The 72,089-nt window shown below is 42.7% G+C and overlaps 1 protein-coding gene across 1 annotated transcript; it reads left to right on the plus strand.

The window, feature by feature from the left end:
• Positions 1 to 34,912: 34,912 nt before the first annotated feature.
• AVPR1A (arginine vasopressin receptor 1A) lies at positions 34,913 to 38,109 on the plus strand. The gene is made up of 2 exons (XM_056341222.1): positions 34,913 to 35,916; positions 37,713 to 38,109. Exons 1-2 carry the CDS (start codon positions 34,914 to 34,916, stop codon positions 37,994 to 37,996), a joined length of 1,287 nt encoding a protein of 428 aa, XP_056197197.1. The 5' UTR covers position 34,913; the 3' UTR covers positions 37,997 to 38,109.
• The last annotated feature ends 33,980 nt before the right edge of the window (positions 38,110 to 72,089 follow it).

Raw genomic sequence — 72,089 nt, forward strand, 5'->3', positions numbered from 1 at the left:
ATGACTCACTTCTAAATAAGATGCCTACAGTATGATACTGTGCCAGTTGTGTGGACTAGGCACCTGGTGGTGTCATCTATGCACACTCCTGCCTGATGCTAAGGATCCCGTCTGAGAGAGACTGGCTGGATTTAGATGGGACTGTTTGGTGAGCATTGTCATGGGAAACTCATGGTTCTGTGTTACAGGCATGAAAGACAGAGAGAAGAGGGTGAAGTTCAAAAAGTGCAGGAGTGGCTGGCCAGAGGTTGACTTTTATGGTGGCGATGCTGAATTTTGTGATGAGAAGGGTGACAGTGTGTCATGTGCATCTATGTGTTTTGTCCAGACACGTATGGTATCCCAAAGAGTGCTGTCTCCTCTCTGAGCTCTTCCCTTGGCCATCCTCTTTCATCACCCAGATCTCCTGTTTCTCCTTCCCCAAGTCTGGAAATACTGGAGTTTCTCTCATAAGCATGTGCAAGCAAGAACAAAAGGAGACAAGTTCACAGCCCTGCCAAAGACAAAGCATAACAAGTGCTTTAAGAAAAAAGATATACCCTCAATGCACATTCTTTCACTCAGGACTCTGGGGGAAGGTTCAAGCTAAGACGCTTTCAAGCATAGAAGGCTATATGAAAGAAGAAGGATTTACATAGCTGATTCCTAAATCTTCAAATAAGATGGATCACACCTTACAAAACACTTATTTTGTTCTACTGACTATAAAGGGATCCAGAGTCTTTCCCAGAAATCTTGAAATCAACTATGCTATATTAGATTTCCTATTCTTCATTCAAAAGAGTGTGACATGGGTGTAGATTGTCCTTTGGCACTTGCATCTGTTGTCTGAAATATAGAAGAATGGGTCAGCTCTGGTTTAGCAAATAAAGTTATTTCTTACACCATATGTCTTGCCAAAGGGATTGCTGAGATACTTAATGATAGGTGTTAACAATAATAAAAATAGATTCAATACTCTAGACATCCGCACAACCTTCTCCTAGGAATGGAAAAAGAGTGTATATCATTGAATACACAAAAAATATTTTTAATAAGGCTGGAACATTTGAAATCCAAAACAAGTTGGATATCAACGCCAGTAGGAAACTACACACTTTAATGCCTTAATTGTAACTCACTGCTCACTAGTTATTAACCAGTGCTTTACAAGCCTTAAGACATCAAGAAGTGTCTAGCAAGTGCCTGAGATTTGAAAGTTGCAAGCAAGGGTATGGAAAGGCATTGTTCACATGCTCGCCATGGCATGTTTACTGCCATGGTAGATAAAAAAAATCTTACCTGTCCTTTCATTTAGGACAGATTTTTTTATGCTGAGTGATTTTCTGTAAAATTCACTATAACTTGTAAAAGTTGTTCCTTTCCATTTCCCCACAACAGCTTATGATCAGAGATATTACGGCTGCTGTCTTATCTTAGTCTTTAATTATAAAGATAACAGCAATCTAAATCTGCTGTAATGAGGAACAGGAACAAAATATTTTCAGCATGAAGATTTAGGGAAAGAAGGGAAGGGAGAGCTCCTTTTTTTTTAAATTTTTAAATGTGCTTTTTTAAATGGAGCATACTGTGTCATCCTGAAGCATGTCAGTGTTCTGCAGGGCAGGTGATGCCTGTGCATATTCAGTATGGAGCTGTAACAAGTTCATTTGCCCTGTATAAGAGATTTTTTAAAACCCTTCTAAAATCTCTAACATACAGTCCCATACAGATGGAAGGTAGGTTTTACCTGTGAAATGAAATTAAGACTTTTGGCTTTTTACATGGTTTGTGGTTTAATAAAGAAGCCTGATTCAGTATTAATATATTCGGTGATACTACTAACAAATACATTTGTATCTCTATAGTCTGACATCTAACAATGTCTAGACAAACTTTTATGTCCTGATTAACTTTCTCTCATATAATGACTGGAATTTTATATTTATACTGTATTAATTTTAAACTAGTTGTAGCCTGTCATAACTCAGCTGTATTTGCTGATAGCTTCTTGTACGATACATACCATCATTTTTTATTGCTTCTAATAAAACTTCTAATTTCCACTTTTAATAGTTCTGAGTGACTAGCTGGTTTTGCCTGGGCCAAGGAGGGAGAGATGCCTGGGGGATACTGAGGACGGCTTGGAGTCTGAATAGTTCTGGGGTCCTGCAGCAAGCGAGGGGGGGCCTGAGGCTGACTCAGATATCTACCAGGGGTGCAGCACAACCAGGAGGAGACAGGACCATGGGACCAGCTTTTCCCTGTGCACTGGTTAATGGGATGCTTACTGGCACGGTGCAGCTCATGCTATTGTCATTGACTGTTGTCAAAGGGATGGGAGAAAGGATGAGGAGGGGCAGGTGAATAGTCTCTGATGCTTCCTTTAAGCTCCCATCAGCATTTCAGATTTCAGTGTTCTGCTTGTCTCTCATCTGTCAAAAGCCAGGTGGGAGTTTGCTGAACAAGGGAGATGACAGGAGCAAACCCAGTTTGCTTCTTCCACTTGAATACAACGTGTACTGCAGGAGCTGATATTTTGTCATGTTTCTGCAAGCTGTGGCAGCTCTGGAGGAGTGTACATGCTGGTGTACTTCTTGCCTCCATGGCCGAAACCTGAATTCAGTGCAGGCAAGGCAGACTGGGCTAACGCTGGCAGCCCAGACCATCATGGCATCTTGCAGTGGGTGCTTTCTCCCTGGCATTTCCCAGGAAACAGATGTCAGAAGGATTATCAATTCAGCCACACAACTACAGTCCAAGTTCTGAGTCTTGACAAACTTAATGACTAATCCATAGGGCTTCCCAATGGCTTCTGGCTGGGAGTCATCTGCCCTAACTTAGGTACTCAGAGATGGCTCCTTTAAACTGGTCCTCTGCATTTCTCTGCTGTGTGCCCTGGGATCAACAGCAATTCCTCCACGTGTTCACAGAGACCCGTCCCAGATCCTCATGCCTCTGACACAACTCCCTTCAGCATTATCTGGGCCAAGCTAACCTATTATGCCTGCAAGTGATACTACTCACAGTTCATGATAGTATAGGTCAGCAAAAGCTGCTCTTCACCCAGACCAAAGATACTTGCTTCACAGAAAAATCAGGGAGGGGTTGAATTCTTGGAGAGGACCAGCAGCCTAGGCTGTATCAGTGTAGTGCAGTCTTGGGAAGTGCTCAGGAGATACTTCTGCAGCATCACAGACTGCAATTCATCATTAAAACCCTTGTTGTGTGATTGAGGTTGGACACAAGAGTAGTTGAGGCAAAGGATATGAGCCTTGTCTAGCTTCAACTAATTGCATGAAACTCTTTCCAGAATAAAACATAACCGGTTCATTGTTTGTGTCTGCACTTGCCTTCTCACAGCTACTGCTCTAAAACTGCCAGCAGCAAAGTGAGCCTCTTTCCTTGGATGATGGCAGCCTGCTTGGTTTTGCGACCCTGGATATCTTCTTAGGGGTTTTTCCATTCAGAAGGTTTGACTCTCGGGACCCCACCTCTCTCTCAGTGGTCTCCATTCTCATTTTCCTTTTGTCCCTTGGTATTGTCCATGGACAGAGGGATTTCCCAGATGCCCCACAGAGTGTTTGTTGTTTGTTGTACGCCTATGTCTTGGCTGAGGATGTGACTGAGCTCTTTGTGGCAGCTACATCACACCCTGTGGTATTGGTCATGCCCTCAGGGCACTAGCCACAAACCTGCCTGTTCATAGATCTCTGTAAGAGGTCTCCATTTGCACTGAAGTACTACAGTAAGTAGAATCTTAATTACGCAAGTAAAACTTGCATGAAAGTTGCTTACCTTAGAGTCTGAGTATTCCCATTACTCCTAGATGTCGGTGGGGATACAGAAGGCACTGTCTGGGAAAGATGATCTCTGAGAAAGGATTTGCTAATTGACAGTGCCATGCTGTTGTTTGGTTTGATTAAATTACACTGTTTGGTGCTAAGATGGTTGAGCCAGGTAATTGGAAAGCAAGTAAAGACATGCTCAACTGTGGTGAACACTGAAATTAAAGAGTTTGTATGTAGCCCGTAATCGTGTATGAGAAATTATAGTAGCATTCAGGGAAGGAAGCTGGCATGGAGACTCACAGATCAGCTAAGGGAGGTTGAGTCAAAAAGCAGGGAGGATGTTCAGTACCTATTTTGGTATGAACCACATTGGACTAATTATCTCCCTTCAAAATGAGAGCTTCTACTCTGTATTACGACACTGAACTCATAAAAATCTTGGTACAACCTCATGCCCTGGTTCCACTACTGGCAGCTTTATGAGAACACTCCTTTCTTCCTTGCATCAACTTCAATATTTCTTGGATGATTTAGGGAGGTGGTCAGTGCTCCAGTGATTGTTTGAACTTCTACATGCTGTATGACGACTGTGCAATGGCATCTATTTTTAAACTGCATTTCTCATACATTTCGCAGGAAAGCAGTATTCTGTGGCTATCTGCCCCATTCAGAAACACTTTGGTGGCGTTAGCTGCAGTAATTCCTGTGTTACCTAGGTGATTTGTACACAGACTGCTCTGCTACCATAAGTGGGAGATCCTTGGCTAGAAGGACCAGAGAGGGTGAAGCTGCCCCTTTTGATGGCAGACTGTTTCAAGACAGGGTACAGTTTCATCATTTCCCTAAGCTTAATTGCACACATGAGAAGAGCAGACTTACCGTCTTTGGCATAATTTATTCCATCATTCATAGTTGAAGCATGAGAGGATTTCTTTGACATTCTGCTCTATAGACATAAAAATAATGTGCACAATTTTTTTGTTCTTTTTGTCTACCAGGACTTCAAGTAGAAATCAATTTTATTATAATCATCATGATCGATGTAATAGCTTGATATTCTTCTGCCTTGGTCTATGTCCCAAAGGTTCTTGTCTGAACAAAATTCTGCATAATATAAGCATACTTTTATCTGTTTACTACTTATCACACCTGATGGAGTTCCTGTTTAATTAAATACAGTAGTTATGTCACTTAATAGACTTTAACCATTTTCCCTCTGGGGGTAGCTTTTACATTTATCTTGTGCGTAAAAAATCCTATGCTAGGTATTACGGCTATGTGATGAGAACAGACTATGTGATCATACAGACTTGTTTATATCTTATGTGTCATATAGATTTCAGTCCTTTTTTTTAAAAATATGTCAATATCTTACACTTCAGAATTTAAAATACTGGAACTGCAGCTGAATGATAAAATAGGGCAGACAAAACTGTTTGCAAATGTCTATTTTTGCATTAACATAGGCAAAAGTTTGACTCATTCATCAATGACCCGGATGAAGGGACGGAGTGTACCCCCAGCAGGTTTGCTAATGATGCAAAACTGGGAGCAGTGGCTGATACACCCGAAGGCTGCGCTGCCATTCAGCGAGACCTGGGCAGGCTGGAGAGTTGGGTGGAGAGGAACCTAAAGTTCAACAAAGTCAATTGTAAGTAAGGTCCTGCACCTGGGGAGGAACAGCCCCAGGCACCAGTACAGGCTGGGGGCTGACCTGCTGGGAGGCAGCTCTGCAGAGAAGGACCTGGGAGTTCTGGTGGACAGCAAGTTGCCCAGGAGCCAGCAGTGTGCCCGTGTGGCCACGAAGGCCAATGGGATCCTAGGGTGCATTAGGGGGAGCATGGCCAGTAGGTCGAGAGAAGTGATCCTGCCCCTCTGCTGTGCCCTGGTGAGGCCGCATCTGGAGTGCTGTGTCCAGTTCTGGGCTCCCCAGTTCAAGGAGACAGGGAACTACTGGAGAGGGTCCAGCAGAGGGCTACAAAGGTGATGAGGGGATTGGAGCATCCTTATGAGGGAAGGCTGAGAGAGCTGGGGCTGTTTAGCCTGGAGAAGACTGAGAGGGATCTTATCAACGTCTACAAATATCTTAACGGTGAGTGTCAAGAGGACGGGGCCAGGCTCTTTTCAGTGGTGCCCAGTGACAGGAAAGGGGCAACAGGCACAAGCTGCAATATAAGAAGTTCCTTCTGAATATGAGGAAAAACTTCTTTACTTTGAGTGTGACACAGCAGTGGAAGAGGCTGCCTGGAGAAGTAGCAGAGTCTCCTTCTCTGGAGATATTCAAAACCCACCTGGTCACAATTCTGTGCAACCTGCTCTAGGAGAACCTGCTTTAGCAGCGGATAGGACTAGATGATCTCCAGAGTCCCTTCCAACCCTGACCATTCTGTGAAAAGTACTTAATACTTGTCTATGTTGCTTAAAGGTGAAGGTTTGCATGATTGCCTTTTTTTACTTTCTTATAAAAGATATTCTTGTGAAAGTATTTTGTATATTGAGTTTGTATACTGTTTATTTTTCCCCAGTGTTGATTTCCTATTGTTTTTCTGAGAGAACTGACTAGAGCCACTGCTAAAGCAGAAAAAGAGAGCAAAGTTGTATGTTAGCTATTACAAAAACTTGATTTGAAGAAGAGAGTTTTTATATTTTTTAAGGCATGATTAAATTTTTTGTGACTTTTTCAGCCTGAAGCTTTTTAACCAGACCAATGTGGAGTCTCACTGAATGCTTTCAGTCTTTCTCCTTGTAGGATAAAATAGCATCTCTAACAAATGTGATATAGGTCATCTGGAGCCGTCTTGCCCATCTCCTGCAGAACACCTGTGTTAAACAGGAGCTGGTTTCACTGCATTGACCCAAACCCAAGATAAAGCCTTGCTATAAGGTCAAAGCCCAATTATAAATAAATTCCCTATTTTAGTAGGAAGTTATGTTTGGGAGGGAGAGTTAACTTTTTTTAATTATTTTTTTTTCATGGAGGTCCTGCTAATCTAATTCCAAGCATTTTGATATAACAAGTGTTAAGAGAAGCTGTTGGCTCCAAGCTGGTTAGCCAGGATTAGTAAGCAAGGCATACACAAAGGGACAATACATATAAGCCTGAAAGACCTCTGTAGGTGAAGAACATTTTTCTAATAATTTAGCATTTTCTTGCTAATGAAGAACCGAGGGTTTTCCGCACATCTCATTTTTCAGCCTACATGTCTGATTACCCACGGTAATCCCAAGGATCTAAGAAATTATGAAAACAAGGAATGCCTGTGTTCTGTTTCCAGTCATGCCTTAATTGAGAGATTGTATGGTTGTTTTTAAAGCTTGATTTAAGTGTATTCCCAGAGGTGCACACAGTTAAATAACCAAGGTTGTTTCCAATGACCCAAAGTTTTCTTCCTCCGTAGACTGCCGCAGTTGTCTGAAAGACTTAAATGCTGAGCCATAATGATCTCCTTAAACTGTGGGAACCCTTGGCTGTTGGCTCTGCGCACTGGTGACTGGAGGAGCGGTTCTTACATACATTGCCAATGGCTACCAATTATTTGCCAGACACTGGAGTGGACAGGGAAATCAGCATGAAGGTTATGAACCAGAGGGAATATCTTGTGTATTCAGCCTGAAAGGCAACCTAGATGTGTGCAAGTTGAGTGTGTCCTCCTCTGGGTGCCATTCTTAACTTCCAAAAAAATAAGCTTGTGTATCTTCTGATAGCCACCGTAGCTTATAAACTGTTATACAGATGGAGTTCTAAGATTATGGCTGTCCAAATATACGACAAGATGTATTCTCCTGGCACTATGCACTTTGCCTGAATTACAGGTTATTGGGATGACAAGCCATCCTATGTCTGTTTTCTTTTGCACAACAAATATGTACACATTGTGCATGGTATACTTACTTCTCTGACATGCAAGATGAAATAACACTTTTTTGTTATGAGTAGTTTAAGTTTTACAGCACATCCACATAATGAGCTGTAGTTTTACATCTGTGTGAGTTTTGGCTTTACAAAGTAGAGGCCTCTCAAGCTGAGCCCATAATTGACCTAGTACTGCACTGTAGGATGTTCAGTCTTGACAATATATTGCAGAATTTCAGTGCTGCAAAGACATTAATACCTGGTGCAACAAGGATTATTTAGGCTTGAGTTCACTTAAATTCCTTTCCTTAGGGCATATCAAGGGAATGAATTTAATAACTCACTGGTAGGCAACTATCAATAAATACTAATGGAAAAATACAACAGTGATTGGAAGAACAAACAAAAGACCCTTTTTAGGAATGTGAGTTGCTAAATGACAGAATATTTTTCAATAGACAGCCAGCTTTAAAGTGATGCTGATTCCCAAGTGAAAGAGAGTGTACACGAGAGCTGCTGGATTAAATGACAGGTCTCAGCTTTAGGTCACGGTAATGCATTTGTAGCAATATAGCAGGCGTATGCATTCACACAATCTAGAATTACAGTGTTATGAAACTTTCTTGGTTTGGTTTAATTAGGAAACGTATTAGATTAAAAAAGTAAAAGACTATAGGATGCAGGATGCAGACTGCCTGCAACTATAGGTCTCCTCTCCAAAGGGACATGTCTCCAAATTCAAGGTCTCCCAGTCCTTGAAGGGGTTCCTTACTGGATCCCATCTCTAGCTACAGAGGTCTTTGGCCATGCTGTCTACAACAGACTTCTACCAGGTCTACCCTGTCCCTCATGGCCGTGCTTTGCCAAACTCGTTATCTCTAGGCTTCCAGTCACTATATTAAATCATCGCTGATGAGGCACAGAACCCCTAACCTGGGGGCTCAAAGGGATGTAGCTATTCACTTGTTTGTTATATAGACTTTCTGACCCAGTTGTTGCAAGAATGGATCTTACGGCTTTTAAACATACCTTGCAAGATTCTCACCAAGAGGGAAAAAGTCTCTTATAATCTTTGCCTGCCCATGATTATGGCTATCTTTGTACTCACCACTCAATTTTCTTTCTGTAACCCAGGACCTGACCCCTTGATACAGCTGAATAAGCCAGGAACACCCTTTTTCCTTTGAGAAATCTGTCCATCACAGCTTCTTTAAATGGCTCCTAGAAGGAAGCTAACATACCAGCAGCTCCCCTCCTGTGCTTCTTGCAACGCTGATGTATTTTTCAGCTCCTCCTGCTATTCCAGTTTTGAGAGGTTGTTGCAACAGCCACAGTTGAGGTGCCTCCAGAGTCTGGGGCATTTTCATTTGGATACTCTTAGTTGCCTCTCCCTGAGCATGTCCTGACTTCACCCAAAACCATTCTTGACCAGTTACTTCCAGCCAGGTGGGCAAGAGAAAATACCTTGTACTCACTGCACTCCTCTCTAATAGCACTGCCTCATCCTTGTAGGACTCTTCCTCCTGGTGTAGCAACCCTTGCACACTGTCCCAGCCTTCTCTTGTCTCCATGAACCAGCCAAAAAAATTTCAGGAGTGTCTTCCTTCAGTGACCAGACTGTGTCTGCAGTTGTTACCACAGTAACTTGATCTGTCCTGGCATCGCATTTTCCCCAGAGTAGGCAGCAAAATGCATGGACAGGCAAAGAGGTCCACATTCCTTCATTGACAGATGAGGCCAAAGAAGGCCTTGTACATGTCACTTGAACAGCAAGGAAAATGGTTGTACACTTTTTCTTAAGAACTTTTCTCTTTCAGGTTGGTTGGGTCCCTCCTGAATAGTTGCCCTTTTATCATTAATACTTTTAGTCTTGATGATCCTTTATGATGACATACTGCAGTCTGACAAATACAGGCTCTGGAGCAACCCAGCTGGATTAGGATTTATTTGGTTCTTAGATCTGGAGGCAAACGGCTGAGGCTGGAGCTGAAGTTAAGCAAATGCCACCTGGGTGAAGATATAGTGGTTGATTCAACTAGGACTGGATTACCTGAACACTGGGGGATCACTACAGATGTTTCACCTACTTTAATCTCGGTTGGTGAGAGAAAGTCCATGCTTACCCCAGCAGGCAGAATTTTTTCTGGAATACACAAGCAGGGCAATGGCAAAGTCATTACAGTGAATACTGGTGAAAGCAAAACTGCAGAAAAAGAAAAACTCACCTGCCAGTGACAGATGGTACCAGTACACAGCACTGGGGGACTAAAAGGACTTCTGCAGTGCCTCGTGGCTTGGCTGGATCTCAACAAGATAAACATTTGTGCTGTTGCTGCATGCCTGATATAACAAAATGCTGCTGAAATGCAAAAGGGAAGAATTACTGACCAGGCAAAGAGTAAAGTGGAATATGTCTGGCTGTTCAAGGTCAGCAGACAGACACAGCAATTTCAAGTATGGCTGAGGAAAGCACTGAAAGCATCTTTAACAATGGGCCACAGAACTGACTGTTTTTCCCGGTGCCTTGTCTGGGGAGCGGGGTTTGATTTAAATACCTTTTTATGATAACCATTTACCGCCTCTTCAGAAGCTGTAGCATTCACCAATAAATCTGTTGTGAAGTTGAACATTGTTGCTGTGTACAGATAAAAGGGAAAGGAAATGGAGAGGGTAATAAGTGTTCTGGGGCATTAGGCATCATCAAAAGTGAAAGGTGCTTGTTGACTCTGTGCTTAGAACTCCTACATGTACTGTGCTTTCCATCTTTACACAGAGGATTCTTAAGGATATCTGACATGGTCCTGCCTTGTGTCAAGGAGAATGTACAGCTCTCTGAAAACTGACTTGCTCATGGGGTACAAAATGTGCTGGGAAGGGGAGGTGTTTACTCCAGTGTGGTCGGTTTTCTGTTCACACCGGTGGGCACTTGTGCAAGGGGAACTCAAAGCTCAGTCCTTTACAGAGCTATGATATGCTATGTCCTGACCATCCCTGACATCTCCAGAACATGTGAAAGAGAGCTCATGTGATACACCATGGTTCAAGCTTTCTCTTTGACGTTCCCCCCTTCTTCTGGACCTTGGTTTAAGTTTGTATCAGAGCAGACTCGTAGGGGCAGGTATAGGTTTGGGAGTGGGTTAAGTGCCATTGTTGACCCCGCTACCACCACTTCCAACAGCGGAGTTCAAGCTAGCATCACAGTGGTCATCACTTCATGAAGCAGGACATAATGGCCTGGCTGCTGAAAGGCTGTTACAACCAACACGACTAATCCTGCCCTTTCCATCCTCCACACGTGTGGCTGAGGCCTTGTGCCTTTCTAGGAGGGAGTCTTGCAGGATGTTAAAGATATTTCTACAAGCCTAAATCAGATTTATGTGTCTGCCTGTGGTCACCATAGTTTCATCTATTTCCTATGCCCTTTGATGAAGATAAGGCCTGTGAAAATGCAAAAGATTCTTATATTTTTGTATGTTGCAACCCTAAAACCTAGCAATTGTTTTATAATAAAGTTACTAAAGCTTCTGTAGCTCTTACAAAATTTGTAGCTGATGGGTGATTAGAATAATAATAAAAATTGGTTAATTTTAGCCAAAGCTTTTTCCTCATAAATTAAATAGGTTTTTTTCAATGCTATGTTTCTGTCAATCTATTTTGAGGCTTTTGTATGGTATTTTTTTAATTCAGTACCCTTTCAGCAGAAACCACTGAAAGCATTCCCCCTGCCTCCTCCAATTTCCTCATGTTTTAGGCTGATCTTCCTTTCTGAACCTTCTTTTTACTGATTGAAATAATTGAAACACTTCAGTGGGAAGCTTACTGTGTCTGTAGCTCTCACCTCCATTTCTTCCCATCACAAATATCCTTTGCATATCATATAAAAATAGACCTTTTGTCAAGAATGGCTTTAGGTAGAATATGTTACTTATAAATGCCATCAGTACATCAAAAATCCTTGTCTAGTGAGTGGAGATGGGAGGAAAAACTGTAATGAACAAAAAACTAAATGCAAAAATGTCATTTACTTTACTGAAATGGTGAATGGCATAATAATTGGACGGAAGATAAAGCAGTTGATGTAAGAATATTCCAAAGAAATGCTTCTCTTCTTTCCAGTGCCCCACACACCCACTCCAGCACTGACTTATGCAGCACCAGGTCAGGAATGACAGAGCATCCAGCTGCTGATAAACAGCATGACTCATGTCTGAGCTCATACTTCTCTTCATTTTGGTCATTTGGGTACTGCCATGCATAAGCAGTTGCAGGACAAGGACTGTGTACTCCAGATTTGGTGACAATTTTTCCTCTGTGATTTCTGTATCTTCATTGCAAACTTCAAGATTTTCCTCCCATTCTGATCAGCTTCCCACAGGCTTTTGGGGAGGTCCCCAGCTAGTGAAGACAGAAGGGGGAAAAGAGGAAGAGTACATTAATTCATGGAATTACACCAGAACAGATGTTAAGGACAGGACTAGTTAAGGAGAAATGAGGGCTGTAGATGGGAGGTATGGGGAAAGGAAAGAACAGGAACAGGAAAGAGCTTGCGGGGAGCATCTTACCCCTGGGAGCTCCAGTAAAAAGACCAAAAGGTGCTACTCACTGGAGGTATCTCCAGAGGCCAAACCTACTACAAAGCATTGCAGCAGTGAAGGTAGGACACCGTATGAGATAGTCTGCTGGGTCCAAGTGATCACAGAAGTTTGAAGAGTTTTTGCATGCTGGGCACTTACTCAGACTACTGCTGTATGGTCCAAAGCTCCCTGGAGGAAAAATAGTGGGAACAAAGCTTAGAAAAGATGACTGTTCTGCATTCTCTGCCTTTTATTTCAATTCACCTGCCATGTGCCAGGAAGGATCTGGTCCAACCACCACAAAGGACTTGACAAATGCAGTGTCCACTTTTGATGGCCAGCTCCTCCATCCACCTAGGCTGCTGTGCCTCCCTCTTGCACAGCGGTGACCGTGGCCTGCAATGCCTTTCTTACCCCAGGCTGCGGGCCCCATCCCTCCTATGGAGGTCTTGATGACCTGAGGTCCTTCCACACCCCAGTGCTCAACTTCTGATATGATACATGCTGAGCTTTTGGGCCCCTGGCATGACCTAGAAGGGGTAAATTCCCAAATAAATGGGAAAGATTCTGAACACCTCCCTGCCCTTGTCACTTGCTTTGCAGCAAGCTGCCCTCCAGGTGCTGCTGGCAGTGGCTAGACATAGAAGTCATGGCTGGAGGTGGAGATACCTGGTGATATCTTAGCACTGTGTATCTAGTCCCAGTTTTTATATCCTATGCTGGTTGTGTTTGAATGTCATGAATTTGCTACCTATTATTCTGAACACATTATTCCCTTGCTAGTCACAGAGTTTTACGTAGTTTTGTCCACTTCCTTGATTTCCAGTTTAAATGTCTAGGGGTTTTGTTAATTTCACAGCAACACAGGGAAGGTCCTGTTCCTGACCCAGCTGCACGTGCCCAGTACACATTGTCATTGGCATTCATAAAAACACACACAATCAACACGCAATTGATTGGGATAAAATCAAATCCAGAGGAAAAAATATCCTTTGCTGTTTCTCTTGAATGGCGCTATTGTCTTCTGCAGGCTGGCAGGAACTTAGTGACAAGTTGTGCTTCCAAAAGGATATAAAATTAAGACACTGAGAAATAAAAGGGGAGGTTATCACATGGGTAAGTGTTTGGTTAAAAATAAGAATCAGGGGATTGGAATAAGTAGTCAGTTTTCACAGTAAGTTACTATTGCAGGCCCATTGGTATTTTTATTGTCTCAGGTATTCACAGTGATCTAGAAAAAAATCAAAGTAGTGAAGTGGCAAAGGCCTCTGAAGACATTATACAGGACAGCCACTGCACAGAGATGGGCTAAATGTGAGGAATTACAGAAGAACATTGTGATATTGAATGACTGAGTGATAAAAAGGCAGATGAAATTCAATGTAGATGCACATAATAAAAAACAGTCATGAATTTTCATACATGGTGGTGGTCTATGAACTGGAAAAAGGTTTTGGTCTTACAGTGTTTCTAGAAAACTATTAGCTTAGCAGTCAGGAACAGTCAAAAACACTTGAATGTGTTCATTCAATCAACTAGGGGTGATTAGAAAACGAACAGAACAAAGCAGTTACATCACTATGTAAATTGATAGTGTGCTCTTCTCTGAGATGCTATGTTATGTTTCTGTTCTCCCATTTGAAAATGGGTGATACAAGTGGAAAAGCTATAGATGTAGGCCACAAGAATGATCTAAGTACAGAATACATTCTGTACAAAGAATGACCAAAGTGACTGGAAAAGAGTATCCAGGGGGATGAGATATCACAGAAATTTCTGAAATCAAGAGTAGCACTGGGGAAACAGTCCTTTAGTGTCTTAGTACAAAATCGAAAGGCACTGAAAGAAACTAGTTGGTAGTATGTTCAATATAAAAGAGAGTCCTGGGGTTTGGTTCTTCCCACATAAGCAAGTGGCAGACACCCGGCCACCTTAGAAGTTTCTGGAGTTCAAATGGCAACTGAACAAAACTCACAGAAGTCAGAACCACTGACAGCCGTTAAACATGTTCGTCCCCTCTGGGTCAGCAAGTCCTTAATCCTCAAACTGCTGGAGAGTGGAAACATGTCTGAAAAGCACGATTACATGCTTTTGCTCTTCTTTGGGTGTTGGCAACTCATGGTGATAGGGTACGGACCCAGGTAGCCCCTTGTTTTGACCAGTAGAGCCACGCTGACATTAGCTTTTTGCAAAGGGGGGCTGTGAGAGGAGCAGAAAGAGAGGACCTGGTCCATCAGGGTGCAGGATAAGCCACTGAAAAGGAAACTAGCCAGCTAGCTTGGAGTAATTTTATTTTGAGAAATCAGCAGAGGTCCTTTGGACATCCAGTGTAGGAGAAATTAATCTGGAATGAAAATGGGAAGGTATGTCCCATCTTTCCACAGAATAACCACAAATTAAAAAATAAAAAAGGTAAAAAGAGCAAGTTGCCACAAAATATGTCCTTTAACTAGAATGACTCTTCCCTTTCTCAGCTTATGTGAAAGATACAGCACTTCAGTCATGGCAGCAATCTGTTCTTTTTAGCACGATAGAAGTCTCCACTTCATAAGCTGCTTGTGCAGAGGACAAGGTGTTTTGTGAACATTAGACCATTTATCATTGCAAATGCCATGAAGAGGAATTAAAAAAAAAATCACTTAAAATTTTAATATTGTGAAAAGGAAGAGCAGAATTGTTGGGAATGATGAATGTTCAGAAGAACATTGTGTATTTGCAGAGCAACAACAAGTTATTTTATAGTTTCTGTTTAAGGTGCTTGCAAACTTTGCTTAAAATTCTTTCAGGTCTGAGTCATGTACAATGGAAATGAAAAGTAGTTACTGGGGAAAAGATTGTTACAAAATGTGCTTTTAGCCAAATGCTACCCAGCCTTGTAAGTAGTGAAGGGAACCTGAAAACAGTAAGCAAAGGCCAGCAAACCTGAAGGATAAGAGAAGACTCAATCTCTCTGTCACTAAACTGCTATCAGAAAATGTCTTTTCAGTATTAGAGTTTGGGGCTTCCAAATTTCTGGAAAAAAAGGCTGACGTTAGGTATGGTAATTAATGCTTCTTTGACCCATCATCTATATACTGCTTCTGTGTCTAGCCTGGGAACAGCAGGTGAGAAAATTTGTGACATGTTCATTGTAAGCAAAGAGAATTTGCAGCTGGCCTGACCAACACAGCAGCAGCAAATGGAAGAATTTAGCTTCTTTTTGACGCAGACCATACTTCAGCATGCTCCCTCCTATCCTGCACAGTACTGCGGCTGCACACACTCCCCACATGAAGTATTTGCAGTGAGGAAAATCTGTTGCGTTGCCTTTAATTCACAGGATTTTTACAGTCAGTGCAAAAACTGGGGGAAGAATTAGTAAGGTAAATGGGCAGACAAAGGCAGAAGGCTAAGGTATTTTAGCCTATTTTTATAATATGCCTTATAATCTGTGCAAGTGGTTACCTGGAACTCATAGACTATTGATCTGCATGAACTCCTGTTGAGCTTTCACACAGGAGAGCAGAAGCCATTGAGGGTAGACTTGGCATGACATGGGAACCTACTACCCTTCTAAATGAACTGCATGTATAATACAAATGAATCAGAAGCCTTTAGGTTGAAAGAGATCTTTTGAGATTATCTGGTCCAACCCACCCAGCCAAGCACGGTCACCTAGAGCAGGTTGCCCAGGACCATGTCCAATCAGGTTTTGAACCTCTTCAAGGATGGTGACTCCACAACCTCTCTGGGTAACCTGTTTGACCACACTCACAGTAAAAAGTGTTTTCTTATGTTCAGAACACTCTCAGATTGCAGCTCGTGGTGCCATGTCACGGGGTTCTCTGTGTTTTGTGTGTGTTTTGCTGCAATGCATTTGTTTTGTATCCAGCTGTGCCAGTGTTTCAAACATAAACACTTATGACTGCGATATATTTAGTTTTTGCATGCTTCCTCCCACAAGAAGTCAGCAGGTAACTGCTCTGCTGGCAGACAGCACAGGGAGCAGGTGTTCTTGAGAAAAGGCTTTCCGAATTTTCATGCCAGGTATATATATATACATACATACAGACATACATACATACAGACAGACAGATAGATAGATAGATAGATAGATGGATAGATAGAGCTTACCACTGTATTTCCAAACTTCCCTTGAATCATCCCTTCAGTACAGGCAGGTATCTGAGCAGGTTCATTCCTCTGAAATGTGGATTTATTGCTCCTTTCACTCTTCTCCTTTGCCCTTCCACCCCATGAGGAGTTTCTCTGAGAGTCTCCTGGTGCTGTACACTGTCTGGGGAGAAGCATTGCCCAGCTCTTCCCCCTCAGCATGGCACAAAGACTGCCTGCTTTTGGAGGCACTCCTGGGGGTGCAGAAATCTCCATCTCCAGTCCATAGAAGTTGTAATGTTTAGTGAGATGTTTTTTACTGAGACCTCCAGCAGATTTTCTGTGCTCTGTGATTTAAACATGTCTTGTGCCTAAAATTAGATGCTGGGAGATTTCTTCTTCTGGCAGTGGTGCCAGTCACAGCTTAAGCTCCATTTTTCTTAGGGACAAGCATGAGAGCCAGCCCTTGTGCATGCTATCTCCAAATACACAAGTGATGGATTTAAACTTCTGTTTATCACTTGTTTCCTGGGCCCTAGCAAACAGTTCAGGAAAATTGTTATTACTACCTGACAGCAGAAGAACCGGCAGAAGAGGGCAATAGGTGATTTAGCCAGGATCTATAGGCCAAGGAAATACAAGGCGTGAGATATTAATTTCTCCAATAAGTATTACTAGCAGAAAACTGAAAGTTACCTCTGGTGGTGGAGGAGAAATGAGAAAGACTATTTATTGGAAGCAAATGTAAAAATTTTTGTGTGAAACAATCTGCATTTCAGTAATAAACCATTGTGTATCTGGTATTAGTACTATGAAATTTCACTCAAAATCTTGTAAGTGAAGTCATGTATGAAGTGTTAATAGTCTAGAAACTGCAGGTGCCTCTCAAACCCCAGGAATCTGGGTTGGGGGTGCTCATGCAGAACTAGAAGATGACCAGGAAGACTGATAAGGGGATTAAATTATTACTTAGTGCTTGTCTGCAAAGTTATTTGGATAATGGATGGATATGCCTCCCTTTACTGTGGCAGTTATCAATCTTTTATAACAAAGCATTTGGGTGTCATTGAATCTGTTGAAAATCTGTTTAAGAATTTGGGACATGGCAAGCATTGGCTTTGATATATTTATTGATGTCGAGAGCAGTTTCTACACACAAAGGGCAAATTTGATCTCAGCTCTTCTCTACCTAGAGCACTGACAAATATTGTTTTATTCCACGGTGCATGAGCATAACATTGATTTTAATTTAGAGAGCACTTGCTTGAAGTATTTCAGCTTATTTTGATGCTGAGAAACTATCATAATCCTACTTGAATAGCAAAGGAAGAAGACTAAATGTCCTTGACATAAGCATGTCTCCTCTGACGTGGCAGAGTTGCTCCCTGTGAGCTGAGTGCTGCACAGATTTCCATGATCAATTGGTCAAGCAGAAGAGACAAGAACTTGAAAGAAAGTGTGTGGGTGTGTGTTATGTGCGTGTGCCCTTGCCCTTCACCTGTCATTTGCAAAGTATCTTCTTCTTTTTTTTTTTTCTCTCTCCTCTTCTTCCTTGCTTTTCAAAGGATCTGAAAGGGTAATGCGGAGTAATGCTTTCTGCTGAGGTTGCTGCTACAGTAGTGCAACTCCATATGTACATGCATTGCTGTCACTTTCTCTCCAAGCTCTATGCTGACACAAAGGGGATATAGAGTAGAGCTCACAGTCACTACACTGTAGCTAAACTTAACCCCATTGCAACTCCTGAACAAGGGACAAAGGTGATGAGAAGTTCAAGGCAACACTTTGTCATAGGCGATGACAGAAGTTGTGAGCCAGCAGAGTGAGCTTATATACAGGTAGATCAATGCAGGGATCTGCTGAGAGGAGCTAAAATCAGCCAGGTGGTGGAGCAGAGGGTGATTCTTCCCTAGATAAACTCAGCTGCATGTAAGGGGACCTTGTCTATAACAACATTAGTAATCAGACAGAGCCTGACAGTGATTTCTGACCATATGGCCAAGAGGCAAAGCTTGGAAGCCCCTCATAGCAGAAGCATCACTAACACCTTCCATGCCCTGTGCACCTACCCTGGCCTGGCTTTCCTCCCTTTTCTCAGCAACAGACACCACCAAGAGGTACATGAAGCCACCTGTTGCCATCACAGCCCTAGCAAACACTGTGACAGAAGCCACAATACCCTTTATGCCTTACCCTAAGAACAGTCAGGAAACAAATCTGTTTTCTCTCCCTTTATCCATAATTCCTGATGTGTGTGACCTCAACCTCTCCTCACCCTGCTGTGTCCTACTTCTGCTGCACTTTTGACAGGCAGTTTCTTGCTGCCCACCATGGTCCCTGCTACTTTTAACTGCTTCCAGCAGTTTCTCCCCCCTACTATTTGCTCTCCTCCTACACTTTCTGTGATGCCTCTCTGAACTACACAGCAAGAGCAAACTCACAAAATATTTCCTGTCCCTTCCACACAAGACATGATTTGTTTCGGCTAGTGTCATCACCGGCCTGCTGAGTTACTTTGTGCCTTCACGCCCCCCCAGGATCCTTTGAGGTCTGCACCTCTGCCATCCCTGCATTGCACCTCCTGATGGCTATTGCAGCCACCTCTTCAGCTTGTCCTACCTCAAAGGCTCTGCCACAGCAACCAACAATTTTGCATGCCCTCTGCACAGGAGTTTCAGCCGAGGGAAGGGGACAAGGGAGAAGGGCAGCAGAACAAGAACAAAGTACTCCAGACTCACTTTGTGTCCTCCATGGGTCCCTCTCCCTTGTTGGGATAGGGCACGTGAGGGCAGTAGTGCTGTCTTGCCTGCTGGTAGGAGAGTTTAACTGCCTGGTGCTGTGCAGACATGCTTCCTCTGACAGGTGGAAGTGGTCAAGCAGGAAAGGACATCAAAAGAGCTCCCTGAGAAGTTCCTGCCCCTCTTGCCTTTCCCAGCAATGCTCCCTGTCTTGCTGGAGGGCTGCTGTGTGGGCAGCCCGGCATGCCTCAGACACAGCCCAGTAAGCTCTGCTCGGGACAGGTACGCCTGGAGGAGGTACCAGTGTGGGGCTGCCATTTTTTGCCCTCTGCCATGTCTCACCAGGAAAGCTTCTGTCTAATTAGGCTGTGGCTTTCCACAAGGACCCTTTTTAGAGGCCTCTTGTAGGCAGATGTTTCCGAGGAGACATGTCACTCCAAGACAGTGTCTGTAGGCATAGAGGACAGCATGCTGAACCTTTATTTATTCTTTATTTCCCAAAGCAAAAGGGGGCCAAAGTGTCCCAGTGGATAGAGAGTGGTTCAGGGAAACCCAGTTCTAAGCCCTGTCCTCCCTGGGCTGTGAGCCTGCCACATCATCCACAGGGAACCCCATCTTGGTCCAGGATAACAGATCATGTGTAGATGTTCCCTCCTTGGTATGCCGGTCTAGATAAAGCTGATTTTGACCCTGAGTAGCATTGGAGGATAGCTGGGGCTTAGAAGAACCCCAGCCCCAACTGCAGAAGAGATGAGAAGTAATCTCCTGCCTTTGGGGTAACCCTGAGCAAAGTAGGGGTGCCTGATGGGTTCAGTCTTGTTGCACCATCTGTGTTTGTTCCCTGTATGTAGTGGGGACAGGATCTTGGTGGCATATCTGGTCGCTGTTTGAAATACTCCTCAGCAGCTGTTACTTCATCTGCTGTATTTGCTGTAAGAGACTTTGTAAAGCTGCAGTGCAGCTCCCGCCAGCGGGACCCCTATCACATCGCTCTCAGGGTATGTTTAGTGTGATTCCCCTTCCTCTACACCTTTTTCTCTTTGTCTTCTGAGGCCATGGTAGGAAATAGTTACAAATTAGTTCAGCAGTTAGGCAATAAGAAGAGAAGCTGTTGTGAGCCAGGGCAGTTCTTTTAGGTAGAAAATATCTCCGTTGTTTCAGTGAAGTTAGTTGCTGATACTTTAATCGTTCAGCTTCATAATATTGTCATGTTCAATAACACTCAGTGGAAAATTGCATGTATTAAAACTATTCAGGAAAAGGGGACATTAACTTTCAGTGATGTTTTTTGCTGCTAGCAGTGTTAAGTTTTCCACAGGAAAATGAAAAGTTGGAGGGGTTTTTGTTAAAGGATTTTCCACAAAATTCTGAAAAAGTAGAGGTGAACATTTCCTTCATATACTTGCAATAAACAAAAGCAAATGGAGAAAAAACCAAGCCAGCCAAACTTTCTTATGGAAAACTTTCAGCTACCTCTGGTGGTTGTCAGTACAAGAAGCCACATTGGTAGGCAAAGGTAATATAATTTATTCGACCAACTGATATAAATCATTATTAATGATATCACCTACAAATCTTGCCTCTCCTCTATCCTTTGACTGTTACTGCTACAAAAACATAGCTATTTTATCATTATGGGCAATGTCCTCTATTTGTGTTTGATCTGCCCTAATTTCCCTTAATCTTTTTGCCTCCTTCTTGCCTGTTTCTTCTCTCCTGTCACCCCTGCATTTCTTTTGCTGCAGTACTTTTCGTTCCCTCTGTGAAATGGATTTCAGCAGAAACAGCTTGTTATCCCTTGTTAAAATGATCAACAGTGAAATACTTGCATATTGCCTTTTAATGTCATAAATGGGCTTCAGATTTGGGGTTTTTAAAGAGAAAGTCTCCTCTCAACTCCACTGTTATACACTGTCTCCAGACTCAGTTTATTAGGTAACTCCCATGCCTGAATGGAATACATTCTCATACCTACAAAACCTATGATTTTTTAATTTGAAAATCAAATCCTGATTTCTGCAAACTGCACATTACAAACAGGACAGATTTTACTTGCTTATATAAGTGACACAAGTTAATGCATTAGGTACAAGAAAGGAATTAGGACATTATATTTGTAAATTTGGTTCAGTCCCCAAAATGCTAGGCATATGTCATTCTGGCAAACAGTTCACACCTCTGAAAGTGCATTTCATCTCTACAGTGTTGCTTTTCTACTGCATGGTGTTGGTTCATAAAATAAACAGCATTTATGTAGGGGTTGGCTATCAGAGTTCCTAACTTGGCAAAGCATCTCTGTTCTACAGGAGCATTTAGACACCTGCCCCACTGCCTTCATGAATCAGTGCACAAATGATAACAGATAACTATTCAAAATTCTTGGTCTGTGCTACATACTTTTCTGCAAAATGCATGCGCACAGGGAGGCTGCCTCTGTGGCACCTGCAACGCACATATAAATTGCTCCAAGCCCTTGTACTTTTTTTACAAACCCAGAAAGATAGGAAATCTATGCAAGAGAAGCAAAGGGAAAATGCTGCAGGCATTTTTTTGGAATGTTTGTACACATTTATTGATTTCATTTGTGGAGTTTAATTTCCTCGAGAGAGCTCATACAAAACATTTGGATGTGGTCACTGTATCACAAGAAAATCTGCAATGTTCCTTAGCAAATGTTAGATAGCACATACATGGGATGGCTCAGTCTGCCTAGCTTTGTATCTTGTGCAATCACCTGTTACGTGAATGTTCTCTTTGTATCCATGGATCCCAATTCTCTTAGAAAAAATTCAATTCATATTCAAGGAAGTGAAACAAAACCACCAAGACTTCATCTTATATTAAAACGTGTTCTGATTCTTCCTATTGCCCTGCATATCTGCTTGTTTCACAGCAATGTGTGATACGCACAACAGTTCCTTGGAGATTATCTTATCTTTGGTTCCAGAAAGTCTAAAAAGATCTGTATGATCCAACATAATTTTTATCTATGTTTATTCTTACTGCAGAAGAAATAGCCTCCTTCTACAGATAAACCAAATCCCTTCAGAAAAATGCTTTTGTTACTAAGTGAACCTGGTAACAGACACCTAAGAGAGAATTTTCCTCTTCATGTGGAGCAATCAGGCAATGTTTTTGCATGATGCACTTCAAAATCAAATTTCTTGCATATTGATGAACTGAACTGGATAAAAGAAAAATGCATAATAATGCTGTGGAGGACTGTATTGCTTAATTAATCTTCAAGCCAATACTAATTTGGCTATCTATCATCTTGAAAGAACATCTACAGTATAATCAAAGAAGGTAAAATTTATGAAGACTAAGTACTTCAAATTCTGAATTTATCTGGAGTTCTTCTGTGCTAATTTCAATAGGAATTGTATTAATCTGCCAGAAAGATGGGGTTGTGTTAATGCAGTGCAGAGTCATTTTATTCAAAGCACATGCAGCAGCAGCATCCAGAGAACCAAGAAAGAGCAGGCCAAATCTTAATCACCTCTCTGAATTCAGGCACATGTCTGTCACTTTGCTAGTTATAACTAATGATCTCCAAAGCATCTATGGAATTGTGTAAGGCAGTCACTCCAAAGGAGACATTCAAAGAGCTTATTCAGCAGATTAATAGTTGCTAAGAATTTCTGCTGAGTTTAGTCCATATCAGCTTTCAAAATATAATTTTGTTAATGGGCATTTCTATTCATGCTTAAATTAAAGTGGCATCTTCTACATCATACCACAGTTATTAAAGGGAGTTCTTTAACATAATTGCTGTACTGTGTTTTGGCAAACTCATCTGGGATGTTGCAGTCTGATACCTCTGAGCCAAAGAAGTAGTGCCAGCTTAGGTATTTGGCTCATCTTGATGCTCTGTAGTTGCCCTTCCTTCTTTTCCTGCCTTCCTTACAGAAACAGGTTGAGTAAAAGGGAGAAAGTGTAATGAAGAATCACTTCTTTAGCTCTGGAGTTCCTATACCTTTTCTTGTCACAGTACTTTGGGAATGGAAAGCTTGTATTGAACTTCTCACTTGGCTTAATTTTAAAAAACACCTTTTTGTCCTTCTTTCCATAGTTTGGTACGTCCATGGGAAGCCCATGAATATACTGAATTACTATCTATTCACCAGACTTGTCATTTTAGCTCAAGTTAATGGTTATACTGCCTTTATCCTTGCAATAGGAAATTCCTATGATGCTTTAAGCTTCACATTTTCTTTATTTCAGTCTTTTGCAGTTCCGCTGAAAACTATTAAAACTTAATATTCTGGCTTAAATTAGTTCAAACACTTCTAGATTCTTCAGAAAATATAGTAACTGCAGAATAATCTTCCATTAGTAATCAAGTTCTCAGAGTTTTAAACTGGAGTAGTTGGTCTGAATTTGTAAAGCCTTTCAGAATGCGGCTCTGGCTCTTATGTCTTTGAGTCTGGCAAAAAACTTTGTTCCTATCATCTTTTAAAATGTAAAGACTTTCCTAAAAGTCTTTCCATTCCCTATCACATTTTCTTGACATAAGCAGATAATATTATCTTAAAAAAACAGAAAAAGAGCCAGATATGCCTCTTGTCTAAGACCAAGAGTAACTACAACCTACTATTTGCAGATTGCTTTCCATTTTTCATGAAGGAAATGTTCTCTACTAATATATCTTTCTAAACAAATCATAAAGAAGTATGATATGGAAAGTAGCAACAAAATGTGTCACAAAAGCAAAGTTTTCAAGTCTGTATATATCAATGAATTTTATGGGAAAATGAAATGTTACCTCCCCACTACTTAGCCTGTCCCAGTACAATACAAAGCTAAAACTTTTTTGAATTAGTTGGAATAAAATAAGCAATCAAAAAACATGTAAATGCAAGTTATTATAATGCCCAAGCATCAGAATATTTTAGTACAGGATCATGGAAATGTAGAGCTGGGAAAATGTAAAGAGTTTATATTTCCTAGTAAATGGACCAGTCAAACCACAGAATAATGTTGAAAAAAGGTCACAGTTCCTTGCTACAGAGAGATTTTCCCAAACTGTACATGGGGATTTGCTCTATCTAAATCTCTATCTTGCAATGTAGTCATGACAAACATGAATTTGCTGCAGGAAACACGCAAGTTGCAAACATTTTGGATGGTAATGTGGACAGGGTGCTATAAACCTTGAATGCTTTTTCTGATGACACTATGGAATGGCATATGAGGGTGAGGAGTAGATGGCATGATGGACCATGAAAAGCTGTGTGGTGTTTAAAGACTGATTGTTGCCAGTTCTAGAGGATGGGAAGAAACTGAGATGAAGATTTCTCAGTATTTCAGGTAGCCTTTTCCACAATTTCTTGTATCCAAACTATGTGACCAGTTTTTTGTCCAGCATCATTCACTAGTGATGAATTTCTTTGCAGCATACATACATGTGAGTTACCAATCACATCTCTAGCTAGTATTTTAGGGTCTCATTGATGAGTGAGACAGCACTGAAGCCTTGGGAGACTTCCTGAATTTAGGATTACACTCCCCTTGCCTTTTTTATTCCTGAACTTGTTGCATATACCACATAACTTGTGAGTTGGCTGATCAAACGTTTTTATGAAATTACCAGGTAAATTCATGTGCACCTTTTGCATTTCCAGCTCTCAGTTCTTTAGTTTGCTAGATTTAGCTCTAATTTCAGAGAGCTGTTCAAGGCTTCCGCCTGAGAGCTTGAAAGCTGCTACAATTCAGTTTTTTTAAAAAATCTTCTAAAGCCCCTTCACTAACTATCAAGCCAACAGAATATAAATTTAAAAGGTTTAAGTACTTGTTGTGTGAATATTTTTTGGTTTACTAACTCAAAATTAGTTTGGGCCATGACTACTTTATTGCTTCAGTCCATAATGTGACAGCTTGACAGTTCTACATTCCTTGAAAACCATTTTGAAGCAACTTATCCTTTCTAGTTGTTGATTTTATCTTCTGTACCTACCCAAAAACCTTGGAGTTTTTCTAGTGAGTGGACCAGAACAGACTTCTCTACAAAGCTTCTGATTCCTGCTGGTAGGGCACCTGCTAGTTCCATAACTCAGAAATGTTCGTTATGCAGAAGCAGCAGAAAGGGAGGGCCCATTAAAAGGATGCTGCACTAAGTCACACTCCAGCAGGAGCTGCATTCTTACAATGGCTGAAGAAATCGTATCATGTCCAGGAACTGAAAATGGAGCTCTACTCATCTTAATCAATTCAAGAAATTAATAAGTAAGTGACATTAGTACAAATCAACATGAATATTAACCAGAAATACACTATAACTATTAATTGAAAGTACTAATTTAATAGACATTTTAATTACTTTACTAGCAATAGGCAAGAGAATAGGTGTGTTCTGTGGCAGCTGTAGGGATACACCTGCCCCTCGAAATAACAGTCTCAGCCTGCCAGGGAAGTGCAGATCACCTCTCTTTAACTGAGTATCTTCTCAGACCAGGGCTGCTGGTGGTGACAGTGGCAGAAACAGATGAAAGATGCTGACTTGTTCAAAACAGGGACAAGCATTTCCTTGAACTCACTTGAGATAATAAGATAGTGATAACCCATATTATTCAGGGTGAAAGTAGAGAAAATCAAGATTCCCACAAGTAGGGGTATAAATATCAAAAATATAAGTCTCTAGCACAACATTGTAGACAGAAAACAAGGACTGAAATAAAGCAACAGCAGCTAGTTTAAACATGAAGTCCATAAAGTTAAAGAATTTTCTTTCATATGGCGTATTCAACTTATTCAAGCTCTGACCTTCCTAAGAACTTGAGCACAAATGTGTGTTATATCACACATTCTACTACCATTCCTGTGGTTGTAATGTCTTGAAATTAACTAGTGCAATGTTTCAAGGCTTGTTCTGGATGCTGCTGCTATGGTGTTTGTACACAAACTACCCTCTTCCTTATACATACTCTTTTGGCAATTCCCAGGGCTTCCCTGGATGAAATATGTAATGCAGTGATTCCCATCCCAGTTAGAGAAGATTCAGAGAAAATCACAACCAGTGTGAACTAGTGCCATTTACTCTTCAGAAAATGATACAGGCATTCATGAGATGCCACTGGGAGCAAACACTGATGGAAGCCTTCTGTAAGGATCAGTTCTAGGAAGATCTAATTTTTAGTTTTGGACAAATGCAATTAAAAGGTTTTTTTCTCCTTTCCTTTTGAAAAGGTTCATATATAAATCCTCCAAGAAGCCTAAGAAAATTTCAGGAAATCTCTGTGTGCTGGCTTCTAACTCCAGAATTCTGTTTCAAATTCTTTTTCCTCCTCTGCTCTATCTGTATGCAGTCTCAGTCTAGCTACTCTACTATAATCACTTCTGTTCCGCCCAGTACAGCTGTCAGAAAAATAAAATTACAAACCCTATTTTCTGTAGTCCAAACAAGCCATTTCACACGGTTTACTAATCCTGCTCTTGGCAAATTAAGCATAAGCAACGTAATGGCAAAACTTACCAAGAAACCATTATAAAATGTTTATTCACTGGACATAAAACTAGAGACTTTGGCTTATAGCTTGGCTGTATCTCCTGGGAGTGCTTTTCCTCTCTTGCCATGCTAGTCAGTTCATTAGTATCTCCTATCCCCTAAAATTTATTGCTTTATTATCTTTCTTTATCCTAGAAGCACACAAGTTTTCCTCTGGTGATAAAAGGAACAAGTAAAATGTTATGTGATATACAGCTGCTGAATATGATGATGAGGGAAATGCAAAGAAAGACTGCTTAAAACTGTCAGGCAGACAACTTGTTTGGAATGAAAATGATAATCTGTACTAGTTTGAAGTATAAAGCCATAATACTTCAAAGGGCCCTGAACCTGCAGTAATTAACACCAGAAAGTTCTTCCCGTCTAAGTACATGCAACAATACAATTTAAAGTACATGCAACAATACAATTTAACTTACAGCCATTTCCACACCTACACAAAAGTCTTTGTCATGTTTGACCTAGGGCTGCTAGGTACCATTCTCTACCCATATGGATTTTAAAAAGCCAAGAAAATCAGCAGCCAGGATACTCAATATATCATCTAAATTCTGATTAATCAGTCCCTCTTTTCCTCTTTGCTTCTTTCGGTCTTCTTCAACCCCCAAATCTACCTCATCAGTGTGAGAAACGAAGGTAAAGGCACGAGGGCTCTGCCGTGCCCAAAACACAGGGCTGTCTCTCACCACCCTGCTCGGATTCTCCTTTCACATTCTCACATGTCACTCTACAGACTCTGCGCCAAGATCCATCTACCTCCCTGATATGTATTTCAGCTTTCTTCTCTCTGACTTTCAATGTCTGATCCTTCTCTGCCCTCCTCACTACCACTATTTATTTTGTTTTATCTCTGGAGAGGCCTGAGCTAAGGAGACTCTGCTGTCTGCATTGCCAGCTCGTTGCTGGCTCAGATAGGGACAGCAGCTGTGATAAGAGAAGACACACTGGACCCAGGTAGGGAATGTGCCCTCTGGTTCTTCTGCATGTTGAACGTGCTGCATGCCACAGCTTGGATTAAAGAGCATACATCTGCAGCTTTCAGGATTCTAAAGCTGTGCGTTAGGGCAATGATGAAATATACTCTGTATTGCCAGGTCTCATCCATTCTGGGCATTTAGCACACAGCTGCAAGGACTAGAACAGCTTATACATTACACATTATATCTGGATTTTAAGAAGCCTGTGCCAGTCTGTGCAGTTATCAAGGTTTTGTGTAAAGCTGTGGAAATCATGGATTGGAGTCCTTTTCTTTTGGAGACCCACTAGGAGGCACAATGATCACCATGAGCAAAATCTGGGTAACATCAAGTGTGAGCACTACTGAGCCAGTTGGACTGCATGCCCTGTTCCTCCCTAGAGGTTTCCTCAGGCAGCAATGCAAAGCACCGTGCCACTAAAGTAGCATCAGAAAATTCCTCCTACAATGTGGACGTGATAAAAATTTACCCTTGGGCATATCAGTACCTCTTTCCATGTCCCTCAGCCTTTTACATTTTGACCAGCAATATGTGTTGAGATGAAGAAAATGTTTTTCCCAAAGCCTTATACAGACACCTATGAAAAATTGCGGTTTTGCAAACTGGCATTCTAATGAAAAAGCATTTTTAGGAAAAAATTTTTAGCCAGCTTTGTTCCAGAGAGGACTGGGCTTTATGCGGAGAGGACAGTCCCATAGAAACTGGAACAATGAAAGTCCCATAAGCATCCATAAAGCTACCTGACATCTGGACCTCCTCCAGTCTGTTAGAAAGACTGGATCCTATTTCTTGATAATGCAATGATAGAATGATTGTGATGAGCTACCATGCTTGTGAGAATGCATCAGCCATAGTATTTTCAGTACAGAGTGGTGTTTTCTTTACATTAATGTTTGCATCAATGTTCTGCATCAATCACCAATATTCCTTATCGGCGGACTCTTCTAAATGATCACCACAAGAATACTGACATACACGGTTTTAAAACCTGCTAATTTTAAAATGCTTTAGAATGTGTTTCTTAAGGATAGCTACTAAAATAAATTTTGTCGTAATCAGAAGCATTATTCCCTTTATTCTGTAAATGTTAAGTGTCTCTGTCTTTCAATTAGAATTACAAGGCAGTAACACTCTGCCAGTGTATTCTCAAATACAGTATGCTTTCAGTTCTTGGCATAGTTCGGGGATAAATAAGGCAATTTTGTACAATGACTAGCTTTTACACAAATGGACTTTTTCCTAGAATCATTGGTAGTGTCATCGTCATTTGCAGTTAAATCCCTGAGAAAAATTATGTTGTACATAGATTGTCTGTGTTCCTTCCTACTACTTTAAACGCCTGAAGAGAACTTTTACTAGTATTAAATATTTTTGTAAAAGAGTCACATCTTACTATGTCAAATGTTTTCTAAGAAATCACATGAATAACCATAAATGTTCATTTAACTTTGTTTTTACTGATTACTCTTACCACCGAACTTTATAAAATATTTTCCTTTGGTTTGGCTTAGTGTATGTTAACTAGGAAAGAAGACAAAAATCATTATTAAATTGCCTCTAGATGAATCAAAACTTGTAAAAGGCATAAGGAAGCGTAAGGTAGGTGTTGACACGGTAATAGAAACAGTAGGTTACAGATGGAATGGAACTCTGGATAGGAGTAATTTTAAAACTGGCTTAAGGCATACTAAAGATCATCAATGAGAGCCTTTAGCATCTCTGAAATAAGAGAACTGAGAGACAAAACCACTGAAGCAGTATGTGTAGAAGTGCAAAATGTATATTAACTCTTTCATGGGTCTGGAATGTCTGAGATTATACTATTTCACAAGGTGGATATAACATGAGGAAGCTCAGTTCTAAATTTTTTCCTTTTCTGCCAGTGACAGCAGTGAATGAGTCTGTGGATTTATGCTCCCATGATTTTAATCCTTCAGATTAAATGAGAGATTGCTAGCTGAGGCTGTCATTAAACTGTCTCAGACAGGTTTTATTGTGCCTTGGATGTGCTGAAAGTCTGACAACATGATGCAATGGGGAAAGGCAGGAGCTTTCACCATGGGTGTTTGGTGTGTTCCTTCTGCAAGGTTATAAACATACAAAGGCCTATCGTCCCTCCAAATGCTCAATGTTTCCTTCACTGCCTTAGAATCCGGACAGGCTGGAAGCTGCCTGGTTAACATTTCTGCAAGGGAAGGGCTGAACTCCTGAAGGCCCTGATTGCTATCAACCAGGTCAGCAAGGCTGCAACAAAGGAGGCAAAGGGAGAAGGGCAGCATGCTGCTGCTTCTGGTGACATGTAGCTGTGCAGGCTGCGCTGCGGTGCTGCATTGAGTATCACACTCAACTTCCATGTGCTGGTTTTGGCTCGGGTAGAGTTAATTTTCTTCCTGGTAGCTAGTATGCGGCTATGTTTTGGATTTGTGCTGAAAACAGTGTGATAACACAGGGATGTTTTCATTATCACAGAGCAGTGCTTGCACAGAGCCCAGGCCTTCTCCACCTCTCACCCCACCCCAGCAGCAAGCAGGCTGAGGGGGCACAAGCAGTTGGAAGGGGACACAGCCGGGACAGCTGCCCCCAGCTGCCCCCAGGGATATTCCAAACCATACAACATCATGCTCAGCACTACGTCTGGGGGAAGAAGAAGGAAGGGGGAGGGGAGCATTCACAGTTACAGCGTTTGTCTTCCCAAGTAATTGTTACTTGTGATGGAGCCCTGCTGGGGACGGCTGAACACCTGCCGGCCAATGGCAAGCAGTGAATGGATTCCTCGATTTGCTTTGATTGTGAGCACAGCTTTTGCTTTACCTATTAAACTGCCTTTATCTCAGCCCACAAGTTTTCTCCCTTGTACCCTTCCGGTTCTCTCCCCCATCCCACCGTGGGGGAGTGAGCAAGTGGCTGGGGGATCCGAGCTGCCAGCTGGGATTAGACCATGACAGTCCGTCATGGAAAGAAACACAGCATGACAGGGATGGTCAGACATGATTTCCTATGTGTACAAATAAGAGAATCTGGATCTGGATGTGGCTTCAGTTAATACGCAAAGGAAAACTTGGGCCATAACCTCAAGGCGCTGTGTTTCCTGGCCACTTCTAGACATTTCCAGACCATGAACCAGGCCTTTGCAAACAGAATCCTGAGGGCTAATCCTGAAGGCCTATCTCATACAGCAGGTTTCTTAATTCCATGTTTTCCAGAGTGGAAGCTTGTCCTCAGACTTAGTTGTTTCTTGGTCTCGTACTTCAGCCTTTTCAGAACCCTGAATTCAGACTTGTAATCTGTTTTGAAGGCAGTTCGGGGGCAATTCTCTGCTCACTTTTGCTCTGGTAGCTAAAAAGCTAGACCAATAGAGGTTGTAAACAAGGCATTTTTTCAAGAGGCTACCTTGAGTCCCAGATGTCCTCCAGCCTGCCTTCAGATGACATTTCCTTGCCGGCAATGGTAAATGGATGGAGCATCTGCTTGCCTCCCTGGTGACCCCAGCTTTTAGCGGTCCCTCACTCAGCACATGGGGTTTCCCCCATGCTTGGTTCCCATAGCTGTGATTTTAAAGGTTGGGAACTGCCGTATCAAAGTCTTGTGGGTCTCTGGGAAGGGCTATCAAACTCAGCCTTGCTTACTAAATAGCGTCTGTGGAAGGGAGCAGTACAGATACTTTGAACATGGAGACAGATCACAGGAGCCAGCTGTTAGTATCTATGTAGGTGTTTTATGTGCTATTTAACAAGACAGCTGAGTTCTCTACAAATAAACAGGCCTCCTTTTTTTAGCAGTGCTTTAACCCTCATCCTGCATGAGGGTTTTTATTTGATAAATATATTTGATAATATTTATTTGATAAAGTAACTTCACCTTTTTTTGTTTATATTGCTTTTTTGCAACTCTAATAACTAGAGCAACTCTTTACAAAACCTGGCTATAAAAACAGATAATTGTGTTTTGACTATGAGTAGCTGAAGAAGTTTATGCTGAAAGCTCCCTACTTTTTAGTGAAAAGTTATCTTGCAGAATAAAAATTATCACCAGTTTCCCAGGATTAAAATCCTAAGCCTTTGACTTTCTCATAACATTTGTTTAGCCATGGAAGAAGAGGCTAAGGCTGTCTAAAGGCAGCAAAAGTCACCACCACAACAGCAAGGGATAAACAGAAAACAGCTGCATTTAGCAAGAAACCAGGTCATGTCCGAAGTAGGTTTTTGAGTATTTTGTGGAAGCCATTCAGTCATCAGTGAATCCAACATACAGAAGGATGGGTACCTGGCAACCTTTAAGCACTTTTACAGAAACCTGTGCACCAGCAGAATACACTAGAAACCCTTGTCATCCTTAGACATTTTTATAGAAAGCTGTGTGCCTAGCGAGAACAAAAAAAGGCTTCTTGTAACAGCAATCTCAATTTCCTTTACTGAGACTTCAGTTCTAAGCTGAGCTCCAGGTGAATCACAGGGCAAAGATGATAATTTTCTTTAACAGCCTTCCCAGTGACAACTTTTCTCTTTAGAAGTGTATTCCACAAGTTTTCTGTTAACTGCTTTTTCCCTCAGGTTGCACTCTGTGTTACAGCTTTCTGTGGGCAGAGGAACCCTCTCCATGTCTGGTCAGATGATAGGAAAGCATTACTCGTTCAGCTTGATGAAGGACAACTACTTCGAAAACTGAAAACTATACCGATTAATTTGAGCAATAGCATCTTAGCTGAGGACTTCCTCATCTACACACAAATACTGTTAGAATTAAGCAAACAAGATCAGACTAAATGCTGATTAAACTAGTATAGAAGCCTCAAGAGTCCTGGATTTACTTAATATCTAGAGCAAGAGGACATTTTTAAAGTACTAGATAAAAATAAAACTCTCCACTGAATTACCTCGGTCTGTTGAAAGAAACAAATTTGCAACAGCCTGTTTAGATATATTACCTATAAAAACATCAATATTGACTAATTTTGGGAATGTAAAAAAAAAGGCATAAAGACTAGCCCTAGGTTACTTCTGTCTGATGGAGTGCAGTGCAACAAGAATTAGTATCAATCTCATGTTTAACACTGTATATAATCACTAGGTGCAGCTTTGTGCAATGTCGTTGAGGCAAGTTTCCAGCCCTTTGCTCTGGAAACATTCCTACAAACACTATTCAGAGGATCTCAGTACAGGTTGGAAAGGAGTATTTCTGAGATGATGTGGGCTTGACGAACTCTCAGTACTCTGGACTAGCACAACCACCCTTATCTTATTGTCTAGCTGTTATAAATATGTCTTTCTCACACCTGAAGTTTCACCTCTTCTATTAATGGATGACATAGCCAGTACTGAATAGAGCTTTATGATCCTTGCATGGTTTGCTCAGCAGAAAACCTGTTAGCAGAGGTCCCTGAGTAATACTGTTGATTCACATAGTCCTGTAAAGCATATCAGAGAGACAGGCAAGGAATTCTCACGGCACAGTATGATGCTGTGGATGTGAAAGAGACCATGGTAGCTCTGTGGTATTGTGAGATTTGTGACATACGGCTTTAACTTACCTGTGTATTTGACCTGAAACCTAGTCACACACACTGATGTGTTGCATGGTGCAAACGATGAACAGCTAAGACAGTATTATGGGCCTGTTGTTGAAAAGCTGGGAAAGTCTGTGTGTGTGTGTGTGTGTGTCTGTCTGTGTCTGTGTGTCTGTGTGTCTGTGTGAACAATGCATTTGAACTGTTCATAAAAATTAGGCTTTGGAGCAAAGGCACCTTCAAAGAAATAAGTTTACCGGAAATTTAGGACAGCCACATTTTTTGTCTGTATCCCAGGTTTTGGGGTTTTTTTTGCAGCTTTGTACAGAAAAGCTAATGCCAATTTGCACTGTTGGAGCGGGTGTCCTAGACTACTGCCACCAACCCCCCAATCCAAGGAAGGGTAGTGGCAGGCTGGCGTGGGTGCCCATACCCTCTCACAGGCTAACAGGACCAGGAAAAGGCAAAAAGCCTGGGATAAAGCCTTGCACAATTCTAGCATGCTGGGAAGCACATCATCTTCTTGTATTTTAAGCTGGAAGACTCTTCTAGAGTAAAAACTTTTGGAAATATCTTTTTAATTGAAGAAGTCAGATTTACTCTTTGATTCTTCACCCTTTTTCCTTCTCCCTGTAAAACCAGTAGGGCAAAGTTCACATATTTTTGGCAACTAAATTTAGCTGCAGTCACATATGAGTGAAACCAGAGAGTTTTATTAAAAGCAAAGTAGGATTGGCATGTAATGCCTTATTTCTTTGTCATAATCTTACGCATTTTCGTGTGGCTTCAGGAAGGAGTTTCTAAACAAAGGGTCAAGTTCAGGTTCTGGTGAAAGCAGGGTGTAAATCCACAGACATGACAACGGGGACAGAATTTGCACAAGTCCCTCTACCAACAGGAAGAAAACTCTTCGGCTCAAACGTGTTTAAAACTGAGATTTAATGGACCTGCTGCCAGGAACCACCAAGGAAATGAGGAATTTTTGATCTGCTTGCAGAAACGTTTTTAGACCTATATGCTAAACGTCCGGATGACATTTATCATCCTAGATGAAATCCTGAAACCTTTAAAGTGATTGGGTTTAGCGCGGTGCTTTCAAACTCTGCAGTTTTTTCTCATCATTCCCTTTGCTAGGGTTTATTGCACGACCGTGAAATGCCAAAGGGCCGGCTGGGCTGGATGTCTCCCAGAGCCGAGACGGCACTGCTCACCGACCAGCTCCCCCCCCCGCCTCGGTGGCAGCGGGCTCGGGGGCCCGCAGGCTGACACCGGCAGCCCTGCCTCTGCTCTGCACGGTCACGGCAACGCTTTTATTCTCCATGAAAGTTTTCAGCGCCGCTTTATCCGGCCTTGAGGGAGCGCCCCGGGCGCGCCGCGGCGACCCCAGCAGCATTCCCCGCCGCCCCTTTTCGCCTCCCCGCCCGGCCGGGCTCCGCGCAGGCGGGGCGCGGGTGGCGGGGCGCGGGTGGCGGGGCGCGGGTGGCGGGGCGCGGGTGGCGGGGCGCGGGTGGCGGGGCGCGGGTGGCGGGGCGCGGGTGGCGGGGCGCGGGTGGCGGGGCCCGGCCCCGCTCGGAGCGACACTTGTGGGGCGGAGCGGCCCCGGCCCCGAAGCGAGCGCTCCCGGGGCGGCGGGGGCGGGCGGCGCGGGGCGCGGACGGGGCGGCGGCGGCAGCGGGGGAAGGAGGCGGCTGGCGTCAGGGGCCGGGCAGCCACTGGCACGGGAGCTCCCCCCGCCTCGCCTCCCGCGGCGGGGATAAAGGCACCTGGCCCGGCGCTCCTCGCCGCCGGAGCGGGGAGGCGGCGGCGGCGGCGGCTGCGGCGGCCGAGCGGGCGTGCGGGGGCCGGGTCGGGTCGAGTCGGGCCGGGCCGGGCCGGGCCGGGCCCCGCCGCGCAGCCCCCTCCATGCGGCTGGGCGGGAGCGCCGGCTCCCCCCGGGCGGCGCCCTCCCCCGGGAACGGCAGCCGGTGGCGGGCGGCGGAGCCCGACGGCGGCAGCAGCCCCAGCCCCGAGGCGTGGTCGGGGTCGCCCAACGGCAGCCTGGGCGGCTGGGACCCCTTCGGGCGGGACGAGGAGCTGGCGAAGCTGGAAATCGCCGTGCTGGCCGTCACCTTCGCCGTGGCGGTGGTGGGCAACGGCAGCGTGCTGCTGGCCCTGCGGCGCACGCCGCGCAAGGCGTCCCGCATGCACCTCTTCATCCGGCACCTCAGCCTGGCCGACCTGGTGGTGGCCTTCTTCCAGGTGTTGCCCCAGCTCTGCTGGGAGGTGACCCACCGCTTCCACGGCCCCGACGGGCTCTGCCGCGTCGTCAAGCACCTGCAGGTCTTCGGCATGTTCGCCTCGGCGTACATGCTGGTGGCCATGACCGCCGACCGCTACATCGCCGTCTGCCACCCGCTGAAGACGCTGCAGCAGCCCACCAAACGCTCCTACGGGATGATCGCGGCGGCCTGGGCGCTCAGCCTGCTGCTCAGCACCCCGCAGTACTTCATCTTCTCCCTCAGCGAGGTGGAGCGCGGCTCGCAGGTCTACGACTGCTGGGCGCACTTCATCATGCCCTGGGGGCCCCGCGCCTACATCACCTGGATCACAGGCGGCATCTTCGTCGCGCCCGTCTTCATCCTCGTCACCTGCTACGGCTTCATCTGCTACCACATCTGGCGCAACGTCAGGGGCAAGACGCGCCCGGGGGAGGCGGCGGCGGGCGGCGGGCGGCGGGCGGGCGGCGGCGGCCCGAGGCGGGGGCTGCTGCTCGCCCCCTGTGTCAGCAGCGTCAAGACCATCTCCCGTGCCAAGATCCGCACCGTCAAGATGACCTTCGTCATCGTCTCGGCGTACGTCGTCTGCTGGGCGCCCTTCTTCACCATCCAGATGTGGTCCGTCTGGGACCAGCGCTTCCCCTGGGTCGGTAGGTGACGGGGAGGCTCCGGCGGCACCGAGAAGGCACCGGCTCGCACCGGCACGCGTTGGGGTCCCCCGGGGGCGCGGCCGCCGTTCGCGGGGCGCCGCGCGGTCCTGAGCCGAGCCTGGGGCAGGTGCTGGCGCTCGCTCCCCGCGGGGAACAGCGGCTCCGCCGCAGCGCAAGGAGCGAGCGGGCCCTCGGGGCCGCCCCGCCGGCACCGCCCGGGCTGCCGGGCCGCTGCCGGGCCGCTGCCGGGCCATTGCTGGGCCATTGCCGGGCGGGGCGGGCGGGGAGCGGCGGCGCTGGGCCCGCCCCGTCGCGGCAGCCGGCGGAGCGGCGCGGCCGCAGGTGCCGGCGGGGCCCTGGGATGGAGCAGTCGCCGCCGCGTCCTCTCCCGGAGCCAGCTCCGCCAGTGGCAGCTGACACGGACGCAGCGATCGTTTGAGCCAGCAACGCGTTCTTCCATGCGATTAATAAATCCACCGCCGATTAATAAAACTTTGGAAACGATTTGTGTTATTATTAAGCGGACGCACCTCTATGTCACGCGTAATTACACGAGCAGGGATCTTACTAAGCCTTCTTTCCTGCAACTGCCTTGCACGTTCAGTCCTTGCTGTCTAATAATGGGGCTGAGCACACCCTGAACCCTTCCTCTCAACGAGGTGGCCACCTCTCAGGAGCTCCCTTAGTCAGCCACCAGTTCCCCTGGAACAGGGGCAGTTTGGTATTTTGGAGATACCTGACCTGCTGTTCCACCTGGCTGGAAATTGTTGGTGAGCTTAAAAGTTATTACACAGGGAACGGCAGGCAACATAGTAACATGTACCCTTTTTCCTCATAACAAGAAAGCAGCAAATCAAAATACTGGAATTCATAATTTCGTAATTTTTTAAAATATCCCCAAATTATCACTTACTGTAGTGAGAGCATTGATTGGCCCTAATATGGGACCAAAGTCAAGCCTAAAATGCAGGTCCCTACAGAGAAAAAAAGGCTTGCAGTAGATAAATAGTTTTTTGGTTGTTTTTTGTTTGTTTGTTTGTTTTTTACTTCAAAAGAAATTGAACAGATGGCTATTAGCTAGGTTTATTTGAAGAGATTCTTTAAATCTGCGGAACTTCATGACACAGCAGTTATACTTCCTTGGAGATTCAATATTTACAAGGAAAGGCCACTAATAATTGATTAGACTACATACGTATTTAGAGTATTTGATAATTTAACTAGTTGTTGGAGGTAGAAGACCATAACTATTTTATGGCATAGTGCTAACTTCCATTTTTCCTGTAAGTAAAATTTGTCTGAAATCCAGATGTGATTCACAAGCCAGTAGTTACTTGAGCATTCAATACTTCTCAGCATGCAGATGTATACAGCAAAATTCAGTACTATTGAGAGCGGTGGGAAATCAGTGGGAATTTTGCCATCGCCTCCCAGGGTAACCAGTTTTAAAACAAAAGTCTGAATAAAAACTGTTCAGTATTTAAAGCATGAACTTAGCAACATACGGATAAACATCAGTGGAACCAGGACTAAAGCATTATTTTGGATGGATTGCCCCATAACTTCTGTCACTGCTTTTTGAAGTCTGTTCAGACAAACTCCCGTTGACTTCAATGGCAGCCTTACATAAATAAGAGCTTTCCCGATTATGTCCGTGTTACTAATTTCACATGCTGCCGCTCAACATTTAGAACTAGAATTATTCAGGCAAATAAATCCAACAGTTAAGGAAGCAATTGACTGAATGGTGCAAATGTTCTTTTGATGATTAAACTGCTTTCTTCTCCTCTCCCCAGATTCTGAAAACACAGCGACTACTGTCACAGCTCTGCTGGCCAGTCTCAACAGTTGTTGTAACCCATGGATCTACATGTTCTTCAGTGGGCATCTCCTGCAAGACTGCATACAGAGCTTCCCTTGCTGCCAAAAAATAAAGCAAACACTGAGTAAAGATGATTCAAACAGCAACAGCAGGCGACAGACTTCTTTTACCAACAACAGAAGCCCAACCCACAGCCTGAACACCTGGAGAGAGTCGCCCCACTCCAAATCAACCAGCTTCATCCCCATTCCAACCTGAGACAGGCACCGGGGCAGGCAGGGCTGGCAGCCCCCTAACAGTGCTTGGGAAGGGTACGGCATAGCACTTTACGCTGCTCAAAGGCACCGGTCATGGTAACAAGGAACGACTAAGATGGCCATAAGACAAAAGACTGCATTGCTCGATAAACTAGTCTGCAGCATGTAAATTATTTTCTGAAAGGTGTTTAGGACTTGGACAACTGATCAGGAAGGCGTGACAACACGAAAGCAATTATTTTTCTAAATAGAATTTATTATAATTATAGGGGTTTTTTGTTTTTAAAATACTACGTGCATTGTTTGCTTGTGAAAGCAGTAAAAATAGTGGAGTTGGCAAGTGCTGGGGTAACTCCGCTCTCTAGTGTTAATGCCTGAAACTTCTCATGTTTGTCCAATGAAGTCACAGGGAAAGAAGATGATATGAGCAAGATCACAATTTAGTCTTGAACACGAAAAGAAAAGACTTGGGAGAAAGTTCTGACTGTCCAGATAAGGAGCATGGTTAGACAGGCTCTGAGGTATTGGGAATTTAATTGATCTACTGCTTTTTCTTGTAAAGCTCTAGCAATTTTTGGTTAATAAAATTTAACAGCCCTTGTGAAGGCAAATCCTTCAGTGCTGTCAATGTCTGTATGTGTATCGTGGGGTTTCATATTTAGGATGAGACTTTTTCTCTTCTCTTCATGTTGATGGAACGTATATAGCATATTTATTTTGTATTGTTGCACCCAGCTTGATTTTTTAAAATTAATTTTTAAAAAATGATAAGTATGATAAGCTATGACTAGCTCAGCACTGTTACAAACAGATACACCAAGAAAACCTGTAAGTACCAGAACCGCTTGCTTTATGGGTAAGAAATGTATCTTTTTTTTTTTTTTTCCCTTCACTAAGACAGCTAGGATCAAGCCACATTTGGGTATCAAGCAAATAGCCCCATAAATTCGGATGAATGTGACTGTTTGGTAAGAGCTGAAGAATCAGTATATTCCAAGACAGAGATCTAAGAATCGACTTACAGGTTTTCTGGGAACATATACAATTTATCAATGTTGTTGGTTTGGGTTGGGGCTTTTTATCAGATCATGACAATATAGTTGTTGAAATTGGCAGTAAACTGCAATAAAAAGTAATCGCAACACATTTACTAATTATAAATCAAGGTACGCTTGTTTTCACTACAATGCATGCTAAGTCAAATGTAATTTCTATAGCTGGTAAATAGTCCTGTTATATCTTTCCATGGAGTCTGTCTTCTACCTGGAGATGGATGTTTGAAGCTCCTTGAGTAAGTTTTGCTTGGTTTTAAAGTCCAGAGGATCTCTTTGAGAAGCACAGCTGCCTGCCTACACCATTTTCCTGAGCTCTCTGGGTCCTGAAATCCAGCCGTTCTGCTGGCACCATGCAGGACTTCTGGTAGTCCTGCTGGCTTGCTAGAGCAGTGGGACATGTGCACGGCTGCATAATGTGCATGCTTATGTTTGCAAGGAGGAACCTCAACAGCAGGTTTCTGTCTTTCCTGCCAAAACCAGACAAACAAGATTGTTTTTCTAATTGCTTGAGGAGAGAAGAAACTGGGGCTGCAACTGTAGCTTTCACTGAGGATGGTGCCAGCCCCATGTCTGTCACCATAACAGTAGCAAAAAATAATAGAGCTAGATGCAGGATAAGATCATATTCAACTTGTTGTCTACTCCAGAAGCTCCCAGACACATCACTGACTATTCTGGACAAAGAATAGGGAAGATTATAGCTTAAAAAAAATAATTAAAAAAAAAAAAAAGGTTTTATTGTCACTACAGAAAATTTTAGCTCTTCTCTCTACATTTCTTGTTATTGTTTTCTGCTCTTCAGGAGAGCAATCCAGTCTAATGTTTTGTTGTTGTTCAAAACACTAGAACCCAAAGGACAGTATCGTAGAATGGCTTGTATTTAACGCACTATCTTTTTGACCACCTTTAGTACAAGATGTGACTACAACCCTCACCAGTTCTGGGTGAAGGTTTGTGAACTTGCAGTTATATTCTAGTCCAAAAAAAATGCATGCAGTGGTGTTGGGTGTGTGTGTATTTGTGCACATGATATGTACTGCATATATTTCACAAGTAGGTAATTCACGGTTACTGAAATAGCAAATGTTTTAAGTTAAGTACACTAGCCTTCGCCTATTTGTGTCACTACTTTCTTTGTACATAAAATCTATATTAAAAAGCAATTAGCTGTATGAACAGAATTTTCATTTTTGCAGAATTGAATTATTTTTCTATTATACTTTATATTCAAACAAAGAAGACAATGAGAAAACAAATGTAGAATAATGTTGGTAATAAAACTAAGCTGGGTAATGAACTATATATATAAAAAAAGTAAACAGACTAAAAATTATAATTTTAAATTTCTTCCAAATATGCTACAAAATCTAGGCTTACACTTGGGGCTTATCAGCATGAATATACCCTGTGAGTGTTCTACAGTTTCTATTATTAAATTGACAATACTATTTAGAAGTATGTGGATTCCAGCATTTTTTGGTAAATACTGAGTTTTGTTTTTTCACATAATTGTAACATTGGAAGATACAGCCCATATTTTTAAATTGTTCATCTGTGAAGATGCGGGGGGTTTTTTAACAGCTGCTTTGGGTTATCATGAGGACACACTAATGAAAAAAGAAGGAAGCAAGAAACTGTAAAACCATTGCACATTTTAAACGTGGAAACATGCTCTAATAAACCTATTTGTTTGATGAGAAGCATTTTGTTTGTTTCGCTTGACTAGATTTTGCAGGGCCAGAAACATTTGGTGATACTCGACGTATTTTACAAAATGTAAAGTTTCATTAATTTTAATGAATTGTTTCCATGAAAAGCTTTAAGGAGTGAACAAACTAAAATGTTTTTCTACTATACATAGTGTGTGAAGGACGCATGCGGAGAAGGAACATGCAGTCAATTTTCCTATGCTGCTAGTATTGTTAAAACATAGAACATAGCATTTAATCATGTTGTAGAGGGGTTATTGTGATATTTTTGTTTTAATTTTGGGGAACTAAATATTTAGCTTCTAATTTAAAACATATTTGGATGGATGAGCCTGCATTCTGTTGTTTGTGCTGGTGTTACTAGAATTGCAGCATTTTAAAGACGATTAGACGGCAGAAGTGGAGCACATGAGATGATACAGAAGAGGAAAGGATTTTGTTCTTTTAAATACAAAACATAAGCTGCCAAAGAGCTTTTTTTCATTAATTTAATTTTAAATGTGTAGGTAAACATGTTGGCTCAGAAAAAAGGTTTGGTTTTTTTCTGTATTACAACATCAAGACCAAAGTACACAAGAAGATACAACTTCATGTGTCCCCAATCCTGCAAAGACAAAGGTTTTGTCTACGATAAATCTCATAGTCAGTTCCAAATTGTCCACACTGAAGGACCTTATTGAAACGCATACATGTTCCTTTTCGATTTTTGTATGTGGAAACCAGGGCAGAAGAAGGAAAGGAGCTGCAGGGCTGGATGTTGTCCCAGGGCATGTACCAGTGACCCAGCTTTGGAAAGTGAACCCAGGTATTAGAGTAGAGCTATCGCTGACGCGTAGAGTTACTTGCTGCATAGAGGAAGCTTTTACAGGGTTGTCATGGACTGAGTTCCCCACCTACAGAAAATACTAATTAAGCACAAAGTCCTCTTCTAAAAAGCGCCTGCATGAGTTTGATGGGAAGAAGTCCCTTCTGTACATGGAAGACTGGGGAAGCAGAAAGGAGTTGGTGCACTTAAACACCAGCCTGGAGCTTTAGTTACTGTTGCAGATAGTTTTTTGTGTTTTTCTTTAGAAATGGGCTTTACTGGAAAATGCAGCACTTGCTACTTGGGTAAAGGAATTACAGTGTACATAAATGAACAAGTTTCAAGGTCCATGAATAGGTCACAGCTGCTCCACAGGGAGCAGTCCCAGCTGATTCAGGTAACAGTCCGTCACACAAAGGTAGGTCCAGGTAGTCTTGAAAAAGGCATGGAACTCTCGAAGGTAATTTAAGTCACGCAGAATGGTTTGTGCAGGTATGTAAAAAGCAAGCAAACAACAGTCATGACTAGTCCCTGCTGAGCTTCGTTAGAGCCAGCCAGCATGGGTCTGCCTCTCTCAGGACCAGTCCTGCAGAAAGTCCTGGATCAGTATTGTGTTAATAGATTAATACTGTTTCGCTGTTTTGGTACAGCTGCTCAGTAATTTGCCATGTCTTAGTGTAAACTTGCTTGGAGTAACAGTTTACATGCAAATTAGCTGCAGGTCTTCATAATGACATTTTTAGCTAAATTCCTGATACAGTCCACTGGGTTACTCCATTTCAGAAAAGCCAGGCTGGGGCAGCATCGGGAGCACAAAGCTCTCTTCCCAGCTGTGTGGTGAGGAGACCAGCAAGTGTCTCTACTTCCAAGTGGACCAAAATGTTGCTGGGTAAAGGTGGACTTTCTTCTAATCAGAGAAGAACCATTTGCACATTTCCAGGATTTAGCACGTTTCCAAGCCATTGCCCATTTTCAATATTATTTCAGGGGAGTGGGTGGGGGAGGCGGATTAGGGATGTTGCACTTTCTCCATGCTCTGCAAGCAAAGGATGGTTTTCAGAAAAAAATGTCAGGCTCAGTGGAAGGACATCTATGAATTTCCTGCCTCCTCACTGGCTTAGGTTCTTTTAACTGATGAAGTGAATGCAAAAGTGCCTTCCCTTCCATTTCATGCCAAATTAAGGAATTCCCAAGAATGGTTTTGAAATGCTGTAGTTCATTATAGGTGTCTGTAAGGTGTTAACACTATTAACAATTGCATAAGCAGGAATTAAGATTTAATGCTTTCTGATTGCAGAAGTAAGGACTTCCATTTCATGACTGTCTATTGTTAAATTGATTGTGCTTCTACTTTGCAATAGGACAAAGTGCTATTGAAATCACAGTCCTCCTTCCATGGCATTATTTTATATACTTAGGACTATAACATTTTATTTTTCCTGCTCAAATGTGGTAGGCCTGTGAGACCTGCTTCACCAGATTTATGAGCTTTACTTCTGCCACTGGTCAAAACGTACAGTCTTAGCAGAACTGAAGAAAATGAACCCACATGATATGGATCCCATTTTGACTTATGAATGACTTGTTAGGATATGTTTCTTCTGCATTGTCCCATTTAACATGAATCATTCCAGGCTGTGGCACTTGAACGAAGGGGTTTTCAGTCTAACTCAGAAAAAAAACCCACAAACCAATAGCTGAGCCTTAGAACTGGGCTAGAGAAGATTGCTTCTGTAGGGCATGAATATCCTGGGCAATGACATCATACGGACAAAACTTTACTGCAGAAGCCATCCAGCCGTTCCTGCTCCTCTTTGTGTTCCCCTGTCTCATTCCTCTTCAGCCCGGCTGGCAGACGCAGGGAGGGAGCTGCTGCAGCCCCATGTTCACTGTTGTCTAACCCCCCTTACAAAGGCTCAGGTGCTGGCAGGACACTGAGAGACCTGGATTGTACCTCCAAGTGACAGTGGCCACATATTTAGTACTGGTCAAGTTAATTTACTGGTGCCTGATTTATCCATTCGTAGTTCAGGGTAATGATGTTTATCTTCCTCCATAAGTTCTTCTTATAGGACACATGGGTAAGAAGTGCTATGTATGAGTTCAAGCAAAGCACTGGCAATGCAGGCTGTAGCTGGCCATCAGCTTTTACACCTTTGAAGCAAAACATGACAAGACTGGCATTACAAACTACTTGGCTCTCCAGGGCATGAAGCCCATTCTGGAAGATAAGGAATAGGTAGCCAGAGACTGGCATGGTGGCTGCCCCAGCCTCTTGCACCACTACTGCTGTGATTGCTCCTGCCATAGTCTCTCCTGTCCCTGGTAACGATGGCTGCAGAAAGAATGGGGACAGGAACCACAGGAGCAGCATCATACAGGGTTGTCATTAAAACATATTCATTTTAAACTCCTTCTGGAGGGAGGAATGTGGAACCTACCAAATAAACAACCCACAGTGAGTGTTGGGAGAGAGATGAACTGGTGACTCAGAGTGCAAATAAATCTTGTCTTAGCCCAAAGATGACCTGAAAGTATCAAGATGCTTTCCATTTTGCAATCGTAAGATATGCTTTATATATTTAGAAAAGGAGCCTTGTCTCATGGAACTGTAACTTGACAAAGCTCCTTACAAATCGAGTAGGTGTTTCTGCTGAGATGGCTAGCTACATGGCAATGTCTAAAAAAGGACAATGATCTCTTCAAGTTAAGCATTCAACATGTGACTTGTAGGGTCTTGGCCCCCACAATACAGACATGTCCTGTGGGAAATGTGGGCAGCCATGGAACTTTCAGGGAGGAGAAAGGAAGAAGCCTAAATACCAATCCCCTTTTTGGAAAGAGGTGATAAAGTCAGGCTAAATGTCATAATACATGCCTAAATCTTCAAGCTGAAAGGCAACAGTCTGCCTAGTATTTGGTTGGAGATGATGTGGAAGTGAGGAGCAGTGGGTGAGGAACTGGAAGGATTAGGAGGCATTTACCATTGTAACATTCTTATCAAAAGGAGAAACTTGCTTAGGGACTGCCCAAATGTTTTTCTAAGAACAGTAACTGCACAAAATAGTGGCAAAAGTAACAAAACATTGGATAGCAAATGTCCTCTCCTGGCTCACTGTAAAGCAGGCAGGGTTATGCAGTAGACATCTGTGAACTGGAGTAGGCACAGACAAACGCATCCTCTGAAATACTGCAGGTGTGGGTCACCTCAGAGGAAACCACTGCTAAGAATTCACTCTATTGTTGGCTGAGATCAGAAAACCAAGGAACTCAAATCATCAGACTAATTTGCTATGCACTTAATCTGAATAATTATCTTCCAGAGAGGGAGCAAACATTATTAAATGTCCACCATAATATTTTCTAAACATGATACATTCCAGTGCTTCCATGGGAGCAAAGGAGGGTTTCCAGTGAGGCGCTAGAGCTAAGGTCTGAGTTCAGAAGACACTTGGGCACTCGTGTGGATTTCAGTCCTTCTGGAGTCCTGTTACATCCAGTACTCCATACATTGTGAAGGCAGTCAGGGCAATAAGTAATTATATGCAGTAAATAATAAACAAAAGATACATTTGTGTGTCTACATTTCATCTCATTTCCAAAACCAAACTGTAGTTGCCTTTTTCAAGAGAAATGAGCAGGGATTTAGTTACCTATCTCTGATCACCTAGTACACCATGAAGCTGATACTCAGAGGCTCAAGAATCCTAAGTTCTGCTGTATGGTTACAGATGTTCCTTATTAAATTGATAGGTTTGAGGCTTATCAATTAGCAACATGTTATTAAATTGAATAGAAGCTGGGAAATTAGGAAAGAGCTCTGCTTTTGTTCTCTCTCTCTTTTTTTTTCTTTTTTTTTACATCTATTATGGCAATTTCCTTAAAAATCTGTATTTTAAATATGCCATACTGGAGATGAGATGATCCAAAGCACTATGAAGAATCCCAGCTTGGCTTGCTCTTCTAGCCTAAGATTTATCATTAGCACTTGCTCCTCTGTCTCACAGAGATCACAGTATGAGGCATAGTGTAATTAGAAAACAGATTATCATTTCTTCCCAGACTTATGACCCAAGTGCCTCAATATAAGCTCTCAAAGCAGGTGAACACAAAGGTGGAATTCGTCCACATGAATGTACCAACAGTGCGGGTGTATCCATCTGAGCAAGAGTGATTATTTTTGTAGCCAAGGCAGAGCTGGTTTTTGGAGTCCAGGAAGTCATCAGATGGAGGATGTCAACATCTGATCAGAAGAACACTACCCTTATCCCCATTGATATATGCACCAGAAGACTATCCACTGGTTCTAATGGCAGGCAGACAACTAGCTCAAATTGGCACACCTGTACTGCAGATCAGATGCTGTCGGGTTTATTGTCAGATCTCAGCAGAGACTGCCATGTTAACAAGTTCAGGATTTTACTTACTTTCAGGACAACTACAAAATGTTACCATCTAATAACATCATATTAATTTGTATGGAGCTGATGGTGCTGTCTCGGTAGCTAACAAAGGGTGGCTTATATTGCAAAGGTTCTGCCAGCTGGGTGCCTTTGTTAGTTGTGTCACCACAAAGACTGAAACCAAATGAGCCTGGAGATCAATTTACCTCCTCACACCCTGGTGACATCTCTGGCCTTAGAAAGAGGGAATGATCTCTACATCTAATCTCTCCATGTGTCCCATCTGTGCATGCTGAACCTTTTCAGGTTTCACCTCCGTTGTGCTTAAAGGTGGATTTGCGAGAAAATCCTTAATTAGGCAGAACTCTCGAGATACTTGGATAATACAATCCTAAGGGTCAATGTACAACACAGAAGGATGTATCATATTACACAAAGAGTTAGGACTGGAGAAAAATGTCAGGATAATACCTAAAATTCTTCGTAATATTGTGTGGAGAAAAAAAGCAATAATAAAGAAAGTAAGAGTGGCATCTTAGGTATCTCTGCCATATACAGCATGTGAAGTCCTGCTTTCCTAAGAAACTGCAGAATTATAAAAACTTTGAGAATATAATCAGTGTAAAATAATTTGCACCTGATGCCATCAATGACTGTTTTCAGCATGAGCAGAAGCACTGTAAGAAAAAAGGAAGCAATGATTCTGGTCAACAACTTTCCCCCCTAAGTGTTTAAATGAAAAGTGAAAATGACCTAACGGTTTAAGGGAAAAACCAGATTTGACCTCTTTGATGAAAAATGTCCTTTTCCTGCTGAAGATGTCAGGTTCATGTTAAATAAGAAACAAATTCTGTGTGCCTCCGTGTACCCTGTGGTCTTCGGGGGGCGGGGGGGGGGTGAGGCGGGCAGGGATGGCTTCCTGCGTGCATTTTTGTATCTTTGTCAACATCTTTGTCCATGACATGGACAGTGGGATCAAATGCAGCCTCAGCAAGTTTGTTAATGACACCAAGCTGTGTGATATGGTTGACACAATGGTGAAAAGGGATGCCATCCAGAGGGACCTTGATAGGCTTGAGAGGTGGGCCCGTGCATATCTCATGAAGTTGAACGAGGCCAAGTGCAAGGTCTTGCAAGTGGGTCAGGGCAACCCCAAGTGCAAATACAGGCTGCGTGGAGAATGGATTGAGAGCAGCCCTGAGGAGAAGGACTTGGGGGTGCTGCTAAACAGAAAGCTCAACATTGTATGACACTGTACGTTTGCAGCCCAGAAGGCCAACTGTACCCTGGGCTGTATTAAAAGAAGTGTGACCGACAGTTCAAGGGAGGTGGTTTGAACTCTCTACTCTGCTCTCATAAGACTTGGAGTACTGTGTTCAGCTCTGGAGCCCCCAATGTCAGAATGACATAGACCTGTTGGAGCGAGTCCAGAGGAGGGCCACAAGGATGGTCAGAGGGCCGGAGCACCTCTCCTCTGAAGACAGGCTGAGAGCTGAGGTTGTTCAGCCTGGAGAAGAGAAGGCTCTGGGGAGACATTACAGCAGCCTTTCCACACTTACAGGGGGCTCATAGGAAAGATGGGGACAGACTTTTTAGTAGGGCCTGTAGCAACAGGACAAGGGGTAATGGTTTTAAACTTAAAGAGGGTAGATTTAGATTAGATATTAGGAAGAAATTATTTTCTGTGAGGGTGGTGAGGCACTAGAACAGGTTGCCCAGAGAAGCTGTGGATGCCCCATCCTGGGAAGTGTTCAAGGCCAGGTTGGATGGGGCTTTGAGCAACCTGGTCTAGTGGAAGGTGGCCCTGCCCATGGCAGGGGGGCTGGAACTGGATGATCTTTAAGGTCCTTCCAACACAACCCATTCTGTGATTCTATGGTTTTATGATTTCCTGAGTGTAGGAAAAACAGGGAGCATGAATCGGCTGCCACAGAAGCCTCCTCAGTACACTCCAGCTCTGGCTGGGAAGACACTCTGGTTTGACAGTATTAACTCTGCATATACCAACATGATTAGGTTCCTGAGTGTATCTTTCTGTTACAATTTTTAAACCCTCCTGAAGGCAAGGATACAAGGGAGCGCAGAGATTCACTGGTACGCTTGCACTTGATGTCTTTCTTCATGGGTCCAGGAGGAGAGTACAAGCAGGGGTTACCTGCACAACTGCTGGGCTGGCAGCAGGGTAGACGACCCATGTTTTCTTGCACTTCTCCAGCTCCAAGTTGGCAGGATTTGGGAAACCAAGCAGGCTCTCTCCCTACGCTGGGAGTATGCTGGAGTACCTTCAAGCAAGGTCTTCCAGACCACAAATGTAGGTACCCATCCTCCCTTGCTTCTGCATGGGCCTGAAGGGAATCTAGGTGGCTTTTGGGACACAAGTGGTTAAAATCCTTTTTCATGTGCTGCTAGCTGGGATGGGAGCATTTCCAAAAATGGGGGCTGAACTTCCGCAACAATGAGAAGCCAGATCATCATGGAGAGATAGGTGTATAAAGCAGAAAAATGTCTTGGAGATGACAACTAACAGGAGTTTCTTCCTGTTTGTTTTGGTGGGTTTTTTTTCATAGCACATGTAGTAGCTGAAACTCCTTTCAGTGAGTTTGTTAGCAGGAGCTGGGAAATACAGCTGTAGTAGGTCTATCTCTTTATGTCTGGTGTTTTATGGGTAAATAGCAATTTTTCTGGTTCAAATCATAACACTAACATATCAGTATTGCTGAGCTCTGGGCTTGACCCAACACTATGATACTACCACCAGTTTCTCACATTAAAAGCTGGCTAAAAATGAGTCAATATATCTACATATATTTTGACTTTAACCTTTTTTTACCAGCTCTAATCATGACATTTTCAATGTAAAGTTTTAAAGCATCATTTTTCATGACAGAGGTTTAGAATAGAATAATTAGTTAAGACAGGAATATAAACTATTCGTTTATTAATATTTGTCTTTAGTATTAGTGGTTTATGTCTAACCACATTTTAGTGATGTGGTTATTTCTTCCTTTATTTAGACCTCTCCAACTTGATCTGGGAGTATAGTTTCCAGCAGGTTTTGAAATGTTTCTTTGACAAAACTGCAAGATAGAATAGCTGGTGTTTTATCTGGTATGAATCTCAGATGCCTGCTTTCAGTGAAAAAGCCAGAGCAAAGGAACATATTTCTAATTAGCAGAAAAAACGATAACAGGTGCCAAACATTTGGATTAATTGGTTCTAAAACATAAATGTTTTAAAATGCACTTTCTTCAGACTCTGATTTATAGGTATTACACCACAGACAGAGGGTACTTATTTTTCAAAATTTAATTAATCTGAAATGAAAAGCATTTGACAGTGTTTATTCTTTATCTTTTTATTAATCTTCTTAACTTGAAGTTCTTTTCTGTCTTCCAGTCCTGTACTAAGCATGACAGAATACTTCCATCATATTACAGAAGTATTTTCCAAGCATAATACAATGATCTTTATGCTTATCTGTCCTGTAAATTACATAATCCTGTGTGTATTTGAGATAGTGATTATAAGAATTAAGCTGTGCAAGCATGCCTTCAATTAATTTACCTTTGATCTTTTGTGTAACTCTGTCATCAGAAAGGATTCATCGCTTCAATTCAGTGCTTTTCAGTGAAAGCATTTTCACAAAGAAGGCAACTCACGCACGAGACAGATGCAGCTCTGCTATCTCTCGTAGGCAGCCTTGTCTGCCTTCACTGCATGTCCCAACGTTACGTGCAATGAGGCAACAGCAGCGAAGGGGTGAGAAATCACAAACACACACTCTTTCTCACAAAAGGAAATGGCTGCAATTCTGTTGCTTTAATAGTGGGAGAAGAGACGTGAGACACAAATAACACCAGCTTTGACCCTTCTGCAAGGACTAGAGAAGGCCAGCACGTGGCTCTTCCCTACAGCAGGCTGTGTCCGAGGAGCCAGCCCTAGGGTTCCTGGCTTTCAGGACCTATGCTGTTCTGGTTTCAGGTAGCTCGTGTAGCTCTGGAGAGCAATACTAACCAACTAAAGCCATGGCTTTATGTAGTGATGCCTTAGGCTTCCAGGACAGGCATCTGCCACATCTCTGGGCAGGCTGTCCCAGCACAGTTTGTGGCTGTTGCTCCTTTGCTGCGAGTGTGGCAATCCTGAGATGAGCTGGGTTTCATCCTCTCTGCAGCTGCCCTTTCAAGGATGGCAGGCTGCTACTGCAGCACCCTGTGGCTCCTCTTTGCCAGAAGAAACAAAGCAAATCCCTCAGCCTTTCCTGACACCACTGAGTATCTTGGCAGCCTGCCACTGGACCCTCTCCAGTTCCTCCACGTCCCTCTTCAGCAGGGAGCCCAAACAGGACACCATTCCAGCTGTGGAAGCAGAGCAAGCAAAGTTTGATCTGCAGACCAGTCTTCCTAACTTAGCCCAGTTCCCTGTTTCTGTTTGTTCCCAGTCAGCGTGCTGTTGGCTTGTGCTGGCCTGGGCACCCCTGGTCTGCACAGGTCCTCTTGGCAGGGCTGACCACCCCAGGTAGCATTCTGCACCTCTCCCTCTTGAACTTGCCTTCTGCTTGCCAGGTTCATGGCAGCCCTGTTCCCCAGCAGGTTTAGGTAGCCATGATGGCACCTCCCAGAGACTGGACATGGCCCACCACCACAGCTGAAGGTTTCCCCATCAACACTGCTCTCCCACTGAGCAGCTTTGCCCGCTCCACAGTCACATTGTCAGCCACAACCCACAGTCGCAACCCAACTTGTCGCAAGCAGGGCTTCCTCAGCCCACCTCTGTCTTGTCTTTCATGCTGGGACATCCATGCTCTCCCACAGCTTTACTACCTGTCCTGCTTGAAGGCTGGGGGAAGGGTAAAGGGCTGCTCACCCTCACAGCAGCATGTATGGCTATGCTATAGCTTGGGGTGATGGGACAAGGAGCATGGTGTAGGTCATCTCATGCAGATTTTCACCGTGAAAGTGCTGCTGCTCAGCTCTGGTTCTACTTGGTGCCTTCAGCACTTGCAAGTCATGGTATAAGTAATGAGGTTACTGGGACTACTAGAAAAGACCAGAGATGTGGCAAGCAGGTGATCTGCTTTTCTGGCTTCCTCTGTGTCAGTTAAAAAAAACCCAAAAACAAACAAAAAACCCCAAACAAAACAGAGCAGGTATATCTCACCAGTCCTAAGCCCTGAGGCACGGTGAAGTTCATACTTGGGAGTGGGTAACACCGAGTCACTGCTCAGCCCAGGGGTGTTTCTCAGTGCAGGCTTCCCCCTCACCCCCGCCCTGCTAAGGGATACTAAATACGAATAGCTGGGGCACATAAAAGAGCGCTGCAGCACTGGGAGGAAAAGTAAGTCCTTGCCAGAAATGTGCAGAGAGTCTGTGCCTGTGCTGGAAACCAAACCAAAGCATCCACTTCCCAGTACAGTGCTTTAACCATCAGATGATCTCCCCTCCAGAGAACTAATCTGTTGCTGGAAGAGAAAATGTCCGAGAAGCTACAAATAAGCATTGAAGGATATTCTTGATGTTTTTCTCCAGAGGTTGATAATTTTATTTTTTATAAAATGCTGACACTCTGAAGACAAAATTATCTTTCTCCTGTGATGTGCACTCTCAGGGGTAAGTAAAACTTCAGTTTTGACAGCCTGACAATTAAAGGGATGTGATATCTATGGGGTTTTCATTTGTTCTCAGAACTGTTCTCAAATGGGTGTAATTTGAAGTGATGCAGTAGGTAAATATATAACTAGCAGGCCAAAGGGCTTTCCAGTCTAGTGTGTACCTACAGCAAGGACAGCATGAAAATTCATGCTTACCCGCTGACCCCTGACACTCGTGATAAAGCTGTGGCAGTGGTACGAAGCACAGCCTTCCCAACAGGGACTTCTCTGTTTCAATTTGACTGCCTGGGTGCTGTCTTTTAAAAACATTTTAAAGAATCTTTTACAGAATGCTCTTCATGTTACTTTTTATTGTCCTTATTCTTCTAGCCAGGCTTGGCTGGAGAACTGAGTAAGAATATACAGCCAAATGCAGCATTTCACTTACTGGTTCCAGCATGATGCATTTTGATGAGCCTTTGCTCAGCTGTAGCTTTGAATTAATCACTGAATTTCGGTGTTTTTCTTAGTCATCTGAATCCAGATGTGGTTTTATATGACCTTTGGCTTACCTTACATTTAATGGGGGGTAATTTCCCTACCTATATCTTGTATGTCTGGCCTGTATGCTGTACACAGGCCTCTTCCTGAAGAGTGTTCCAAAACCAGCAAATCATTCTCATACAGGCTTCCATATTAAAGCAATTGGGGATTAAAGATAAGAGATAATAGATTAAATAAAAGAGACATTCAAAGATCACAGAAATGCTCCTTGCTTCCTGCTGATGAGTGTGTGGGAGTTTGCTCAGAATGTCCCTTCTGAAGTGAAACTTGTGGCCAGGCAGAGCTGTACTACACAGTTCCTTCATCAACCAGGGTTCACCAGGGCACAAGGCGATGTGGTGACATGCTGCAAACAGCATCTGGCTTCGGTCCTGGACAGGACATAGCAGCATTATTGCAATACTGCAATCAAGTGCATTTGTAGAGATTTGTAACAGAAATATTAAGATTGATATGAATTAATTATGGATTGAAATGTTTGTATGAAAGCCACAGGTGAAACAGTAGAACAAAAGTTTAGAAGGAGAGGTAAGATTAATAGCTCTATGTGTGTGATTTCATTCAAAGGAAGAGGAGGAACAAACTGACCTTGAGATAAGGTGACAAGAAGATGAAGAACAGGACTGGAGCCATAAAATAACCAGATGAGGAAAGCAAGACTTCTGAGGGCTTAGACCATACTGAGGTAAATGATCCCAAACAGTGTCTACTTCTAAAGGACCTGAAGGCAAACCAAGACCAGTTCCTCATTGCTAGCCCTGGACATACATGTCTTAGTTCTGAGCACATGCATGTGAACATGCGAATGGGTAAAAACCAACCTGGAGATTTTCTAAGTTAAAACCACCTTTCTTACTGACAAGATCTCACAGTGAATTAGTGTTACAGTAATTTGCTACAAATTGGCCTTGCTGAGATGCAGGAGGAAAAAGCCCAGCAAAGCATTTGATGACACAGTAGTTCTGCTTTCAGAAGGATCTCTCTGGACCTACATCACAGATGAAGGTGCAGCAAATTGACAGGTGTCACCTCAAAGGTCTGGACACTATATCGCACTGAGTTTGATACCTGTGACCTGAAATATTTGAAATAAGGTTTAAAAGACTTTTGGACAGTATCTGAATTTTCTGCTGGCTTACTGAATATTAACAGTAATGAAAGCATACTGATGTCAAAACAGGAAGAGATGCACCATACCCAGTCTTACATAAAACCAGGAACAAAACCATTTTAGACTTGAGAAATAACAAAGACACATTGACAACAGAATTTCCAGTAAACTGCAACTGTTCTGTGTCAAATTTAATTCAATTCAGCTAAGCACAGGCCAAATTCTGATTTTAGCTATATATGTTCTAATTTTGCTGAAACCTGCAATGATTTTGCTCCCTTAGCTCCAAATTTTAGGCTTGCCTTAATTTATAAGCAAACTGGAAATGTTAGGAAGCAGTCCTTTAAGTGATATCCATTGCCGAAAAGGGAAGACTCTGTGGACAGGAAGAGGCAGGGCAGGAAGATTCTGGGCCATGTGACTTACAAATAAACCCCTACAATGGAAGAAGGCCCAGAGGAGATGGTCAAGGGCAAGGTACACATGAAGTTCAGGGAATAATGTAGGATGCGACTGACCACAGCTGTTGCAAAGAAGCTGACTTTTGCAAAGGACTTCTTTGAAAAGGAGGGTGGCCTTTGTTTTACGTGAACAGCTATACGTTTCTCCCTGAGTTCATTAAAAGAGTGTGAATGTCTCCCTGACTTAGCCAGAATCACGGCTGGGGTGTGGCGGGGGGCAGGCAGTGGTGGTGAATATGTGGCTCAGCCAAACACAGAGTATAAAAACAAGACAACCAGCAAAAGTATTTTGAAAGGAACAATGGGCTTGAGCTGGTGTCAACCCCTGTGTTCCTTCCCAGTGAATGGGGATGTCTAGTGTCATGACAATGAACATATTATAGAGACTGATAATTGGGAATCACATTGGTATTGTGATTAAACTGTTTATTGCAATTGCTATATATATTTTGCTAAGTGTAACTTACACTGGTATTGTGTATTACTCCCCTAAATCAGAAATCCCATGTAATATCAATTATCTTTAAATATGTAAATTTGATATTTAAACATTACACCCTTTACATGTGGAGTATCTAAAATAGCATGGTCAGGGAATATTGGACTATTGACAGGCCATTCTTGTCTTCCCCCTGTACTGGGTTGCCCTGGGGACACTGCTGTTCTCTGAGGAAGTGATTAGAAACAACATTAGCTTGCCAAAGCTGCAGCAACTTTGCTGTGAATGCAGTCCTGCACCCTCCTCTGTCTCGATAACCCTTGTGCATGTAGCAAGTCAGAGAAATTATCATGTGCTTGCTAATGCATATATATGACTTTTAAAGGGATTTTTTTTTTTTTTGCCATTGTAATAATTCTTGCAGTACAGTAATAACAACAATAGTAATAATACAATGAAGTATTTAGTGCTTCTCTTTTCAAATTGATGACATTTAATGTTTGGGCTCCTGGGAAATCCTGGGACAGTGTATTTGGAGGTGCCTACTTCCTAAATTTTCTTGGTTGCTTTGAAAATTCCTTCTCATGAGTACACTAAAAGCAATTCTTTTGTTAAAAGTTTACTGGAATGTAATCAAACCCTTACTCCCAGGTATTTCTCCAAATCCAGAGGTTAGTGGCCCTTATAAGTTGATGACAGAGATGGAGTGCTGCATAACTTTTCTGATACCAGCCGCAGCACAGCTCGTTGCACGCTGTTCATTGCTGTATTCCTTAGGAGAAGGGGCAGACTTTTGCATGTCTGATCCTTCACATTTCAGAACAAGAGAGTTTCAAATAATGTGTTTCTTTAGAAAGGGGCCTATATACCTTTCAGACTATATAGTATTTCATTTTTTATTCTTAGCATGCACTGCAATAAACATTATGCAGCAAAGCATTATGAGTGAGTTTTGCAGTTCCTGTGATGAGTAGTGTGACTCCCATAACCTCACAGAGTGCTGAAAGGATTTGCCAGTGGAAGGCATAGGGGCTGTTTTCCTCTGTCTGTAGCTCCTTTATGACCAATTCCCTCTTCAGTGGGGATAAATTAGAGAGAAAAGACTATTTTGAATACTGTTTTCATAAAGCCTCTCAGTCCTTCTACCTCTGGGCCAAATTATGACTCCCAGTTGCACTATATCTTTGCAATATCAATAAAGTCAGTGCTCTCTTCCCGTCCATTTTTCTCTTTAGGATGCAAAAACTGGGGTAGAGTTGCTGAATTTAATCAGGTGTTTGTATGCATAAATCTAGAGGTAGGTTTTCCTTCCTTACATTTTTTAGAAGTGAGTTTCCTTTAGAAATAGCAATCCAGTAGTCCCAGTTGAACCAGCAGTTTGACAAATTACAAATGCCATAAAAGCAAGTCATAATCCACTAGGGAACTCCCCTCTCCTCCCTGCTGTAAGGATATTTATAGCTAGAAACGAAAAATGTATACACAAAAAGACGATATAAATGGCAAATGATAAACAAATGCTCAAGAATTGAATATCAGTAGAAAATTTTAGATGACCCAAAATGATTTCCCCTTTTTTAAAAGAATGCTCTGTCCACTTCATGACTTGACCAAGGTAAGACAAAATAAAGAACGAGGCAAGTGCTTTTATGGCACGTGTCAAAAACCGGGAAAGGAATGTGTGTGAACTTTTAGGGGGTTTTGCTATTAAGAATTAATATCTCTTAGTTAAAATATGTCAGTCATGGGGGGTGGGGGTTTGAAATTTATGGCCTACAGATATCTGCTGGGGAGGGATGCAAATGAGAAATGGCCTGCAAGTCACTTAACTGCTGGTACAGAAAACACTGTAAAAAATTGAATTTAGTGACATCTATGCTCTCATGCTGTTTTTGTTAACAAGGATAAATAGATACTCCCTGTGTTGTTTGTAGCGAAGCCGGAAAAGGCTGCTTCCTAAACAAACTCAACAGTCAGGAAACTGTGGAGCAGGTATTTCTTCATTCAGCGCTAGGCACTAGGAGGATAGTTCCTCCTAGCATGTGCACGCTCTGGTTCTCAAGTTACTTCTTTGTATACACACTGTTGCATCAATATCCAATACATTTCCTAGAACAGGCGGTGCTTATGTAAATTATTTACATTGTGCACAACAGTCTCTATTGCTCATGCACAATCTTTTTTGGGTGGTTGTTCTCAAACTCCTGGTTGTCAATAGGGATGAAGGTCGTATGTCTTCCTCATCTTGATCTTTTCACCTCTACTTCCTTGAGCATGCTCTCTACTCATTTTCACTGTCGCTAAACCGCAAAACTGGTTAAGGCTGGTGCACATCCCGACAGCTGCTTCACATCCCGATAGCTGTTTCACATCCCTATAGCTGCTTTCCTTAAGCTCTCTGATTGGCTGTTCAGTTACCTATTTGCTCACAGTTACAGAACTTAAAATGTTTTTTTTTTTTTTTTTTACTGAAATGAGCTTCTACTTTCCCTGTTATCAATTTACTGCAAAAAGTTTTTACTTTCTTTGTTATCAATAGGAACCAGGGACCCACGTGTTGTGCAATATCTGACAAGCTTTAGACGCCCTGGGAAGGCTCAGAGGTAGATCTGTACATGGGAAAACTGCAACACTTGGTGTAAACCCCTTAGACTTACAAAGATTTAAACGTTTAACAGCTAAGTGCTTGATTCAGAGATCAACCCTTACTGTAAGATAGTGCAGGAGGAAAGAAAAGCTCAATGCTCAGGTTGCCTCCTCCTGTCTTCTGCAGTTACTGGCATGGAAATGGAAAGAAGAAGGAAGGGAAGGAGGGACATTTGTTACCACAGCAGCACAGGCAAAGGGAAGGGCAGCAGTAGAAGGATGCAGCCCTGAAAACACACTGTGCCAGGTGTGCCAAATATTGGGGTGAAGTGAGCTTGTACCCAGTGAGTGTGGCACTACCCAGGGCACAGGGTCAGCATGGCAGCAAATGTTTTTACACTGTGCTTGGAAATAAATAGTCTCTTACATGTGTTTTAAGTGCACGCTACAGAAATCAGTGCAATTTCTTGGTGCTGTACAGCACTGAGCTGAGGACTACGCGGTGGGCAGTGCTCTGTAGTGTAGGCTGCAGCCTGCTACCTGGACTAGGGTGGCTAGGGACTGACCTGCTGCCTCTGGAGGATCTCAGGCTCTGGGAATGCCCCTGCCAGCTGTAGTCCTAGTACGAGACTTAATTTTTCCACTAGCTTCTGCCTTCTACTGCCTCCTATGATGCTGTATCCTGGTGCAGTACCAAAATATTTGAGGCAGGATCTAGTAGGAGAAAGATGGTTATGTCCTCTTTGGGTTTTACTCAGTAGAACTGTGTCTTCTCTGCAAGAAAGGGATGGCATTCACCAGCAAATGACTTGGGATACAGGTGCCATGGAGCAAGTCACTGGGGACCAGTGAAGGTTTTCTGAGAATTACCTGCTCTGTTCACTATTGGCACACCAACTGTGAGTGCGTCAAATGGTTAAGGGTTGGACATATGTACACGTGTGAAAGGGGGGAAAAAATCCCACCAGCCAGTGCTTTGCCACAGCAGGTCGTGGGGCTGCTGGCTCACTGCAGAGGTAAGCAAAGCTTATGTGCTCCCTGGTTAACAGAAGCAGCCTTTGGGCTATGAGATAATACTCTTTTCAGGGCCCTTACACAAGTGAAGAACCTTGAGGGAACAAGCCCATCCAAACAAGTGTGAGACTTAAGAGGAATTCATCTATTTTTGAAGCTGGAGATCTAAGCAAACCTAAAAGCCCTGCTCTTTTTATATCACTGTTGTATTTATTATTTTTTTTCTGTTTAGTTTCCCTTTTAATGTAAATATTAAATTAACTGACTCTCCCTTGGGTCATGACTCGTAATAGGAAGAAGACCACAGCACAAACATGAACTTTGTAAACTCTCATCATGAGCTCTCCCTCTACTCTTCACCCTAGGGACCATTCATCTCTGACTTATGAGTACAGTTCTCAGCAGACAGCTAATTTGTTCTATAAACAAACTGATTTTTATTCCCTTGGAAAAAACAACAACAAATAAATGTACAATCTATGAAATCAATGTTCCAATCCAAAGGAGAAGCAAACAGCCAACACTTGGCATTGGGTTTCTCTACTTTTATGTGCTCCTGATGACATCTCTGCAAACTACCAGCTGTTTCAACGAAAGGCCATGCACCATTTTTTTTTCCCATAAAGGAAAATGAAACCGTTACATTTGCTGTTTGAGAATCCAGGAGAGTTACAGCTTATTTAAGGGCTGCATTTATATCTATTCTAGTCAGTGGGAATGTTGGAAAGGAGCAAGGAAAACTCCATGAGTAGTACTTTTCACATGAATAAAAGACATGATTTAGTCCTACTGTATGAAAGCCAGTAGAATAATTATTTTATCAATGACTACAGCAACCAAAGTCTCCTGCGCTGAAGTTGTCCCTAGCTACAAGGACTTCTAAATTCTGTTTTGATCTGGAATTCCCCCTCACATTCTGCCACCTGCCCAAGGACTACAAACTGGGATTCAGTGGTGTCCTTTGTTGTAGAGGAATGAAGCTGGGTTGATTACCATTGATAATATACAACTGTTGGGTTGGCCGATGTAGATAAGGTGCAGGTGTGGCTGGTTAAGTTAAGATGTTGGGCAGCCAATGAAGAGAGAGCAGCTGAGTAAGAAGCAGAGAGAGGAAGAAGTAAGAGAAGAGAGTTGGCCCTGGATAAGGTGAGAAGGCAGCAGAGGGACTGTATGAAGAGTATGATGGTATGAGATGGTAAAAGACATTGTTGCAGCTTGATAGTTTGGAGAGTGCTGTGACACTTTGTAGGTGAGATACGTCAGATAATCCCCATCAAATCATCCTTGGCACTCCACTAGCCATTTGGCTATCAAGGATGTAGGCACCCCACAGTTTCCACAAAAGCTCAGAGGTGCTGGCATGTGAGCTGCACCATCAGAACTGTTTCCACCCTCCTCACTAACTACTATAATTTTCAGGACCATAGATATTCCCCTGAACAGTATGGCTAATCCATCAATTTGGCATAATATGATCATGCTGTATTAATGTTGATATAATATTTGATATAAGATTGAGTCTGCTGAGCTAGATGAGCTGCTTTTTCTCATACAGGGAACTTTTCTGAAGCTTTCAGCCCACTACTATGCTATGCTCTTGATAATGAAGCATGATGCTAAACAAGTTTTTTGTTTAATTCATAGAAAAGGCTATGGAAAAAACTACTTTGTTAGATTTATAATTCTATTTCAGCAAAGATTAACTAAATGTAGAAAGAATACTCCATGGAAGACTATGAATCATCATACACTCATGATTATCTGGGTAGTAACCTAAGGCCTAAGGGGTTTAACCCAGTTCTTTGATCCACAGATTCTGCTATGACTCCAACACCTTCACCTGAAAAGCTGCATCAAGATCCTGGTCTTTGTCCCAGGACCACACAGTACAATTCAGTGAAAGTGACAGGATGTGATTTGTCCTGTGTAATCTCTTATGCCCCCTGCACTGAACCAGCTGTTACCAGGGCTGTAGCCCACCCCACACCCAGCACTGCGTTTCTCGCCCAGGAAGGGTGTTACAGCCTGCCTTAGAGCACAGATCAGGACCTTCCAGTAGAGGACTGGTTGCAGAACTCTAGGTCTTCCCTAGCAGTGATGGGGTGAGACATTTAACTTGGATGTGAACAGACTTGAAATGGCTTAATGATTACTCAGGTCTCAGCACCACTCCCAGAAGTCCCAAGCTCGTGTTGTATGTTTCTGAGAAGTGTGTAACATGAAGGGGGGGAACAGATTTCCACACTATGCTGCCAAGATCCTGTGTCTATGGTTCACTTCCTAGGATATCTTGCAAAGAAAATACCATGTCTGCGAATGTGCTGCTTAGGGACATGTGGATCACAGCTTCTGCCCAGCCCATGTTTGGAGGTGACAGAAGTAAATTATAGGGCCTTGTACATATGAGCCAATCTGCAGGTTCAGATGCTCAGTTTACAGAGACAGGTCTGAATATCAAGACAGAGTATATTCACCCCAAATATGCTCTATCAGATGAGAAGGTGATTCTGAGGATCTGGAGACAGTGCTGCATGTTTTGAGCTACAAACTGCATGGCCAGGGGCAGATAACAGGGTGAAAATGTTGGTCCATTTTGGAGCTAGTGACAGGTCAGTGAAATCCAGACTTACTGTCTTCTCTCTAAAATCTTTCCAATACTGGATTAGTCCTCTGCAGGTACTTTTCAAAGACTCTGGCTAGAAATATATAATGTTGTAGACAAAAAACCCTCAACAAGCTGACAAAAAAACCCCACAAACCAACAAAAAGCCAGGTCATGAGATACTGTATTTTCTATATGTGAACATTCAAGAGGAATCAGGAGGAAAGACAGAATATTTTCCTGCTAATAAAAGGAACATACTTTAAGCAACACGGAGTTTTTAATCAGAGGAGACATCAAATCTTATTTAGATTTGTTTTGAATTAAGCTGGCACAGGCTGGCCTTGAGAAAAGTTGACATATGAAACATCCCTTTCTCTATTGGCATTAAACAAATCTCTCGGGATTTTTATGTAATGGGAATGGCATGGACTAGGTGGATCTTAATTGCATGTCACTGTATCTTTGTTACAAAAACAAAAAAACAGACTGAAGGAAGGAAGAGGGATAGATAGATTAAATAGGTGGAGAAGCTTGCAAACTATCAATCTGGATTTTCAGTCATTTTCATGACACCTAAGGAGATATTTTCACAGGACAGAGAAATTTCTATTTACATGTATACTTACAACTATAAAAGTACGAAACTGTAAATTTACTGAGTAGGTCACCATTCATTTTTCTGCCTGTTTCATGAAACTGTCCCCAAGTAACCGATTTGAGCAAGGAGGGTCATCATGTGAAGATAAGAGAGCTCAATCTGGAGGGCTCCTCAGATGAAGTTCTGCATCGGTAGGAGTTAATAACCAGTCCTTTGTAAGGGGAGATTCCTGCTGTCATCCTGAGAAGAAAGTTGTCTATGCTAACCCATTTTACTGAATGTTAGCACCTGGGATTTCAAAATAGGAAAGCAAAGCTTTTACTTGGGAAGCTGATGTTATGACAGTCACAAAGTCTGTTTCTTTAGAAAGAAAGAGAGTTAATTTTCCTTTATCACCCTGCTTTATACATGTCAGATACTTTGAGGCATGGGGAATAAAATGTAGCTGTCAAGCTTCTTTTATTTGTCTTCTGCAGAGCATCCTACACCTCAGCAGCAAACAAGGAAATTTCTGTGAGTCTAACATTTTCCTCCTCTGGAGAAGGGCTTTTTATGCTCCATTTGATGATTCAGCATCAGTACTTTTTTGGGTTTTGGTTGGGGGGGGGGGGGGGGCGCGTTCAGTTCTGAATTAAATTACTACTTAGCCAAAACACAGTGATCAGAGTAATAGCTAACTGGTCCAGTAATTCTCCTCAGACTCTTACCAGCTGTTTCTCTCTTTTAAAAGCCTTGATGTTCTACTCAGGCTTTTTATGAGTTATGCCACTTCTTCAGGACCCCGATTTGCAACTAGTCTAAAGGATATTTCCTTTTAAGGTATTGAGGCTACTTCTGAAAGGGCTGCTGCTAAATCATGTGAAGCAGAGCACAGCATGGCTTTCCTCAGTTGCAGGGAGGACTGGATGGGGCACTTGAAGAGGTATTTTTCCTTTTCAGTTTAGCTGCTTGTGTTTTCTTTGAAAAGGTTCTGCTACTACATCATCTCATTTTAGAATTGTTATTTGGGCTTTTTTTTTCTAAATACGTACTGCAGCCTAATGCAGAGGGGAAAAAAGCCCTGTGCTTAATCAAAAAGCATCTGATGTGGAGCATTTTGGTCCTACACTGAGGCTCATCATGGCAGCACCTGCAGAGAAAGCAAGTTGCTACTTGTATATAGCTAATTTATCAGATTTGCAACCTATGCTTTATTTCAAGTGTTTTAAAGCAGAACCATATACTCTGAGTTTCCTATGCGGGCCTTTTCATCCCAACAGAATACACATGATATTCCTGTCCTTGTGGTGCATGGACTTAAAGCTTTCTCAATATAATTCCTTTCAAAGGCAGAATCCATTAAACAAGCTATAACAGCACAATTTATCCTACTACTTAAAATCAGTTCTCCAACAGTATGAGCAATAGGTAAACCTTCCACAAAAGTGGGATTTACCAAGAATTTCTTTATGCAGAGGTTGCCAACAACTGCATCACTGCACACTGATCACAGTTGCAGTTGCTCAGTATTACAAAATACTTTTTCTGGTTTCCTTTTTAAAATTAACTTGCTTCTATCTCTGTTGCTGGACCCTGTGAGAACTAGAGAAGAGTGCAGTTCCTAACTCTGTTGATTTTCCAAAGTTTTGGGGGCAACGATTGAACACTTCTGTGACACTTGTATAAACAAAACCTTAGGAAAACAGTTGATGTGGCCACTAACAGTGAAGGAAGCCATTCACATGACTTTGCAGAACTACTTCTAGGGTACAAGCTCAGGCTTGCCTAGGAACATTGCCATGCAGTGGGATGCTGTGGCCTATGCTGGAAAACTTTCCGAAGGTACCTGGCTCTGACTGTGGCCTGTCACAGCTAACATGGCTTCACATGGCTTTCTGGCATGCTGTGGCAGGCACCATGCCCAGCTGGGCCTTGCGGGCAGCTGCACTCTTTGCTGGTGCAGGCAGATTGCTAGCATTCCTGCAGCTTTGAAGATGGCCCAACATTAAGCAGGGGTTTGGACAAGATGCCCTCCAGGAGTCCCTCCCAATCCCTGTTTTTCTGCAGTTGTATGAGCTGAGTCTTTTCACATTCCCAGATTCAGTGCCTGGCAAACTGAATTATTAGTATGGACATACCTATGGGGCCTATGAAATAGTCTAGAAACCAAGTGAGTTTTTTTCCCAACAGTTGGCCATTTTCAGCATATTCCCCTTGGGAAAGATCTTTAAGATCATCAAGTCCAACCATTAATGCAAGACTGCCAAGTCCACCACTAAACTGTGCCTCCAAGCACCATATCTATGCGTTTTTTGAATACTTCCAGGGATGGTGATTCCAACATGTCCCTGGGCAGCCTGTTCCAATGCTTGACCACCATCCTGACAGCAGGCCTCCACCTGTTTTTAGACCAGCTGACACAGACTGTAGGATGTATTGGGCCTGCTGAGATCTGAGTTCCAAACAGCTGTGGAGAAGGGTCTGCTGTCCCCTGCTTTACATGGGGAGCATGGAGGCAGTGGTATGGTCCAGGCAAGCATATAATGACCTGTGCAGCAGACTGTGTATTGCAAGTAAGCCTTAGCAATGGTGAAAAAGACCATTGTCTTTTAATTTTCAATTAATTAAATCACAACTTTGTCCCTGAATGTCTTAACAAAACTGAACAGATACTCTTTGCCCTTAAATTCTCAAGATTTTTTTCTGCTTCTGATGTTGTGTTTTAGGCTCATTGCAAAACAAATAAGTGAGACGGACATGTTCTTTTTGCTTTACATAATGGTAAAGATCATACTTTAACACTTTAGTATCTTTAATTTGGAACGTAAAACAAAGGTGGTGGTACACAGAGAAAAGCTCAATACTATTTAGAGCAGTTTCATATTTGTCATTTCTGTCCATGCAAGAGTTTTTTAACTCAATTAATATCATGTGTATTCTGTTGGGATGAAAAGGCCCGTACAGGAAACTCAGAGTATATGGTTCTGCTTTAAAACACTTGAAATAAGGCATAGGTTGCAAATCTGATAAATTAGCTATATACAAGTAGCAACTTGCTTTCTCTGCAGGTGCTGCCATGATGATCCTCAGTGTAGGACCAAAATGCTCCACATCAGATGCTTTTTGATTAAGCACAGGGCTTTTTTTTCTCTGCATTAGGCTGCAGTACGTATTTAGAAAAAAAAGCCCAAATAAAAATTAAAATTTTTGTAATGCCGGAGTATATGTAAATAGTCTTTGGCAGGTTTTCAAGACATGCTGGCTGTTGCCATCAGCAAAGCTGCGTACTGAAACTTCACAAGCTAGGGATCTTGATAGAGTAACTCATGGTTCCTCTCAGTACTTATATTATTAAAGCTTGTACCTTGGTCTAACTTAACTCACAAAGAATTTGAAAATATTTTAGCAGTTCAACATTTTGTGGATTACCCTGCTCTCACAGTCACGGTAATGCACTTCCTTGCGGGCAGAAGGTCATAACACTGTCCTTCTTTTTCCTTGGGAAACCAAACAAGTGTCTTCAAGTTTCATGCATCTGGTACAGACAAAATTTTTTGTTCTCTGAAAAGTGTATTTTTATATTTTCCTTTCAAAATGCCAGTGGTTGAGGATTTTAAACAATCTAGGTCCTTTTCACTATAAACTCTGCTAATCCAGGTTCCCAGACTGCTTTTCTGTGGTTCTGTAGTTATATGTCTCCTTCTGCCTTGTTTTCTCATGCTGTGGTGAAGTGGGAAAGCAGGTTTCCATTCAAAATGCCAAGAATGTGAAAAAGGGTCCATATTAGGAGCATGGTTTTGCTCAGATAGTTCCAAAGTTAACTGGGAGGGAAGCTAATTTCAGAGTCCAATATTTTATATCTTGGTGGTTTTGTTTACAAAATACATGGTTGTGTAAAATTGTAATAACAGTTTCTTCACCAAGTTTAAGTTTTTAATACCAGGCAGATGGCACTAACCAAAGAAGCATTGCAAAGACCAAAAAAAAAAGAAATAAAATAACCATTGCTCTTATCTTTTTCATTTTCCTAGCAAATATTGAATTCTACACCACCTTTTCCAATTAAGAGACAGCCAACACAAAATAGCCAATAGTATCTAAAATTGTATGTTATGGGTGTTTTACTTCAGAACTTTGTCCCTGAATGTCTTAACAAAACTGAACAGATACTCTTTGCCCTTAAATTCTCAAGATTTTTTTCTGCTTCTGATGTTGTGTTTTAGGCTCATTGCAAAACAAATAAATGAGACGGACATGTTCTTTTTGCTTTACATAATGGTAAAGATCATACTTTAACACTTTAGTATCTTTAATTTGGAACGTAAAACAAAGGTGGTGGTACACAGAGAAAAGCTCAATACTATTTAGAGCAGTTTCATATTTGTCATTTCTGTCCATGCAAGAGTTTTTTAGCTCAAGTTCAACCTGTTCATCAGCAGCCTGAGCTGCACTTACATACCTGTGGATAAACAATACAGTCTACGAGCAGGACATTCCTGCAGCAGTTCAAGCTAGTCCAACTTGCATTCAAACAGAAATGGGACTTGAATTTGTGAACAGACTACAGCTCTATCATGTCTGAATAAACTCAAACCTCTCTCTCCAAGCAACTTTTTCAGATCCAGAATTCCATAATAATGTTCAATGTGCAGAGAATTAAGAAGGATTGGGATACATTAAGATGATGTGTTCAGATCTATGTGAGCACTATAAACATTGGTACCACAAATTGACAGCATCTCCTTTAGAACTGATCATCCTAATTTCTTATGCAACCAGATTTTCTTCTCCCTCAGTTTCTAAAGGAAATGGGAAGGAGTGAGAAAGGGTGATGTCCCCAAGGAATCATCAGGACACAACCAGGTTGAGTATCCACACCAGGGAGCTGGGACACATTCTCACATCACATAGTATAGTCATTACCACTGGTAGCCAGTTCTGTATTCTTGACTTTTTAACCTACAAATAATTTCCTTTCCAAGACTCTCAGTCAACAGGTTTTACTCAGTTTTCAGAAAACTTCTCATTTCCTTGGCAGAAGTTATTCTCACTCCAACCCTGAATTACTTAGACCTCCCACCAGTCAAGTAAGCAAGTCTGCTTAAGACTTTTCTTTTTCCCCTGAAGAAGAAAAACATTTTCCATTTTCATATGTATTTCTTTTCACCAGCGTAAAAAGCTTCTTCTTGTGGGGTGTGGAAGTGCTGACACATTAAAGACAGCATTTGGCAAAACGGAATGACAGTTTTCACATTTTGCAAAAATAATAGCAAGGCATCTCTGCACCTTCAAGCATGTGGCGCGTAGCATCCTTTCCAACAGTTTATGAGTTATCATGACTCTGTTTTTTATTCATGGCCTCTGAAATCAAGCTGTGGATGTTTTCATGGCCAGCTGCTGCTTTCCTGATCCCCTTGCGTATTGGTGCGCCTGTGGACAGGAGTCTCTGGGAAGGTTTCTGGCAGAACTTCCAGATGTTGTCCAGCAGCAGAATCAAAAGTTTTAGTGGTGTTTTTCCTTCTCTGATCTGTTCTTGTGCATGTGTGTGTGCTGTGTGAGTGTAAGGTGTGGGTGTGTATACATACATGAATGAAGCATATGAAAATATTAAAGCTGAATGGACTGCAGTGTTGCCAGAACTGCAGTGATTATCTTACTATGTATAAGTAGCCTGCAAATAAAAAAACATATAGAGTATTATAAACTGTCCAACTGGAAAGAAAACCTTCACAAGCCCTCACATTATTCACTACCCAGTCCTCAACAGAAACGGGAATGTAAAAACATTGGAACAAAATGTATCATCAGTATTTACACCTTTACAGAAATGCATGTAACTGTCTTCTTTTCCCCTCTGTTAAAGCACCCATGCACATTTCATGCATTTTACCTCTTATTATGGGTTTAGGACTAGCCTTCCTTCCAGTTTTCCTCCTCTTATTTAAATCTTTTTGTTAATAAACAGATTCATTGTGAGCCATATCAGGTTAATTTACTGTAATTTTTCAAGTAGCATCAAAATGCTTGGTAGTTTAAAAACATAATTGCAAAGTGGAGTTTCTTGTAAAGTCTGTTATGGGGAAATTTATCTGTCCTGCATGACTTACAAGAGATCACTGGCTTTCATTGTGATGCAAAGAATTATGTAAGGCACAGATCACAATTATTAAAAGGCATATGGCCAAAACAGAAAAATGCAGACATGCTTATTTACAGTTATAAAATAATTTATATGCACTTCAGGTCTGTAATTGCCACTCTTTCCAGGAACCCAAGGGCTTCTGGGCAGGGGGGCGGGGGGGAAGCAGTTTATTGCAATTAAACCTTAACATCACACCATCTCTTCCACCATATGCAACACGAAAAAGAACCATTTTTCAACACGATAATGAAATGAATGTTCCTCCAACAACCCTCTTACACCAACATACAACTGAATATGTACAACAATTTTTTCTTTTCCTTTCAAACCGTAGGTTTCCTTTCCTATAACTTCTAAAAGCAAACATGAAAATACAGTTTTTAGAAACGAGCCTCATGTTTTGTTCAGGTGTTGTGAGACTGGATTTTCACTGTCATCATGAGAGCTTGAATCTTTCTTTAAGAAAGGAAAATTGAGGTGCTTGAAGTCACAGGTGTCCTGAACATTTGGCAAAGGAAAAAGCCATTGATGTAAACAATACACTCTGTATCAAAATTTTAGTGGTAAAGTGGTGGCAAATGGCAGTCCAGCAGATGCTCTCTAATCACCCCTGCTAGTTACCCGGGGGGATGGCTTTGTGCTTTGAGCCATACCACAAAGCTCACAGCATCCTAATATGCCATGCAGCGTCTGTGACAATGGGTTTTACATTTCCGATCAGCAGAAGACACACTAGAAGAGATCCCTGTGTGGCTTCCATTATAGATGCAAGATGCTTCACCATCAGTCCTGGAAAAGGATTCCAAGGCCTTGTCAGACAAAGAAAAATGACAATTTAGATCAGTGATTGATGAGAACTCTTTAAATTACCAAAGCCATTAGAGTCCCTATATCTCATATGCTCACAGCTGTCTGCTTTCAGCTGGTTTTTTCCAAACATAGAATTTTAATTTCTATCAGAGTTCTTCTACAAAGATTTCAGTTCCTACTTCTGCAAAGCTCTTTCTGCACTGGAATTCCTTCATGTTACGCACACTGCTTTATTGTTAAACTGTTCTTCTTCACTTTTTCCTACAGCCAACATTCATCCATGCCTTTTATTAGGGCTGCATACAGATTTTGTTGTTTTACCACATACACCTTAATAATTTACACAATGTTACAATATTCTACCTATAATCTTCACATATTTAAGAGCCTTGATCTAAAATGTATTATCAGACCTGAGTTGTGAACGATACAGACTCATTTCTGGCAGACTTTAAATACTCAGGCATTTATTATTCCTTAAAGAAAACCTTCATGCAGCTACCCAAGTAACAAAAATATAGATAGTCATACAGTAGATGTCTTCAAGTGATGATGTATTACTGCAGACACTTTTTATTATGTTACAGCTTGCATGAATTCCTTGTTACATTACAATTTTTATTTTTATTTTTATAAACAGCTGTTTAGTTTAGAAATATGTTGCAATCTATGTCACAAATCATTAATTCTTCACATTGTACTGAGGGGTTATCAGTCTTCTGGGTTACACATCAAAAATCATGAGACTTTTAGAGACTCTTACATTACATTTAATAGGGAAATGCCATGCACTAGATATTTTGGGGCCAAGCAGACAGAGTGTATTGTGTCTGTAGTAATAACAAATGAATTTTCCAAATACACATCTGTGTGTGAGGTGGGGCAATGATTTACACTGTATAGTGAAGATCTGGGAGACAAGGGTGTAAGTCAGCCTTTGCTAGTTACTAAAGGCAACAACCTCCTAAAGACAAATAGCATTCATTAGCATTGCTTAAGGTACTGTCTACAGAGCATTATATTAGCTCAGGAAAAACAAGCTGGGACTCTTTGCTCTATGGCTGTTTAATTCACTGTCAAGGAACCTCCAGAAAAGCTCATTCAGATCTGAACACAACTTGAACGAGAAATACCAGTAAGTAATTTACCCCTAGTTTGTTCTAGTCCTCGATGCAGCAGGTTGTGACAGTCCATCCAGGCTCCATCGCCATGATTTGGCTCTACAGAAGGTTTTCTGCACCCTTAAGGACAACTTTCCTTTAGTAAAAGAAACAGAAGATGTTCTGCAGCTCCCAGGTGCCTCTCCACCTGCTTTTCCCTTTAGACCTGCTGCCAAAGTATCCTTAGGTAAAAAGTCTGTCACTGGCAGGATGCTCCTCAAACCACAGTTGAGTTTGGATTACCTGCCTGTCCACCTCATTGGGTACATATCAGTGAAAACAGACATTGTTTTCAGACAAAACTGTGGCTTTCCACAGAAGGCCTAAACTTCTAAAAGGCAAAAGTATTTAGAAGCACATTTTGCCATCATAAAGAGAGAACTCACACCCCACTCTCCTCTGTTTCTCTTGCAGTTGCTGGTGGGAGCGAGCCTGGGGGAGGCCCGTGTGTCCATCATCTTCCATGGGTCTTGGACTCAAGCTTTCCACTGATGCTGATCCTGCTAAAGGACACTAGTACCCAGTTGAGGTGTTTGAGCCGTACTGGTCTAGGAAAACGTCACACTGGGAGAGCAGAGACAAGTGGCCCTGAAAGAGCCACACCTTGAACTGTGTCAGTATTTGGACATCCTGGAGAGGAAGACTGTGTTTGCCTCAGTGTTTAAAAAAATAAATCAGGCACTGGCTCTTCTCAGAAGCTGCCGCCGTTGCGCTGAGGAGGCCCAGATCGCCACTACACTGGCACCACGCTGTGGACATTTGCTACTACTGCAAAAGCACTTGTGCTTTGAGACATAATTTATCCTCTGAGGTAAAACATTTTTTTAAACCGTATTTACCCTATGGGATAAAATAATCCAGGGGTTCTGAAATGTCAGTTGCCACCTGACCCCCCCGTAACGGGCAGTGGGTGACACTTTAGGCGCCGGGCCTGGGAAGGGGTGGGAGGCCGGTGGCACCCTGCCATCGCCCGCCTTCCCCCCAGAGTGGGACAAAAGCGGGGAGGCGCTGAGAGGGGCGAGACAGCTCCAGGAATGAAGCGCTTCCTTCCCTCCCCGGTGGAGGAGCTTGTCCCGGCACCTTCCCGGGAGCGGGGCTAGCTCTGCGAGGCGGGTCCCAGCGGCGGCCGTGGCGCGCCCCGACCCGCTGCCCGCGCCCCGTGCTGCCCCGGCACCGCACAGCCGGCGGCGCAGGGCCGGGACCCGCGGTGCCGCTGCTCCCCGCCGGGAAACACGCCTGGCAGTGCCCGCGCTTTTGTGTTCACACTCCGGCAGAGCAGAGCCATGATTTCTGGAAACGAACTTGCAAAGATCTTCCTCGCCTTTTGCGATCTAAATACAGCTTTTAGGGCAGGGCATAGCAGTACATACATACATACTACATTTTCTGTCGTGTAGCTTTATGTGTGTGAAGTCTTACCTATCCCCAAAAGCACACTCGCATTTTTGACTGGGCAAATATTTGCCATCAAGCTCTTTGGGACCTATGCAGAGTGTTAGCCATTTTGCAGGTTTGAACCTTCTGCTTTCCTGGGTCAGTGTACACAGTCCCTTCCTAGCAACAAATGGAGGTAGGCGCTGGTAAGCCTTGGTTCTGGAATCCTCTGCTCTGCGTGGCACGCTCTGGGAAGGCAGGCCTGAGTGTGCGTTAGCAGCTGGGTTTGAGTCACCTTGCCAGCTGGGCAGCGAGGCTGGGTGAGGTGCGGCTGGCCTCGGTCTCTCTGTCGGCCCAAGGAGCTGGGTGACAGCTGCGGCCTTCGGCATCAGCACCTGACCCCGCAGCAGCCTGCCGGGGCTGCGCTGAGCTGGGCTGCACGCTTGCTGACTCACCACTACCAACAACATTCAGGATCTCTAAAAACTGGGGCACTTATTTGGAAATATAAATATGCATTCAGACGTCAGGCTGACAAGGCTGTCTTCTTAGTTTATGTTAGTAAATAAAGAACATTAATAATGCTGATTTTTGTGAACTTTTTTTGGTAAGACGCTGTTCTTTACTCTCCAGTGTAAATTGCCACAATAGAACATTTTTTACCATAGCATGATAAGGGTAACATGAAAGAAAAATAGGAGAAGCAGATGACAGATCAAATCCCATCAAATTCTAAACATCTCACCTGCCTGTGTTTAGAGCATATGGCCCCCCCTCCTTTCCCCCTCTCCCCAGGAAAGCACTCCCAAGTGCCCCAAAAGCAGCGGAGAACAACGGGCACCTTGCCAGCTGCCTCTGTGGGGCTGGCAGATGAGAGCTGGCTCAGCAGCAGCTGCAGGGGAAGCTAAAAGTAGCAAACCCCAGAGCCAGAAGTTTCCAGGAGTGTTATTCAAAAGGCCTGCAGGCAGCTGGCTTTCCAAATGAAGGTTTTCTCAATGAACAGAGAGAGAGAGCTCTTTGCCATTCATAGCATTTTCTGGGCACAGCTGGAATCACAATGATTCCTAATTCTTATGCCATGTGGCACATGCTCGCCTGCTACCATATGCACATGGCACTGGACCATGACTTCAGCTGTCCATACAATAACTGCCCACTCTCTGTAGTCTTTATGTATCTCACAAACAGCGCATGTAAATAGCATATTGATGTTATCCCACACACTACCAACAAACAATAAATCTATCAAGCATGAGCTGTTGATGAGTTTCCTTTCTGTCTAAGGCTTGTCTTCCTCAGATTCCTGTTATTGGCACTGTCCCTAGAAGAGAGTGATAGGCTCCTTAATGTCAAAGCCTGATCTTTTAAGTTCAAAGTCTTTTCTTATTTCAGTAAAATTTATTAAAATTCATTGCTGAAAACTCTTGACAGTTTAAGAAATATCAATCTATTGTAATTAAACACCAGCTGGCTGCTTGTAATTTAGAAAAATGGTAACTGTTTCAGATCACATATTGTAACTAACTGTGATTCACAGGGCCTTTTTAAACATCATTTTCCAGTGGCTGATCTTGCCAAGTGCTGCAAGAGCCTTTTTGTGAAACTGCAGGTATGTGAAACGGTATGTGAAACACTTGAAGTTTATATATGCTGTACTGCTTTCTGGTGGAGTAGATGTTTTATTGGTTAAGT

The sequence above is a fragment of the Falco biarmicus genome, chromosome 5 (genome assembly GCF_023638135.1).
Source record: "Falco biarmicus isolate bFalBia1 chromosome 5, bFalBia1.pri, whole genome shotgun sequence".
NCBI classification, from domain to species: domain Eukaryota; kingdom Metazoa; phylum Chordata; class Aves; order Falconiformes; family Falconidae; genus Falco; species Falco biarmicus.

Coding starts and splice junctions, on each gene's coding strand:
- AVPR1A (XM_056341222.1), top strand. CDS start 34,914: ATGCGGCTGGGCGGGAGCGCCGGCTCCCCCCGGGCGGCGCCCTCCCCC. Junction 35,917..37,712: donor CCAGCGCTTCCCCTGGGTCG/GTAGGTGACGGG, acceptor TCCTCTCCCCAG/ATTCTGAAAACACAGCGACT.